Source organism: Coregonus clupeaformis, chromosome 36 (assembly GCF_020615455.1).
Source record: "Coregonus clupeaformis isolate EN_2021a chromosome 36, ASM2061545v1, whole genome shotgun sequence".
Classification (NCBI taxonomy): domain Eukaryota; kingdom Metazoa; phylum Chordata; class Actinopteri; order Salmoniformes; family Salmonidae; genus Coregonus; species Coregonus clupeaformis.
The window spans coordinates 39,861,367-39,933,455 of NC_059227.1; the positions used below are offsets into that span (position 1 = coordinate 39,861,367).

General features: G+C 45.6%; 2 protein-coding genes across 2 annotated transcripts; one reads left to right on the forward strand and one right to left on the reverse strand.

The window, feature by feature from the left end:
* Positions 1–15,583: 15,583 nt before the first annotated feature.
* LOC121552537 (kinesin-like protein KIF3C) lies at positions 15,584–16,098 on the reverse strand. The gene is made up of 2 exons (XM_045211211.1): positions 15,757–16,098; positions 15,584–15,712 (listed from the first exon to the last, which is right to left on the reverse strand). The coding sequence occupies exons 1-2, from the start codon at positions 16,096–16,098 to the stop codon at positions 15,584–15,586; spliced, it is 471 nt and encodes a 156-aa protein (XP_045067146.1).
* Positions 16,099–23,123: 7,025 nt separating this feature from the next.
* Positions 23,124–51,514, forward strand: LOC121552083 (ras-related protein Rab-10). Its single transcript, XM_041864786.2, has 6 exons — positions 23,124–23,778; positions 38,314–38,374; positions 42,563–42,701; positions 46,179–46,268; positions 51,052–51,153; positions 51,240–51,514. The coding sequence occupies exons 1-6, from the start codon at positions 23,652–23,654 to the stop codon at positions 51,324–51,326; spliced, it is 606 nt and encodes a 201-aa protein (XP_041720720.1). The 5' UTR covers positions 23,124–23,651; the 3' UTR covers positions 51,327–51,514.
* Positions 51,515–72,089: the final 20,575 nt, after the last annotated feature.

The following is a 72,089-nucleotide window of genomic DNA, read 5'->3' on the forward strand; positions in this document are numbered from 1 at the left end:
CATGGAACACACTGCAGCTAAGCATAGAGCTACAACACATAGAACAGACACACTGCAGCTTAGCATAGAGTTACAACACATATAACAGACACACAGCAGCTTAGCATAGAGCTACAACACATAGAACAGACACACTGTAGCTTAGCATAGAGCTACGACACAGTAGAACAGAAACACTGCAGCTTAGCATAGAGCTACAACACATAGAACACACTGTAGCTTAGCATAGAGCTACAACACATAGAACACACTGTAGCTTAGCATAGAGCTACAACACATAGAACAGACACACTGCAGCTTAGCATAGAGCTACAACACATAGAAGACACACTGCAGCTTAGCATAGAGCTACAACACATAGAACACACTGCAGCTTAGCATAGAGCTACAACACATAGAACACACTGTAGCTTAGCATAGAGCTACAACACATAGAACACACTGTAGCTTAGCATAGAGCTACAACACATAGAACAGACACACTGTAGCTTAGCATAGAGCTACAACACATTGAACACACTGCAGCTTAGCATAGAGCTACAACACATAGAACAGACACACTGCAGCTTAGCATAGAGCTACAACACATAGAACAGACACACTGCAGCTTAGCATAGAGCTACAACACATAGAACACACTGCAGCTTAGCATAGAGCTACAACACATAGAACAGACACACTGCAGCTTAGCATAGAGCTACAACACATAGAACAGACACACTGCAGTTTAGCATAGAGCTACAACACATAGAACAGACACACTGCAGCTTAGCATAGAGCTACAACACATAGAACAGACACACTGCAGTTTAGCATAGAGCTACAACACATAGAACAGACACACTGCAGTTTAGCATAGAGCTACAACACATAGAACAGACACACTGCAGCTTAGCATAGAGCTACAACACATAGAACAGACACACTGCAGCTTAGCATAGAGCTACAACACATATAACAGACATTCTGCAGCTTAGCATAGAGCTACAACACATAGAACAGACACACTGTAGCTTAGCATAGAGCTACGACACAGTAGAACAGACACACTGCAGCTTAGCATAGAGCTACAACACATAGAACACACTGTAGCTTAGCATAGAGCTACAACACATAGAACACACTGTAGCTTAGCATAGAGCTACAACACATAGAACAGACACACTGCAGCTTAGCATAGAGCTACAACACATAGAAGACACACTGCAGCTTAGCATAGAGCTACAACACATAGAACACACTGCAGCTTAGCATAGAGCTACAACACATAGAACACACTGTAGCTTAGCATAGAGCTACAACACATAGAACACACTGTAGCTTAGCATAGAGCTACAACACATAGAACAGACACACTGTAGCTTAGCATAGAGCTACAACACATTGAACACACTGCAGCTTAGCATAGAGCTACAACACATAGAACAGACACACTGCAGCTTAGCATAGAGCTACAACACATAGAACAGACACACTGCAGCTTAGCATAGAGCTACAACACATAGAACACACTGCAGCTTAGCATAGAGCTACAACACATAGAACAGACACACTGCAGCTTAGCATAGAGCTACAACACATAGAACAGACACACTGCAGTTTAGCATAGAGCTACAACACATAGAACAGACACACTGCAGCTTAGCATAGAGCTACAACACATAGAACACACTGCAGCTTAGCATAGAGCTACAACACATAGAACAGACACACTGCAGCTTAGCATAGAGCTACAACACATAGAACAAACTGCAGCTTAGCATAGAGCTACAACACATAGAACACACAGCAGCTTAGCATAGAGCTACAACACATAGAACAGACACACTGCAGCTTAGCATAGAGCTACAACACATAGAACACACTGCAGCTTAGCATAGAGCTACAACACATATAACACACTGCAGCTTAGCATAGAGCTACAACACATATAACACACTGCAGCTTAGCATAGAGCTACAACACATAGAACACACTGCAGCTTTGCATAGAGCTACAACACATAGAACAGACACACTGCAGCTTAGCATAGAGCTACAACACATATAACAGACACACTGCAGCTTAGCATAGAGCTACAACACATAGAACAGACACACTGTAGCTTAGCATAGAGCTACAACACATAGAACAGACACACTGTAGCTTAGCATAGAGCTACGACACAGTAGAACAGACACACTGCAGCTTAGCATAGAGCTACAACACATAGAACACACTGTAGCTTAGCATAGAGCTACAACACATAGAACAGACACACTGTAGCTTAGCATAGAGCTACAACCCATTGAACACACTGCAGCTTAGCATAGAGCTACAACACATAGAACAGACACACTGCAGCTTAGCATAGAGCTACAACACATAGAACAGACACACTGCAGCTTAGCATAGAGCTACAACACATAGAACACACTGCAGCTAAGCATAGAGCTACAACACGTATAACAGACACACTGCAGCTTAGCATAGAGCTACAACACAGTAGAACAGACACACTGCAGTTTAGCATAGAGCTACAACACCTAGAACAGACACACTGCAGCTTAGCATAGAGCTACAACACATAGAACAAACTGCAGCTTAGCATAGAGCTACAACACCTAGAACACACAGCAGCTTAGCATAGAGCTACAACACATAGAACAGACACACTGCAGCTTAGCATAGAGCTACAACACAGTAGAACAGACACACTGCAGTTTAGCATAGAGCTACAACACATAGAAGACACACTGCAGCTTAGCATAGAGCTACAACACATATAACAGACACGCTGCAGCTTAGCATAGAGCTACAACACATAGAACAGACACACTGTAGCTTAGCATAGAGCTACGACACAGTAGAACAGACACACTGCAGCTTAGCATAGAGCTACAACACATAGAACACACTGTAGCTTAGCATAGAGCTACAACACATAGAACACACTGTAGCTTAGCATAGAGCTACAACACATAGAACAGACACACTGCAGCTTAGCATAGAGCTACAACACATAGAAGACACACTGCAGCTTAGCATAGAGCTACAACACATAGAACACACTGCAGCTTAGCATAGAGCTACAACACATAGAACACACTGTAGCTTAGCATAGAGCTACAACACATAGAACACACTGTAGCTTAGCATAGAGCTACAACACATAGAACAGACACACTGTAGCTTAGCATAGAGCTACAACACATTGAACACACTGCAGCTTAGCATAGAGCTACAACACATAGAACAGACACACTGCAGCTTAGCATAGAGCTACAACACATAGAACAGACACACTGCAGCTTAGCATAGAGCTACAACACATAGAACACACTGCAGCTTAGCATAGAGCTACAACACATAGAACAGACACACTGCAGCTTAGCATAGAGCTACAACACATAGAACAGACACACTGCAGTTTAGCATAGAGCTACAACACATAGAACAGACACACTGCAGCTTAGCATAGAGCTACAACACATAGAACAGACACACTGCAGTTTAGCATAGAGCTACAACACATAGAACAGACACACTGCAGTTTAGCATAGAGCTACAACACATAGAACAGACACACTGCAGCTTAGCATAGAGCTACAACACATAGAACAGACACACTGCAGCTTAGCATAGAGCTACAACACATATAACAGACATTCTGCAGCTTAGCATAGAGCTACAACACATAGAACAGACACACTGTAGCTTAGCATAGAGCTACGACACAGTAGAACAGACACACTGCAGCTTAGCATAGAGCTACAACACATAGAACACACTGTAGCTTAGCATAGAGCTACAACACATAGAACACACTGTAGCTTAGCATAGAGCTACAACACATAGAACAGACACACTGCAGCTTAGCATAGAGCTACAACACATAGAACAGACACACTGCAGCTTAGCATAGAGCTACAACACATAGAACACACTGCAGCTTAGCATAGAGCTACAACACATAGAACACACTGTAGCTTAGCATAGAGCTACAACACATAGAACACACTGTAGCTTAGCATAGAGCTACAACACATAGAACAGACACACTGTAGCTTAGCATAGAGCTACAACACATTGAACACACTGCAGCTTAGCATAGAGCTACAACACATAGAACAGACACACTGCAGCTTAGCATAGAGCTACAACACATAGAACAGACACACTGCAGCTTAGCATAGAGCTACAACACATAGAACACACTGCAGCTTAGCATAGAGCTACAACACATAGAACAGACACACTGCAGCTTAGCATAGAGCTACAACACATAGAACAGACACACTGCAGTTTAGCATAGAGCTACAACACATAGAACAGACACACTGCAGCTTAGCATAGAGCTACAACACATAGAACAACACACTGCAGCTTAGCATAGAGCTACAACACATATAACAGCCACTGCAGCTTAGCATAGAGCTACAACACATATAACACACTGCAGCTTAGCATAGAGCTACAACACATAGAACACACTGCAGCTTTGCATAGAGCTACAACACATAGAACAGACACACTGCAGCTTAGCATAGAGCTACAACACATATAACAGACACACTGCAGCTTAGCATAGAGCTACAACACATAGAACAGACACACTGTAGCTTAGCATAGAGCTACAACACATAGAACAGACACACTGTAGCTTAGCATAGAGCTACGACACAGTAGAACAGACACACTGCAGCTTAGCATAGAGCTACAACACATAGAACACACTGTAGCTTAGCATAGAGCTACAACACATAGAACACACTGTAGCTTAGCATAGAGCTACAACACATAGAACAGACACACTGCAGCTTAGCATAGAGCTACAACACATAGAAGACACACTGCAGCTTAGCATAGAGCTACAACACATAGAACACACTGCAGCTTAGCATAGAGCTACAACACATAGAATAGACACACTGCAGCTTAGCATAGAGCTACAACACATAGAACACACTGTAGCTTAGCATAGAGCTACAACACATAGAACAGACATACTGCAGCTTATTATAGAGCTACAACACATAGAACAGACATACTGCAGCTTAGCATAGAGCTACAACACATAGAACAGACATACTGCAGCTTAGCATAGAGCTACAACACATAGAACACACTGTAGCTTAGCATAGAGCTACAACACATAGAACAGACACACTGTAGCTTAGCATAGAGCTACAACACATAGAACAGACACACTGTAGCTTAGCGTAGAGCTACAACACATAGAACAGACACACTGTAGCTTAGCATAGAGCTACAACACATAGAACAGACACCCTGTAGCTTAGCATAGAGCTACAACACATAGAACAGACACACTGTAGCTTAGCATAGAGCTACAACACATAGAACAAACACACTGTAGCTTAGCATAGAGCTACAACACATAGAACAGACACCCTGTAGCTTGGCATAGAGCTACAACACATAGAACAGACACACTGTAGCTTAGCATAGAGCTACAACACAGTAGAACAGACACACTGCAGCTTAGCATAGAGATTGTAACTTCCATCAATGTAATTGTCTGCATCACTTCCAATCCCCCATATGTTTTTTTTCTTCTCGCAAATATATATATATATATATACATACATACATACATACATACATACATACATACATACATACATACACATACATACATATATACATACATACATACATACATACACATACATATATACACATTTCCTTTTTTAAAATATATTTCCCTTTATTACTTTCCAACCCCACCACCCCTTCCCTAATTGGAGTAAACTAGTGAACAACAATGCTTAGGCCTCTACTTCCAGCTTATACATACTATATACATTTTATGGACACAGTCAACTTTACAATAATTCTATTTTGTTTGTTTTTGCTCCTGAACTTCCTCTACCCTCAACCTCTCCGATCATTTTCATGATGTCCATCCGGTTTGCTTCTCTATGCCTTATCTTTCTAACTGTGCTCTTTCACAAAAGCTCTCAACCTATAACCTATATACTTATTATGGACACAGTATGCTTTACATTAGTTATCTTGTTGTAATTAGTTGTTGTTAGTTGTTATTAGTCCCATTTTCAACTCCATTCAACACCACCCATCTATCTCTTAACACCATCCATATTGGATTTCTATTTGCCATATATATTTCAACCGTACTGTGATGTTTTACAAAAGTTTGAACCTTTCTATTCTCATTGTTTCTACAGATCGTAAATTGAAAATATATTTTTTTGCTAAAAGTATTATTATATTATTGATCGATTGACTATGACTTTTCAGATCACCCAGTAATGCTATCTGCAGGGTTAGCTCCAGGGTTAGCTCTGCAGGGTTAGCTCCAGGGTTAGCTCCAGGGTTAGCTCCAGGGTTAGCTCCAGGTAAATATTGCAATCCTTTAGACAACTTTATTAACATCTCCCTCTCTCTACGACTCTACAATACAAACACAACTTTATTAACATCTCCCTCTCTCTACGACTCTACAATACAAACACAACTTTATTAACATCTCCCTCTCTCTACGACTCTACAATACAAACACAACTTTATTAACATCTCCCTCTCTCTACGACTCTACAATACAAACACAACTTTATTAACGTCTCCCTCTCTCTATGACTCTACAATACAAACAAAACTTTATTAACATCTCCCTCTCTCTACAAATCTATAATACAAAGACAACTTCATTAACATCTCCCTCTTTCTACGACTCTACAATACAAAGACAACTTTATTAACGTCACTCTCTCTACGACTCTACAATACAAAATGTTAATTTTGTCTCAGGAATAAGATTATTTCAGCATCTAGAGAGAATGGGAGAATTTCAACCACACAAAATATGTATCCGACCAAGACAAACTGAAATCTTATCCGTTCACGTTGGATCGTTTTCACAGGTTTTCATTTCCTTGAAACTGGTCAAACTGATGTCATTCGGACATTTTGCAGGGAAAATCTTTCAGCTGTTTTAGAGTTCGGATATTGCATTTTCTCCCTGGTCCCTACATATTCTGCAAGCAGAAATGGAAGAGAAAACTCTACAGATGTCAACTAGATTAGGCTTATTATTGATGCATTCATTCTATCGATGTATTATATTATTCTGGCTTTATTTAGTCTTCTACTGCAACAAGTAGTGACAGAAGAGAAGCTGCATAGGTCTATCTAATTATAGACAAATAGCATGTTGGAAATGTAATGCTGAAAAATCTCTAAAATAGTGGTGTAAGTAGCCTGAGTAGAGTTGACTGGCTGGTACCATGACACGTGCGGACAGCAGTGGACACACAACTCAGGCTACAAGTCTATATACTGTAGAGAGGATGAACGTGCACAGGGAGCCTACTGAACGTGCACAGGGAGCCTACAGGGAGCCTACAGGGAGCCTACAGGGAGCCTACAGGGAGCCTACAGGGAGCCTTCAGGGAGCCTACAGGGAGCCTACAGGGAGCCCACGGGGAGCCTACAGGGAGCCTACAGGGAGCCTTCTGTTTGACTCTAACCAGGCTTCCATCCAACCTCTTTATGCGAAGTACATGTCGAAAGAAAATGGCACGACAGTCCTGATGGAAACAGAACATTTGTCGGTAAACTTTCCAAACGTCGACAAAACAAAATACGCTAGACAAGGTGGGATCTTTCTGTGTCTGTAAAATTAATTATGCAAGAAATGGGGTGGAAATGCCTTTATGAGTAAACTTGGAGTCACGCGATAACATGTTGTGTGGTCCTCCCACAACGACTGGGGAAACAGGTGAAAGTGCACGGTGATGAGCTTGATGCTCCTTTCAATAAATATCAAGGGTCTTATTCCGGTGACATGATCATCGATGCTTGGCTGCCGTTTAAATAACAATTAATTTGCTTTTGTCCATAATAATGTCATCATGTAGGCCCACACTGTATCTGCCAGCTGTTGGCTAGAGCGCACGTGCCAATACAAGAGTGGGCACACTGGCTATATAACGCAATGTGTTTTGTGACAGAACCATCAGTAGAGTTGAAATATACTACTGTATAATATACTGATGAAGAGAGGGGAGGTACTGTATAATATACTGATGAAGAGAGGGGAGGTACTGTATAATATACTGATGAAGAGAGGGGAGGTACTGTATAATATACTGATGAAGAGTGGGGAGGTACTGTATAATATACTGATGAAGAGTGGGGAGGTACTGTATAACATACGGCAGATCTTAAATGAATGGCTCTTTGTTTTGTACTGCCCTTTATGTGTGTGTGTGTGTGTATGTGTGTGTGTGTTTGTGTGTGTATGTGTGTGCATCAGCCTCCGACACACATACACCGTCAAATTCTGACACACACACACACACTGTCAAACTCCAACACATACACACAGACACGTTGTTGTGAGGGAAAAATCCCGTATAACCTCTTTAAGCTTGTATAGCAGAGACAAAGTAATGAAGAATTACTTTAATAGTTCTTAAAGCTAAACTTTGTTATGTACAGGCTAGACTGTATGAGCCTTAAACCTGTACATTTCCACTGTCTGTCTGAAGGTCTTGTAAGAAGGAGCTGGTATTTTTCTGCTCTGCCTCTGTTCAACTTTAGTCACATGGTCAAGACACAGAGCCTCAGAGTGCCCATCCTGTCTTTTACTATCTTCCAAGGGCGCAGCTGTGTGGAGATATGAAGCGCACAGAGGCTGGCTTGAACAGAGAGTAGTAACGGAACTAACGTTATCACTTGTTTGTGCGCTATGACCCGATACACATAGCCACAAGAAGACAACAAGGTAGCTTATGATGCCCTGATCTGCCGGGGAGGGGTGAAGCCAGCCATGACTAAGCATTTTTATGTCCACTATATAAGATGTCAGCATTTCCTGTTTGTTGGGCTCTCAACGAATCACCTACGGGGGGTTTGTTGACCAGCTCCATTATTGCAATAATTCAACGATATCAAATAAAGATTGATTGTTTGAAGAAATGACAAAGTCTCTCTCACTTGATTAGAATTTCCACGACAAATCAAATCAAATCAAATTGTATTTGCCACATGCGCCGAATACAACAGGTGTAGACATTACAGTGACATGCTTACTGACAAGCCCATAACCAACAATACAGTTTATGTCACGCCCTGACTCAGGGGACCCTTATATGTTGAGTCAGGGTGTGTATATTCTTTGTTGTGTTTTCTATGTTTTGATCTATTATGTGTAGATCTATGTTGGCCGGTGTGGTTCCCAATCAGAGGCAGCTGTAGCTCGTTGTCTCTGATTGGGGACCATACTTAGGCAGCATATTGGCACTAGTGGGTTGTGGGATCTTGTTCCGGGTAAGGTTCGTTGTATGTACAACCTTAGGACTGGGGGAAGAGATATTTGTCACAGGTGGGCAATTTGTGGTCATGGGAAGAGATATTTGCGGGGAGAGGACAATGGGCTAAGTTAGATGCCCAGGCAGGAGAGGAGCAACGGCAACACGGAGGAGGCCGGTCGAGGAGGAAGCCCGAGAAGCAGCCCCAAGAAAAAAAATTTGGGGGGCACACGAGGTGGTTGGCGGAGCCTAGTGTCAGAGCAGAGCCAACTCCCCGTACTCACGCGAGGAAGCGTATGACTGGGCAGGCTCCGTGTTATGCGGAGCTACGTACTGTGTCGCCAGTGCGCCGGCACAGTCCTGTACGTCCTGTGCTTGCACCACGCACGTGCCGTGCGAAGATGGGCATCCAGCCAGGACGGGGTGTGCCGGCTCAACGCTCCTGGTCTCCAGTACGCCTCCTCGGTCCCGCATAATCTGCGCAAGTTCTACGAACTGTATCGTCAGTGCGCGTGCACAGCCCAGTGCGTCCTGTGCCAGCACCCCGCACGTGTAGTGCGAAAGTGGGCAGCCAGCCAGGACGGGTTGTGCCAGCTCTCCGCTCTAGACCTCCAGTCCGCCTCCACAGTCCGGCCCGGCCTGTTCCTGCTCCTCGCACCAAGCCAGTGGTGCGCGTCGCCAGCCCGGCCCGGCCTGTTCCTGCTCCTCGCACCAAGCCAGTGGTGCGCGTCGCCAGCCCGGCCCGGCCTGTTCCTGCTCCTTGCACCAAGCCAGTGGTGCGCGTCGCCAGCCCGGCCCGGCCCGGCCTGTTCCTGCTCCTCGCACCAAGCCAGTGGTGCGCGTCGCCAGCCCGGCCGGCCTGTTCCGGCTCCTCGCACCAAGCCAGTGGTGCGCGTCGCCAGCCCGGCCCGGCCTGTTCCTGCTCCTCGCACCAAGCCAGTGGTGCGCGTCGCCAGCCCGGCCCGGCCTGTTCCTGCTCCTTGCACCAAGCCAGTGGTGCGCGTCGCCAGCCCGGCCCGGCCTGTTCCTGCTCCTCGCACCAAGCCAGGGGTGCGCATCGCCAGCCCGGCCCGGCCTGTTCCTGCTCCTCGCACCAAGCCAGTGGTGCGCGTCTCCAGTCCAGCACGGCCCGTGCCCGTTCCACCGGTGCCTGGTCCGGCACCGGTCAGCTGTTCCACTCCGGAGCCAGAGCAGTCCGCTCCACCGGTGCCTGATCCAGCTCTGGTCAACTGCTCCACTCCGGAGCCAGAGCAGGCCGCTCCACCGGTGCCTGATCCAGCTCCGGTCAGCTGCGCCACTCCGGAGCCAGAGCAGTCCGCTCCACCGGGGTCTAGTCCAGCTCTGGTCAGCGGCTCCACTCCGGAGCCAGAGTAGTCCGCTCCACCGGTGCCTGATTCAGCTCCAGTCAGCGGCTCCACTCCGGAGCCAGAGCAGTCCGCTCCACCGGTGCCCAGTCCAGCTCCGGTCAGCTTAAATGTTGAGTCAGGGTGTGTATATTCTTTGTTGTGCATTTTCTATGTTTGTATTCTAGTATATGTGGATCTATGTTGGCCGTTGTGGTTCCCAATCAGAGGCAGCTGTTGCTCGTTGTCTCTGATTGGGGATCATACTTAGGCAGCCTATTGGCACTAGTGGGTTGTGGGATCTTGTTCCTTGTAAGGTATGTTGTGTGTATGCTACCTTGGACTTCACGTTTCGTTTCATTTGTTGTTTTGTCGTGGTGTTTATCAGTAAATAAACATGTACGTATATCGCGCTGCGCCTTGCAATGCAAATAGTCTGGGTAGCCATGATTAGCTTTTCAGGAGTCTTCTGGCTTGGGGGTAGAAGCTGTTAAAAAGGCTTTTGGACCTAGACTTGGCGCTCCGGTACTGCTTGCCGTGCGGTAGCAGAGAGAACAGTCTATGACTAGGGTGGCTGGAGTCTTTGATAATTTTTTGCACGACCCTATCCACATTGACGGGATAGGGGCGTGCAAAAAATTATCAAAGACTCCAGCCACCCTAGTGCTTCCTCTGCTGTTTCCTGAAGTCCACGATCAGCTCCTTTGTTTTGTTGACATTGAGTGAGAGGTTATTTTCCTGGCACCACACTCCCAGGGCCCTCACCTCCTCCCTTTAGGCTGTCTCGTCATTGTTGGAAATCAAGCCTACTACTGTTGTGTCGTCTGCAAACTTGATGATTGAGTTGGAGGCGTGCTTGGCCACACAGTCATGGGTGAACAGGGAGTACAGGAGGGGGCTGAGCACGCACCCTTGTGGGGCCCCTGTGTTAAGGATCAGCGAAGTGGAGGTGTTGTTTCCTTCCGTCAGGAAGTCCAGGACCCAGTTGCACAGGGCGGGGTTGAGACCCAGGGCCCTGAGCATAATGATGAGCTTGGAGGGTACTATGGTGTTGGAGGGTACTATGGTATTCCTCTTGTCCAGATGGGATAGGGCAGTGTACAGTGCGATGGGGATTGCATCGTCTGTTAATCTATTGGGGCGGTAAGCAAATTGAAGTGGGTTATCAGGTAAGGTAGAGGTGATATGATCCTTAACTAGCCTCTCAAAGCACTTCCTGATGACAGAAGTGAGTGCTACGGGGCGATAGTCACTTAGTTCAGTTACCTTTGCTTTTTTGACATATTGAAGCAAGTGGGGACAGCAGACTGGGATAGGGAGAGATTGAATATGTCCGTAAACACTCCAACCAGCTGGGGTCGCGGCTAGGGTTGCCGTCTGGGCCAGCAGCCTTGTGAGGGTTAACACGCTTAAATGTATTACTCACATTGGCCACGGAGAAGTAGAGCCCACAGTCCTTGGTAGCGTGCTGCATCGGTGGCACTGTGTTATCCTCAAAGCGAGCGAAGAAGGTGTTTAGCTTGTCCTGAAGCAAGACGTTGGTGTCCACAATGTGGCTGGTTTTCCCTTTGTGGTCCGTGATTGTCTGTAGACCCTGCCACATACGTCTTGTGTCTGAGCCGTTGAATTGCGACTCCACTTTGTCTCTGTCCTGATGTTTTGCCTGTTTGATTGCCTTACGGAGAGAATAACTACACTGTTTGTATTCGGCCATATTCCCAGTCACCTTGCCATGGTTAAATGCAGTGGTTCGTACTTTCAGTTTTGCGTGAATGCTGCCATCTATCCACGGTTTTTGGTTTGGGTAGGTTTTAATAGTCACAGTTGGTACAACATCTCCTATACACTTCCTGATGAACTCAGTCACCGTGTCAGTGTTTACGTCAATGTTATTCTCATACCAGGAACATATCCTATTCCACGTGATCAAAACAATCTTGAAGCATGGATTCTGACTGGTCAGACCAGCGTTGAATAGATCTCAGCATGGGTACTTCCTGTTTGAGTTTCTGCCTTTAGGAAGGGAGGAGCAAAATTGAGTCGTGATCAGATTTGCCTGGAGGGCGGGGTAGGTGTCACGATCGTTAGAGTGAGTGGACCAAGGCGCAGCGTGATGAGCGAACATACTTATATTTATTAAATGAAAACACGATAAACAACAAACGATAACGAAACGTGAAGTCCTTGGCTACAACATAAACCATACGGAACAAACCAAACGGAACAAGATCCCACAACTATTGTGGGAAAACAGCCTGTATAAATATGGCTCCCAATCAGAGACAACCAGCAACAGCTGACACTCGTTGCCTCTGATTGGGAACCACTCTGGCCAACACAGAAATACAAAACTAGAATCCCGACATAGAACAACAACACATAGAATATACACACCCTGGCTCAACATATAGAGTCCCAGAGCCAGGGTGTGACAGTAGGGCCTTGTAGGCATTTCGAAAAGCTGAGTAGCAGTGGTCCAATGTTTTCTCAGAGCGAGTGCTACAGTCAATATGTTGGTAGAATTTCAGTAGTGTTTTCCTCAAATTTGCTTTGTTAAAATCAACAACTACAATAAATGTGGCCTCAGGATATGTGGTTTCCAGTTTGCATAAAGTCCAGTGTAGTTCTTTGAGGGGCCATGCTGCCTATGACCCCAAGAACATCATCCCCACGGTCAAACATGGAGGTTAAAACATTATGCTTTGGGGGTGTTTTTCTGCTAAGGGGACAGGACAACTTCACTGCATCAAAGGGACGATGGACGGAGCCATGTGCCGTCAAATCTTGGGTGAGAACCTCCTTCCCTCAGCCAGGGCATTGAAAATGGATCGTGGATGGGTATTCCAGCATGACAATGACCCAAAACACACGGCCAAGGCAACAAAGGAGTGGCTCAAGAAGAAGCACATTAAGGTCCTGGAGTGGCCTAGCCAGTCTCCAGACCTCAATACCATAGAAAATCTGTGGAGGGAGCTGAAGGTTTGATTTGCCAAACGTCAGCCTCGAAACCTTAATGACTTGGAGAAGATCTGCAAAGAGGAGTGGAACAAAATCCCTCCTGAGATGTGTGCAAACATGGTGGCCAACTACAAGAAACATCTGACCTCTGTGATTGCCAACAAGGGTTTGCCACCAAGTACTAAGTCATGTTTTGCAGAGGGGTCAAATACTTATTTCCCTCATTAAAATGAAAATCAATTTATAACATTTTTGACATACGTTTTTCTGGATTTTTTGGTTGTTTTCTGTCTCTCACTGTTCAAATAAACCTACCATTAAAATTATAGACTGATTATGTCTTTGTCAGTGGGCAAACGTACAAAATCAGCAGGGGATCAAATACTTTTTTCCCCTCACTGTACATGGCTGTGACTATAACCGAAGAGAATTATCTTGGGAGGTAATACGATCGGCATTTGATTGTGAGGTATTCTAGATCGGGTGAACAAAAGGACTTAAGTTTCTGTATGTTATCACAATCACACTATGAGTAGTTAATCATGAAACATACACTACCGCTTTTCTTCTTCCCGGAGAGTTCTTTATTCCTGTCTGCGCTATGTACTGAGAACCCAGCTGGCTGAATGGACAGAGACAGTATATCCTGAGTGAACCATGTATCAATGCAATCCCTGATGTCTCTCTGGAAGGAGATTCTCGCCCTGAGCTTGTCTTCCTTATTATCCAGAGACTGAACATTAGCGAGTTATATACTCGGAAGCGGTGGATGGTGTGCGCGCCTCCTAAGTCGGACTAGAAGACCACCCCGAATACCTTTTCACCGCCGGTGGTGTTTTGGATCAGCCTCTGGAATCAGTTCAATTGCCCTGGGGGGTACGAACAAAGGATCCAATTTGGGAAAGTGGTATTCCTGGTCGTAATCATTGTGAGTTACTGCCGCTCTGATATCCAAAAGTTATTTCCGGCTGTATGTAATAACATTTAAAACAATTCTGGGCTAATAATGTAAGAAATAAACAAAAATACAAAACACACAAAAAAACAAAACACTGCAAAGTTGCTTAGGAGCTAGAGCTGTCGGCGCCATCTTGAATGTATTGGCGATATCCCACACCTCCTCGGCCTAGTCTGTTATAGCCTGTTATAGCCTGTTATAGCCTGTTATAGCCTGTTATAGTCTGTTATAGTCTGTTATAGCCTGTTATAGCCTGTTATAGTCTGTTATAGTCTGTTATAGCCTGTTATAGTCTGTTATAGCCTGTTATAGTCTGTTATAGCCTGTTATAGCCTGTTATAGTCTGTTATAGTCTGTTATAGTCTGTTATAGCCTGTTATAGCCTGTTATAGTCTGTTATAGCCTGTTATAGTCTGTTATAGTCTGTTATAGCCTGTTATAGTCTGTTATAGCCTGTTATAGCCTGTTATAGTCTGTTATAGTCTGTTATAGCCTGTTATAGTCTGTTATAGCCTGTTATAGCCTGTTATAGCCTGTTATAGCCTGTTATAGCCTGTTATAGTCTGTTATAGTCTGTTATAGCCTGTTATAGCCTGTTATAGTCTGTTATAGTCTGTTATAGCCTGTTATAGTCTGTTATAGCCTGTTATAGTCTGTTATAGCCTGTTATAGCCTGTTATAGTCTGTTATAGTCTGTTATAGTCTGTTATAGCCTGTTATAGCCTGTTATAGTCTGTTATAGCCTGTTATAGTCTGTTATAGTCTGTTATAGCCTGTTATAGTCTGTTATAGCCTGTTATAGCCTGTTATAGCCTGTTATAGTCTGTTATAGCCTGTTATAGTCTGTTATAGCCTGTTATAGTCTGTTATAGCCTGTTATAGTCTGTCATAGTCTGTTATAGTCTGTTATAGCCTGTTATAGTCTGTTATAGTCTGTTATAGCCTGTTATAGCCTGTTATAGCCTGTTATAGTCTGTCATAACCTGTTATAGTCTGTTATAGTCTGTTATAGCCTGTTATAGTCTGTTATAGCCTGTTATAGTCTGTTATAGTCTGTTATATAGATCCCTGATCTCCTCTCGGTAGATCTCCAGGTAAGAGGCTCTGACCAGGTACTGGTGTTCAGTGGTGAAGACGCGCTCGAAGGCGTTGGGGATGATGCCCCGGCTCTCTGGCTCTAGCCACGCTCCCTGCGGATAGGACAGGACAGGACACAGACCCTGGTATAGGTCTTTCCGGTGCCTGTCTGGCCGTAGGCAAAGATTGTTCCATTAAACCCGTCCAGGACCGAGTCGATCAGTGGGCGTACCGTCTCATCGTACAGGTCACGTTGTTTAGATGATGTGTCGTACACAGAGTCGAATGTAAACGTCTTCTGCGGCTCGCCGGACGGAGCTCGTGGGTTCCGTAAGACCACCTGACCCAGATGTACGTCCATCTCTACGATCCCGCCCCTTCCTCCTGGTGTCCCGGTAACCCCAGCCGCAGCCGCCTCTTTCCGGTTTAATGGTCGACAGCGGACCACTACCTTCACCGTCTCACTACTCTTTACCTTAGACATCTGAACTGGCTATCAGTTAACTATTATTATAGATTTATAGAAATTAACATTTGTTATTATCAGTTAATCTCTTTCTCCTTACCAGACACAGTTTTTTTCTGGTATTTACCAGGTATTGATCCTACTGGGATATTGTAGCCTGATGTATCACTTGCTGGCCTAGTACTGAATTTAACACAATGGTGCTAACCAAACAAATTCATAAGCCTCATTACCATGTTATTATCATGTCATTATTAATTAACTGACTAGTTCTTTGTGTAGTCCAACAGTCAAATATAGAGTAGGTAACAGAGTGAAACAGTAGTCCTATCTGACTGGAAGATAATAGTTTAACACTGTCCCGCCATGCTAATGACAAATTAGCCTGTTTACAATAACATTAAATGAGCCTATTTATCAATAATATTAATATTCATAACCTGCCGTTGGTCCCACAGTTTATCATTCTGTCTCTGTCTGTTTTCATCTAAAATCTCTCTGGCAGGATCCCCACCGGGCCATCTCATATAGATTATTATACAATAATTTTTTTGATATTATATTCTCATTGTTAAACTAATCCATCCGTGTGTTTCTCACCGTCAACAATATAATTTAATCCACAGAACAGCTCGCGTTAAATGGCGGTATTAAACACACCTCACGGGTGCATTCTGTCCGTTTGTTTGTCTGTCCGTTATCTGGGGTTCATTCGGTAATAAAGCCAGCTCCGCCTTCACACGTCCCGGTCAATAAAACACTTATCAACGGTTTTTCATTGGTGCCCGGAGCTACACCCAGAGCAGAGATGCTGCGGCTCATTCAAAGCTGTGTTAACGAGAGAGGACACACACACACACACACACACACACACACACACACACACAGACGCACGCACACACACACACACACACACACACACACACACACACACACATCATTACCTCATTCAGCCACACCCACTGCAGAACGCCGGGAAATGGAGTTCTACACTATTATTAAGTTATTACAAATCAAGTTTATTGGTCCCATACACAGATTTGCAGATGTTATCGCAGGTGCAGCGAAACGCTTGTGTTTATAGCTCCAACAGTACAGTAACAACACCTAGCAATACAAAACAATACACACATAATCCAAACATTTAAAGAAAGAAATAAAGAAATATCAGAATGAGCAAATGTATATATATATATATATATACAGTGCATTCGGAAAAGTATTCAGACCCCTTGACTTTTTCTACATTTTGTTACTTTACAGCCTTATTACTTTACAGCCTTATTCTAAAATTGATTAAATTGTTTCCCCCTCATCAATCTACACACATCACCCCATAATGACAAAGCAAAAACAGGTTTTTATAAATTTTAGCACAAAAATAAAAAAATAAAACTGAAATATCAAATGTACATAAGTATTCAGACCCTTTACTCAGTACTTTGTTGAAGCACCTTTGGCAACAATTACAGCCTCGAGTCGTCTTGGGTATGACGCTACAAGCTTGGCACATCTGTATTTGTGGCTCACCCCTCACAGTTTTGGGGGATTTCAACCTCCCTATGTCCACATTTGACTCATTTCTCTCTGCCTCCTTCTTTCCACTCCTCTCCTCTTTTGACCTCACCCTCTCACCGTCCCCCCCTACTCACAAGGCAGGCAATACGCTTGACCTCATCTTTACTAGATGCTGCTCTTCTACTAATCTCACTGCAACTCCCCTCCATGTCTCCGACCACTACTTTGTTTCCTTTTCTCTCTCGCTCTCCTCCAACACTACTCACTCTGCCCCTACACAGATGGTAATGCGCCGCCGCAACCTTCGCTCTCTCTCTCCCACTACTCTCTCCTCTTCCATCCTATCATCTCTTCCCTCTGCTCAATCCTTCTCCCTCCAATCTCCTGATTCTGCCTCCTCAACCCTCCTCTCCTCCCTTTCTGCATCCTTTGACTCTCTGTGTCCCCTATCCTCCCGGCCGGCTCGGTCCTCCCCTCCAGCTCCGTGGCTTGATGACTCATTGCGAGCTCACAGAACAGAGCTCCGGGCAGCGGAGCGGAAATGGAAGAAAACTAAACTCCCTGCCGACCTGGCATCTTTTCACTCCCTCCTCTCTACATTTTCTTCATCTGTTTCTGCTGCTAAGGCCACTTTCTACCACTCTAAATTCCAAGCATCTGCCTCTAACCCTAGGAAGCTCTTTGCCACATTTTCCTCCCTCCTGAATCCTCCCCCCCTCCTCTCTCTCTGTGGATGACTTCGTCAACCACTTTGAAAAGAAGGTTGACGACATCCGATCCTCGTTTGTTAAGTCTAATGACACTGCTGGTCCTACTCACACTGCCCTACCCTATGCTTTGACTTCTTTCTCCCCTCTCTCTCCAGATAAAATCCTGCGACTTGTGACTGCAGGCCGCCCAACAACCTGCTACGCTGACGATACACAACTAATCTTCTCCTTTCCCCCTTCTGATAACCAGGTGGCGAATCGCATCTCTGCATGTCTGGCAGACATATCAGTATGGATGACGGATCACCACCTCAAGCTGAACCCTGGCAAGACGGAGCTGCTCTTCCTCCCGGGGAAGGACTGCCCGTTCCATGATCTCGCCATCACGGTTGACAACTCCGTTGTGTCCTCCTCCCAGAGTGCGAAGAGCCTTGGCGTGACCCTGGACAACACCCTGTCGTTCTCCGCTAACATCAAGGCGGTGACCCGCTCCTGCAGGTTCATGCTCTACAACATTCGGAGAGTACGACCCTGCCTTACACAGGAAGCGGCACAGGTCCTAATCCAGGCACTTGTCATCTCCCGTCTGGATTACTGCAACTCGCTGTTGGCTGGCCTCCCTGCCTGTGCCATTAAACCCTTACAACTCATCCAGAATGCCGCAGCCCGTCTGGTGTTCAACCTTCCCAAGTTCTCTCACGTCACCCCCCTCCTCCGCACACTCCACTGGCTTCCAGTTGAAGCTCGCATCCGTTACAAGACCATGGTGCTTGCCTATGGAGCAGTGAGGGGAACGGCACCTCTGTACCTTCGGGCTCTGATCAGTCCCTACACCCAAACGAGGGCATTGCGTTCATCCACCTCTGGCCTGCTGGCCTGCTGGCTCCCCTTCCTCTGCGGAAGCATAGTTCCCGCTCAGCCCAGTCAAAACTGTTCGCTGCTCTGGCACCCCAATGGTGGAACAAGCTCCCTCACGACGCCAGGACAGCGGAGTCACTCACCACCTTCCGGAGACATTTGAAACCCCACCTCTTTAAGGAATACCTGGGATAGGATAAAGTATTCATCCCCCTTGGTGTTTTTCCTATTTTGTTGCATTACAACCTGTAATTTAAATGGATTTTTATGTGTATTTAATGTAATGGACATACACAAAATAGTCCAAATTGGTGAAGTGAAATGAAAAAAATAACGGAAAAGTGGTGCGTGCATATGTATTCACCCCCTTTGCTATGAAGCCCCTAAATAAGATCTGGTGCAACCAATTACCTTCAGAAGTCACATAATTAGTTAAATAAAGTCCACCTGTGTGCAATCTAAGTGTCACATGATCTGTCTCATGATCTCAGTATATATACACCTGTTCTGAAAGGCCCCAGAGTCTGCAACACCACTAAGCAAGGGGCACCACCAAGCAAGCGGCACCATGAAGACCAAGGAGCTCTCCAAACAGGTCAGGGACAAAGTAGTGGAGAAGTACAGATCATGGTTGGGTTATAAAAACATATCCGAAACTTTGAACATCCCACGGAGCACCATTATATCCATTATTAAAAAATTTAAAGAATATGGCACCACAACAAACCTGCCAAGAGAGGGCCGCCCACCAAAACTCACGGACCAGGCAAGGAGGGCATTAATCAGAGAGGCAACAAAGAGACCAAAGATAACCCTGAAGGAGCTGCAAAGCTCCACAGCGGAGATTGGAGTATCTGTCCATAGGACCACTTTAAGCCGTACACGCCACAGAGCTGGGCTTTACGGAAGAGTGGCCAGAAAAAAGCCATTGCTGAAAGAGAAAAATAAGCTAACACATTTGGTGTTCACCAAAAGGCATGTGGGAGACGCCCCAAACATATGGAAGAAGGTACTCTGGTCAGATGAGACTAAAATTGAGCTTTTTGGCCATCAAGGAAAACGCTATGTCTGGCGCAAACCCAACACCTCTCATCACCCCAAGAACACCATCCCCACTGTGAAGCATGGTGGTGGCAGCATCATGCTGTGGAGTGTTTTTCATCGTCAGGGACTGGGAAACTGGTCAGAATTGAAGGAATGATGGATGGCGCTAAATACAGGGAAATTCTTGAGGGAAACCTGTTTCAGTCTTCCAGAGATTTGAGACTGGGATGGAGGTTCACCTTCCAGCAGGACAATGACCCTAAGCATACTGCTAAAGCAACACTTGAGTGGTTTAAGGGGACATATTTTAAATGTCTTAGAATGGCCTAGTCAAAGCCCAGACCTCAATCCAATTGAGAATCTGTGGTATGACTTAAAGATTGCTGTCCACCAGCGGAACCCATCCAATTTGAAGGAGCTGGAGCAGTTTTGCCTTGAAGAATGGGCAGAAATCCCAGTGGCTAGATGTGCCAAGCTTATAGAGACATACCCCAAGAGACTTGCAGCTGTAATTGCTGCAAAAGGTGGCTCTACAAAGTATTGACTTTGGTGGGGTGAATAGTTTTGCACGCTCAAGTTTTCTGTTTTTTTGTCTTATTTATTGTTTGTTTCACAATAAAACATATTTTGCATCTTCAAATAGGTAGGCGTGTTGTGTAAATCAAATGATACAAACCCCCCCAAAAAATCAATTTTAATTCCAGGTTGTAAGGCAACAAAATAGGAAAAATGCCAAAGGGGGTGAATACTTTCGCAAGCCACTGTAACTAATGTAAAATATACCTTGTCCGTAAAATGTATATAGTATGTATAAGCTGGAAGTAGAAGCCTAAGTATTGTTGTCCATTAGTTTACTCCAATTAGGGAAGGGGTGGTGGGGTTAGGGGAAAATAATAAAGGAAATATACTTTTTTTTAAAGAAAAAAATATATATATGGGGGATTGGAAATGATGCAAACAATTACATTAATGGAAGCTACAATCTATCTGCAATATTAAAACTGATCTACCCCCTAAAAAATTGATTAAATAAAAACAATAAAGAAGAGCGAACTTTCCATCACTAGTCAGTAAGTGAGTGAAGCCAGAGAGGAAGAGGTGAAGCGCGAGGGATAACTGGGCCAAAAATGTGTCTTCTTCAGTAGGTGGCGTGTTTTTGGGCTCACCAAGCGAGGATTATTTGTATGGAGGTCAATAAAAGTGTCGAATTTGGCTAACAAAAATTTGTATGCCTTATTTGCTACGTATGGCGTATTTGATCGATTATAAGTTCCATAATGCTTAGGTTGTTACGAGGGTACTGATACATAGGACACGTGACATCCCGGCAACTTTGAGAAAAAACACTTTATATTGGAGTTGCGCCTGTTGTTCACACGCGTATCTGCCCTCATTATTGGCTAGAATGGCCGCACCTGATCTTGCCTCCTCCCATTTATTTTCTTTGTTAGAGTGGCCACTTGAGTATCTGGTCAATATAATGGATCTGCTGAAATTAAGTCTACTTCCTGTTGTCAGAGTGATGAGTTGGGCATGATGGAACAAACCCAAAGAAACAGTTCTGTTTTTTAAAATGGCATTCTTGTGTTGAAACAAGACACCCCAGACACTGTCTGTTTAGAAAAGAGGGAAATGAAAAATATTCTTGTTATGTTTGATATGTTATTATTGGTCTGAATAATAATACAACTCAGTGCCCCATGGAAAGTACTGAAACTGTACTAAAGTAGCAGCATTTAGAGTGATGGGTAACACCCACTACATGTACAGGAGAATGTATGACATCACTCAGCTTGACTCACAGCTGGGATCGTCAAACCTCTGGCCAGCCACCAACCAGCTAGCAAACACACCCGGACAAGCACGGACTGAAACCGGCGGCCATTTTGGATTTTAAAAAAGTTATATTTCCACCAGTGGATCCAAAGATTTTTTTAAATAAATAACCAGCCTGTTGTTTCCAATGGGAACAAATGAATCATAGTGGGCAGAACAAGCAAGGAGGTGGGCGGAGCCAAGCACGAGCTAGGGAGCGCCTATTGGCGCGCTCTACCATATATTTGCATATTTCCGTTAGGGAACGCCTACTCTGTGACGTGCTCGTGTGCAATAACTCAATTCGCCCTTGCGCTCCTTCTAAACAACGCCATTTTTAAGAAACTTTGGCAAAGGGTAAAGTCTAGAAAACTTTGTCCATTCTGTGCGTAACATATTTTAGTTTTGGAAACAGAAAACACTATTGAGATCAAGAATGTCGCCCAAAATCCATCTCGCTCCATCTTCTCCCACTGCCGGCCACTAGCCTTATATTTGGCTTCCTCTCACCACCATATTTGGTAGTGAGGGGAAACACCAACCGGATGCTTCACATTTACACGTTACATTTGACATTTTAGTCATTTAGCAGACGCTCTTATCCAGAGCGACTTACAGGTAGTGAGTGCATACATTATTATTTTTAATTTTTTTTCATACTGGCCCCCCGTGGGAATCGAACCCACAACCCTGGCGTTGCAAACACCATGCTCTACCAACTGAGCTACTGCCGGCCATTCCCTCCCCTACCCTGGGACAATTGTGCACCGCCCCATGGGTCTCCCGGTCGCGTCCGGCTACGACAGAGCCTGGATTCGAACCAGGGTCTCTAGTGGCACAGCTAGCACTGCGATGCCTTAGACCACTGCGCCACATCCGGTGAAATATCTGTCTTATTGTTCTATCTGTAGTGGAACGGAGAGTCCGAGCCTTGGAGGGTTCCGGAATGGCCATGCAGTAACATTTGCCCTTTCTACATGTTAACCTAAGTTATGCCTTTTTACTCCTTGATGTTGACAATCTGACCAATCGGGTTCAGCTGTATATTTGAAAAGCAGTGATGTGAGCCAATCACCGAGCGAGATTTTGACAGAAGGGGCGGCAAACAGGCGTCTGTAAACTAGGGTGTCGCGGTGGTGCCTGCATTCGAAGGTTTTGGGGTGTAATCATCGACAAAACAAATAACTGGTTAAAAGATCGTTAATTGACACACTTTTAACCTCCGAAATTTTCTAGTTCTTCTTGATCGCAAGTCCTGAGGCGGTTGTAATGACGGGGTATGCCAATAATGTTAATGAGCTCGCTGGTAGTTTGAAGAAATAGTAAGTCGGGGAGGGGAGCCATTTTGTCCCGACAGTGTGAGAGAAAGAAAGATTGGAAAAAGGGAATCACACGGGAGAATATTATTTTGTGTTTTTTAATTCAAATGCTGTAAGAGAAACCGTTCTGCTTCGGAAAAAACATTAGCTACTTACTGTTGCGACACGCTACCCCTGGCGGTATATAGCTAACTAGCCAGCTAGATATCAACATAACTCAGATCGTTCCTCTGCTTGTAACTCGGGCTGGCGCTAGACCTGCTGTAGATAGTTTCTGCTCTGTCCGGCGAACACAACTTGTCTCTCGATGGCGAAGAAGACCTACGACCTGCTCTTCAAGCTCCTGCTGATCGGTGACTCGGGCGTGGGGAAGACCTGCGTGCTGTTCCGATTCTCAGACGACGCCTTCAACACCACCTTCATCTCCACCATAGGTGAGCGGCCAACTGCAGGGGTCTGGGGCAGGGGGTGTCAACACAGCGGCCGGGACAGGGCTCTGGTCTGGGTCTCTGGGGGTGTCAACACTACTGGGACACAGCTGTATGGATTCTGCGGTGTCAAATTATCTCGCTAACAAACCACCACCAGTAGCTAGCTAGCTAGCTAGCTGTGTAAACTGTCAAGATGATAACTGACGTTTGCTAAATAGCTAGTTTGTTAGCTAGTAGCTAACAAAAAGGCCCACTCCGCAAGTTTGCTGAACTCTCCAAACTAACCAGTTAGTGTACTAAATGGTTCGTTTAACGTTACAAATACATGTTAGTCACAAACTAACCAGTTTGTTCGGGTACATTATGCCTGACGTATTTCTAAAGTTTCACTTATTTGTTAGCTAACTAGCTAGTTAGCTAGCATAAATGTAGAATGTGTAGACTTAGCTAGGTAGCTATCTTGTGGCCCTCGAGTGCCAACTAACTAGTCTAGCTTCAGAGAAACTAACTAGTATAACCGGTTATGTATTTCGAAATGCTGGCATTACAGACCAACAGACTGTGCTAGCCTTCCAGTTAGCTAGCTAACACGTAGAAGGGGCCCATCTAGTTAGCTGGCTAATGATATAAATTCGTACACGATATAAACCTTTTTAGTCATAGTTGTCATGCAAGGGGCTTTGTTAGCAAGTTTCACTGATAACTGTATGTGTTGGTCTGCGGGGAAGATGATCAAAACATCAGCTAAGTTACTCTTCTGAAATCATAAACAATTCATCATGATGGCGTCAGTGTATGTCTTTTGGTGCTTTTGTTGCCGCGTTCAAACAACTGGGAACTCGGGGGTGAAGAAACGCGCTCCGGCTGGGAAAATTTGTTTTGAAAGGTCATCCAACTCGGAATTCCAAATCGAACTCGGGCGTCTTTCTAGAGCCCCGACCCGAAGATCACTGATGTCATGATTTGACCTCATATTTTTCAGTTCCCAGTTGTCTTCAAAGCACCATGAAACTCATGGTAACCTACCCTTCGCTAGCTCATATATGTGTGAAGCTGGATTCAATGCTCTCCTCTGCATTAAAACCGAATATCGATCCAGGTTGGATGTGACAGCAGCGATGAGAGCACTGACTCCAGCTTCACACAGATATGAGCTGGCAAAGGGAAGCCTACCATGAGTTTTATGGTGCTTTCAAGACAACTGGTAACTCGGGGGAAAAACAAGGTTCAATCATGATGTCGGTGATCTTCAGGTCGGAAAGTCGGAGCTCTAGAAAGATGCCAGAGTTTCCGACTTCGAATTCCGAGTTGGATGACCATTTTAAAAAAAAATCTGTCAGAGCTTGTTTTTTCCTGAATTTCCAGTTGCCTTGAACGCTGAAGTTGGAGACTGGGTCTAGACAGCTGTCTACACTTTAAACTTACATGCGACTTCTGCTATTAGAATATGAAGAGCGCATTGAAAAGACTGGTCTAGACGCACAAAAGTTGCATTGTGGTCAGATTGTGTTCAGATCTGGCTGACCACGTCAGGTGGTCAGGGACGTATTGTGTGAGGATTTCTCCCCAATCTGGAGGCAGTCAGGCTACTGAAAGCACATACAGTGGGCGACGTCATCACTCTGCCCAAAAGTCTCCAGAAAACGTGTTTTTTGGGAGCGAGGCACATTTTTATTAAACATTGGAGGAACTACGTTCCTAGCGTGTGAGGAATGTGTTTGCTGGCTTCATAAATGCTAGCTTATTTACACTGTACAAAATATAAACACAACAATTAAATAGATTTTACTACAAACTACAGTCACCACCAGACCCAAGACAGGCTACAGACTACAGTCACCACCAGACTATACCAGACCCAAGACAGACTACAGTCACCACCAGACTATACCAGACCCAAGACAGGCTACAGACTACAGTCACCACCAGACTATACCAGACCCAAGACAGGCTACAGACTACAGTCACCACCAGACTATACCAGACCCAAGACAGGCTACAGACTACAGTCACCACCAGACTATACCAGACCCAAGACAGGCTACAGACTACAGTCACCACCAGACTATACCAGACCCAAGACAGACTACAGTCACCACCAGACTATACCAGACCCAAGACAGACTACAGACTACAGTCACCACCAGACTATACCAGACCCAAGACAGACTACAGACTACAGTCACCACCAGACTATACCAGACCCAAGACAGACTACAGTCACCACCAGACTATACCAGACCCAAGACAGGCTACAGACTACAGTCACCACCAGACTATACCAGACCCAAGACAGGCTACAGACTACAGTCACCACCAGACTATACCAGACCCAAGACAGGCTACAGACTACAGTCACCACCAGACTATACCAGACCCAAGACAGGCTACAGACTACAGTCACCACCAGACTATACCAGACCCAAGACAGGCTACAGACTACAGTCACCACCAGACTATACCAGACCCAAGACAGACTACAGTCACCACCAGACTATACCAGACCCAAGACAGGCTACAGACTACAGTCACCACCAGACTATACCAGACCCAAGACAGGCTACAGACTACAGTCACCACCAGACTATACCAGACCCAAGACAGGCTACAGACTACAGTCACCACCAGACTATACCAGACCCAAGACATGCTACAGACTACAGTCACCACCAGACTATACCAGACCCAAGACAGGCTACAGACTACAGTCACCACCAGACTATACCAGACCCAAGACAGACTACAGTCACCACCAGACTATACCAGACCCAAGACAGGCTACAGGCTACAGTCACCACCAGATCAAGACTGACAGAAGTCAGTGTGATATTTTTTAGACCAGAGGACAGAGTGCCTCCTACTGACCTCCAACACCACTTCCAGCAGCATCTGGTCTCCCATCCAGGGACCAACCAGGACCGACTCTGCTTAGCTTCAGAGGCAATCCGGATGTGTGTGTCAGTGTTTACTTGTTAATGTGGTGCTATGACCGTCAATTAGTCTAACATAATGTATGTTATCTCCACTAATTAGATGGGTGTGCTTGATGCATGTCACGTCAGCGCTTCTCAGTCAGGGGGCGTGGTCGACAATGCGCACCTCATCTCTGCTGTCACAGCCAACCTGGATCGAGATTTGGTTTTAATGTAGACGAGAGCACCGAATCCAGCTTCACACAGATATGAGCTTGCGAAGGGGAGCCTACCATGGGTTTTATGTTGCTTTGAAGACTACTAGGAACTCGTAAAAAAGGTTGAATCGCTAAAAGAGGCCAGAGTTCCCGAGTTGAAATTCCGAGTTGGATGGCCGTTCAAAGCGATTTTTCCTACACTGAGCTTGTTTTTTTTCAGAGTGTCTAGTTGTCTTGAACACACTGAAGTCGGAGATTTCCGAGTTCCCAGTTGTTTTGAACAGTTCCTGTCTCAATGTGAAAAGTCTTCATTAAAGAGTACCTGCAAAACACCAGTCTCAACAGTGAAGAGGCAACTCCGGGGGAGTTCTGGCCTTTCCTCCTGACAGAGCTGGTGTAACTGAGTCAGGTTTGTAGGCCTCCTTGCTCGCACACGCTTTTTCAGTTCTGCCCACAAATGTTCTATAGGATTGAGGTCAGGGCTTTGTGATCGCCACTCCAATACCTTGACTTTGTTGTCCTTAAGCCATTTTGCCACAACTTTGGAAGTATGCTTGGGGTCATTGTCCATTTGGAAGACCCATTTGCGACCAAGCTTTAACTTCCTGACTGATGTCTTGAGATGTTGCCCTCAATATATCCACATCATTTTCCTTCCTCATGATGCCATCTATTTTGTGAAGTGCACCAGTCCCTCCTGCAGCAAAGCACCCCCACAGCATGATGCTGCCACCCCCATGCTTCACGGTTGGGATGGTGTTCTTCGGCTTGCAAGTGCCCCCCTTTTTCCTCCAAACATAACGATGGTCATTATGGCCAAACAGTTCTATTTTTGTTTCATCAGACCAGAGGACATTTCTCCAAAAAGTACGATCTTTGTCCCCATGTGCAGTTGCAAACCGTAGTCTGGCTTTTTTTATGGCGGTTTTGGAGCAGTGGCTTCTTCCTTGCTGAGCGGCCTTTCAGGTTATGTCGATATAGGACTCGCTTTACTGTGGATATAGATACTTTTGTACCTGTTTCCTCCAGAATCTTCACAGGGTCCTTTGCTTTTGTTCTGGGATTGATTTGCACTTTTCGCACTAAAGTACATTTATCTCTAGGAGACAGAACGCGTCTCCTTCCTGAGCGGTATGACGGCTGCGTGGTCCCATGGTGTTTATACTTGCGTACTATTGTTTGTACAGATGAACGTGGTACCTTCAGGCGTTTGGAAATTGCTCCCAAGGATGAACCAGACTTGTGGAGGTCTACAATTTCTTTTCTGAGGTCTTGGCTAATTTCTTTAGATTTTCCCATGATGTCAAGCAAAGAGGCACTGAGTTTGAAGGTAGGCCTTGAAATACATCCACAGGTAACCTCCAATTGACTCAAACGATGTCAATTAGCCTATCAGAAGCTTCTAAAACCATGACATCATATATTCTGGAATTTTCCAAGCTGTTTAAAGGCACAGTCAACTTAGTGTATGTAAACTTCTGACCCACTGGAATTGTGATACAGTGAATTATAAGTGAAATAATCTGTCTGTAAACAGTTGTTGGAAAAATTACTTGTGTCATGCACAAAGTAGATGTCCTAACCGACTTGCCAAAACTATAGTTTGTTAACAAGACATTTGTGGAGAGGTTGAAAAACAAGTTTTAATGACTCCAACCTAAGTGTATGTAAACTTCCGACTTCAACTGTATGTATGTGTGTGTGTGTGTGGGGGGGGAGGTTTATTTCAGGATTTTTGTTTAGAAGTAATAACAGTGATTCCAGGGTATTGTGACATGGTAAAACCTGCTGTATGGAGCCTGCACTTCTCCATGACCAAAACATTCTATTTTTAGCTGATATGGGAATGAATACACAAGCAGCATATTAAACTGTGATAAAGTTTTAGGTTACACCGGCAAGTAGAATAATATCTGCCTGGGCATTTTATATAGTAAATCTAATTATTTTACATGAAGATGTGGGAAGCTAAAACGTCTAGCTAGCTTGCTATGTTTTTAGCCAGGCTAAAGCCAGCTAGCCAGGCTGCCAGCTAGCTACTACTAGCAAGGGAAGGCGTCTCTTCCTTGCTATGTTTTTAGCCAGGCTAAAGCCAGCTAGCCAGGCTGCCAGCTAGCTACTACTAGCAAGGGAAGGCGTCTCTTCCTTGCTATGTTTTTAGCCAGGCTAAAGCCAGCTAGCCAGGCTGCCAGCTAGCTACTACTAGCAAGGGAAGGCGTCTCTTCCTTGCTATGTTTTTAGCCAGGCTAAAGCCAGCTAGCCAGGTTGCCAGCTAGCTACTACTAGCAAGGGAAGGCGTCTCTTCCTTGCTATGTTTTTAGCCAGGCTAAAGCCAGCTAGCCAGGCTGCCAGCTAGCTACTACTAGCAAGGGAAGGCGTCTCTTCCTTGCTTTTACATAATGAACTGACATAAAGAACAAACGTTGCTGTCACCCCCTTGTTAATGGGAGTGGGACATCATGTTACCAAAAGGTGTCTGCGGTTCCACAAATCCCACTCCAGCCACGTGCAGGTACGTAGAGCGACAGAGTGAAGCTTGCAGTAACCTTTACTTGCCACAGAGTGTACGTCAGTATAGTCCAATCGGTGTGTGTGCAGTGTAATAGGAGTGTTCCTCTCTCTCTCTGACGCAACATTCATACCGTCAGAGACCTGCAGCTGCTTCTCAAAATACACCACCACCGGAAATCCCCTATCCTCTCTCGCCCTCTCTCTTCCCACTACCCCCTCTCTCTTCCCACTACCCCCTCTCTCTTCCCACTACCCCCTCTCTCTTCCCACTACCCCTCTCTCTTCCCACTATCCCCCTCTCTCTTCCCACTACCCCTCTCTCTTCCCACTACCCCTCTCTCTTCCCACTACCCCCTCTCTCTTCCCACTACCCCCTCTCTCTTCCCACTACCCCCTCTCTTCCCACTACCCCCTCTCTCTTCCCACTACCCCCTCTCTCTTCCCACTACCCCCTCTCTCTTCCCACTACCCCTCTCTCTTCCCACTACCCCCTCTCTCTTCCCACTACCCCTCTCTCTCTCCCCCTCTCTCTTCCCACTACCCCCTCTCTCTTCCCACTACCCCCTCTCTCTTCCCCTATCCCCCTCTTCCCACTACCCCCTCTCTCTTCCCACTACCCCCTCTCTCTTCCCACTACCCCCTCTCTCTTCCCACTATCCTCTTCTTTACCAGAAGCAGTTTGAACCTAGAATCTGTTTTCAGTCAGTAACTCTCATGTGTCGTAGTACTTATCCAGCAGTCAGTTCTTCAGCGGAGTTCGTCATCAGAACTATTGGATTGATAGTGAGAGTTGGGGAGTATCTCTCTTAGTGGATTGATAGTGAGAGTTGGGGAGTATCTCTCTTAGTGGATTGATAGTGAGAGTTGGGGAGTATCTCTCTTAGTGGATTGATAGTGAGAGTTGGGGAGTATCTCTCTTAGTGGATTGATAGTGAGAGTTGGGGAGTATCTCTCTTAGTGGATTGATAGTGAGAGTTGGGGAGTATCTCTCTTAGTGGATTGATAGTGAAAGTTGGGAGTATCTCTCTTAGTGGATTGATAGTGAGAGTTGGGGAGTATCTCTCTTAGTGGATTGATAGTGAGAGTTGGGGAGTATCTCTCTTAGTGGATTGATAGTGAGAGTTGGGGAGTATCTCTCTTAGTGGATTGATAGTGAGAGTTGGGGAGTATCTCTCTTAGTGGATTGATAGTGAAAGTTGGGGAGTATCTCTCTTAGTGGATTGATAGTGAGAGTTGGGGAGTATCTCTCTTAGTGGATTGATAGTGAGAGTTGGGGAGTATCTCTCTTAGTGGATTGATAGTGAGAGTTGGGGAGTATCTCTCTTAGTGGATTGATAGTGAAAGTTGGGGAGTATCTCTCTTAGTGGATTGATAGTGAAAGTTGGGGAGTATTTCTTAGTGTGCGTTAGGGTATCCGTTAGCCGGTAACAGCCAGCTTTTGGCTGGTAGAAAATGAATGAAAAGCCGATTTTTAAATAAAATTGCTACCGGCTAATTGTCCGGGAGAAGGAAAAGAAAATCCCACTGCAAAATAACGCTTTTTTGCCTCTTCGTTGATGGAAATACATTTGACCGGTCATGCTTATCAGTCTACAGGTTAATTAGCATAATTTTTTGTAATGAAATTGGTGCGTGTATTTTCGTTAGTCGTTATGTAGCCTATATCACACAGCATACAGATTGTCTCTGCTGCAGCTCCTCACAGCATACACACAGACTATCTCTGCTGCTGCAGCTCCTCACAGCATACACACAGACTATCTCTGCTGCTGCAGCTCCTCACAGCATACACACACTCTCTCTGCTGCTGCAGCTCCTCACAGCATACACACAGACTATCTCTGCTGCTGCAGCTCCTCACAGCATACACACAGACTATCTCTGCTGCTGCAGCTCCTCACAGCATACACACAGACTATCTCTGCTGCTGCAGCTCCTCACAGCATACACACAGACTATCTCTGCTGCTGCAGCTCCTCACAGCATACACACAGACTATCTCTGCTGCTGCAGCTCCTCACAGCATACACATAGACTCTCTCTGCTGCTGCAGCTCCTCACAGCATACACACAGACTATCTCTGCTGCTGCAGCTCCTCACAGCATACACACAGACTATCTCTGCTGCTGCAGCTCCTCACAGCATACACATAGACTCTCTCTGCTGCTGCAGCTCCTCACAGCATACACACAGACTCTCTCTGCTGCTGCAGCTCCTCACAGCATACACACAGACTATCTCTGCTGCTGCAGCTCCTCACAGCATACACATAGACTCTCTCTGCTGCTGCAGCTCCTCACAGCATACACACAGACTCTCTCTGCTGCTGCAGCTCCTCACAGCATACACATAGACTCTCTCTGCTGCTGCAGCTCCTCACAGCATACACACAGACTATCTCTGCTGCTGCAGCTCCTCACAGCATACACACAGACTATCTCTGCTGCTGCAGCTCCTCACAGCATACACATAGACTATCTCTGATGCTGCAGCTCCTCCTGCTTCTGGAGTGAAACATGCTTTTAGAACCCAATCATTGAGCAACCGATTCTAAATGCCATCTGTGTTAAAAACAGTCTTGATGGCCACAGTTTAAATGAGCCAGTAAGTATTTTAATCGTTTCTACTTTCCTACTATGGGGATAGGACAGGGCTTGACATTAACGCTTGTCCTCTTGTCCTGGACAAGTCAAAAATACAAATACATCGGACAAGAATAATATTGTTAAAAGTTGTCCACAACCCCACTGACCACATGCTGACCACAACCCCACTGACCACATGCTGACCACAACCCCACTGACCACATGCTGACCACAACCCCACTGACCACATACTGACCACAACCCCACTGACCACATGCTGACCACAACCCCACTGACCACGTACTGACCACATACTGACCACCACCCTACTGACCATATCCTCTCTATAGATGTCCCTGTGTGTGTGTGTATTTACTGTTGAGATAGTGTGTGTGTGTGTAGTCGGTGTTACATATACTAAATAATGTGTGTGAAATTAGTTTTGTTTTAAAATGGACCATTGTCATGCACCTGTCTCGTTCCAATTCATCCTAAAGGTGTTTGATGAGGTTGAGTTCAGGGCTCTGTGCAGGCCAGTCAAGTTCTTCCACACCGATCTGATTTTTTGTGCGTTCTTTGCACACCGCCTAGTATAGAGGTCCTGGATGGCAGGGAGCTCGGCCCCAATGATGTACTGGGCTGTCCGCACCACCCTCTGTAACGGCATGTGCCAAATTTCAACCTCTTAAGGGGGAAGAGGCACTGTTGCGCCTTCACGACTTTGCGTGTGTGTTTGGACCATTTTAAGTCTTTAGTGATTTGTACACCGAGGAACTTGAAGCTTTCGATCTGCTCCACTGCCGCACCGTCGACGTGGATGGGGCGTGCTGTCATTTCCTAAAATATTTCCAGCTGTTTGAAGCTGATGTACAAAACCCAAAGTAAACTAAACGAAGCGTAGAAACATTTGACTGAATGGATCTTATTAGACTTTCAATTAGGATTAAAGATCTACACTGAGTGTAAAAAAAACATTAAGAAAACCTTCCTAATATTGAGATGCGCCCTCCCCCCTTTTGGACTCAGAACAGCCTCAGTTTGTCGGGGCGTGGACTCTACAAGGTGTCAGGCGTTCCACAGGGATGCTGGCCCAAGTTGATTCCAATGCTTCCCACAGTTGTCTCAAGTTGGCTGGATGTCCTTTGGGTGATGAACCATTCTTGATACACACGGGAAACTGTTGAGCTTGAAAACCCCAGCAGCGTTGCAGTTCTTGACACATGCTGGTGCGCCTGGCTAGCGCTGTTACGGTGACCGTGTTACCGCCGGCGGTCATGAGTCATGACCACAGTCAAATTTCACGTGACTGTTTAGTCACGGTAACTAGGCTTCTCCAAGCTCTGATGCTGCTGATGGTCATTAGTAGCCTACCAAACTTGCTAACTGCCTGGTACTCAGCACTCTATTGTCCCTCTAATCACTCTGACATCAATGCAAATGAAATCGAAAATCTGATCAAACACGTAATGAGAGCCCATGAGCTGATGTTGTGCAACATTTTCTATAGGCTACGCAATTGTGTGAGATTAGTTTTGATGGCCTCTATTAAAAAGAGGAGGATCCCATGATATTTATTTCTCAACTTTCCTAATATTAAGCACATTGCTTTGATTTACAACAGGAGCATACCTGGCTGGCATGAAAATTAACCATGGGAAACGAGTCCTCCATTCACTATTTAAATGCATAGATGGCATGTAGTTTTTTTCCCGGAGACCAGTGCATGATAATGGTCCATTCTAAATCAAAACTAATTTCACTCACACATGATTTAGTATATGTAAAGACAACATTACATAAAAAATAGTCTGATGGGTGAATGTTGCATTATCACTTGTGAATGATGCCCATTGTGTGCAGTAAGGCAACAAACAGCGCATGCCTTTTTTTACCAACTTTTTCAAATCATAGTCGCACACCTCATGTAGCCTAGCCCATAGGCCTATATGTTTTGATAAGGTTTGTATCACAACTAAAGTGGCCAAATAACTTCTTAAAATGAAGCACTTTAATCTGCTTTACAACCGGTGTAGAGCCTAACTGGCATGCATGTCCCAGAGTATGTTTGGAATATTTATTTATTGCACAGAAGGACAAGTTGACCAATAGAACAAGTAAACTTTTGTTCTATAGGGGATAGTAGATTGACATACAGTGGGGTGGGGGGGGGGGGGGAGTATCCAGAAAAATGCATGTAAAAAATGTTATAAATTGATTTGCATTTTAATGAGGGAAATAAGTATTTGACCCCCTCTCAATCAGAAAGATTTCTGGTTTATACAGGTAATGAGCTGAGATTAGGAGCACACTCTTAAAGGTAGTGCTCCTAATCTCAGTTTGTTACCTGTATAAAAGACACCTGCCACAGAAGCAATCAATCAATCAGATTCCAAACTCCACCATGGCCACGACCAAGATTGTAGACCTACACAAGGCTGGAATGGGCTACAAGACCATCGCCAAGCAGCTTGGTGAGAAGGTGACAACAGTTGGTGGGATTATTCGCAAATGGAAGAAACACAAAATAACTGTCAATCTCCCTCGGCCTGGGGCTCCATGCAAGTTCTCACCTCGTGGAGTTGCAATGATCATGAGAACGGTGAGGAATCAGCCCAGAACTACACGGGAGGATCTTGTCAATGATCTCAAGGCAGATGGGACCATAGTCACCAAGAAAACAATTGGTAACACACTACGCCGTGAAGGACTGAAATCCAGCAGCGCTCGCAAGGTCCCCCTGCTCAAGAAAGCACATATACAGGCCCGTCTGAAGTTTGCCAATGAACATCTGAGTGATTCAGAGGAGAACTGGGTGAAAGTGTTGTGGTCAGATGAGACCAAAATTGAGATCTTTGGTGTCAACTCAACTCGCTGTGTTTGGAGGAGGAGGAATGCTGCCTATGACCCCAAGAACACCATCCCCACCGTCAAACATGGAGGTGGAAACATTATGCGTTGGGTGTTTTTCTGCTAAGGGGACAGGACAACTTCACCGCATCAAAGGGACGATGGACGGGGCCATGAACCGTCAAATCTTGGATGAGAACCTCCTTCCCTCAGCCAGGGCATTGAAAATGGGTCATGGATGGGTATTCCAGCATGACAATGACCCAAAACACACGGCCAAGGCAACAAAGGAGTGGCTCAAGAAGAAGCACATTAAGGTCCTGGAGTGGCCTAGCCAGTCTCCAGACCTTAATCCCATAGAAAATCTGTGGAGGGTGCTGAAGGTTTGAGTTGCCAAACGTCAGCCTCGAAAGCTTAATGACTTGGAGAAGATCTGCAAAGAGGAGTGGAACAAAATCCCTCCTGAGATGTGTGCAAACCTGGTGGCCAACTACAAGAAACGTCTGACCTCTGATTGCCAACAAGGGTTTTGCCACCAAGTACTAAGTCATGTTTTGCAGAGGGGTCAAATACTTATTTCCCCTCATTAAAATGCAAATCAATTTATAACATTTTTGACATGCGTTTTTCTGGATTTTGTTGTTGTTATTCTGTCTCTCACTGTTCAAATAAACCTACCATTAAAATTATAGACTGATCATGTCTTTGTCAGTGGGCAAACGTACAAAATCAGCAGGGGATCAAATACTTTTTGCCCTCACTGTATGAGAGAGCCATGTGAGTGAGCGGTGGTTCGGCATCCAGGAGAAGGGAATTATAATGATTATATTCAGCCCTAGGGCACAAAGGCCACTGTGGCCGCAAAAGGCATGGATATTTTAGGGGGCATTACGGCCGCAGAAGGGGGATGCCGCTGGGAAATTCAAGGCCAGGTGCGAATATTATCAAGTGCTTGTCAAATTGGAATGAGTGACTGATGTGTGTGCAGCCTGCACAAGAAACAAATCAGAGCTTATGCCTTTCATGCAACTTTTTCAAATCATCATTAGTCAAATCATGCAGCCTTAAAATGTATTAAAAATCAAAACATATAGCCCAATGTTTGTATCATGACTAAAGTTGCATAAATGTGACCGACCAGCTCAATTCGGTCTTATGTAGCAACATTTGAAATTGTAATTTTTACATTGGATAAAAGTAGCGACTCAGAGCTAGAAAATGGTATTTCATACACTACAGTTGAGGAACAATGGGAATGTAGTTCTGCTTTGAAAGGTGATAAACTTGTAACCTCACTTTTGCGAAAATGGTTTGGTACCTACTGGAGAGCTCTTCTTTGTCTACACCCATTCAGCATCGTTCACACCCTCTTTAGCTTTAGCCCCACCCAGCTCTTTAAGGATTCACATGTGACGCCATGTGCTAAACAACCAAAGATATCAAGACTAAAGGCTGGTTTATACTACGGGTGTGTTCGTAAATGTAATCTGGAGTGCCAGAGTGCGCTCTGGGCGTTCGTGAACTCAGATTGTTGTCAGATTGGCCGTTCGTAAATTCAGAGCGTTTCGCTCTCGGAGCGCACACTGGACGCTCAGCCGAACAGTAGGGTTGATCCGAGCGTTCTGACTTAACAACACAGTCAAGCACCCAAGCTAACTGGCTAACGTTGGCGAGCTTGCTAGCTACTTCCGGACACATGAGAGAACAGCTCACTCTGACCATTTTACTCGCCCTAGCAGAGGCTGTTTATATGTTATCCAGAGCATTGGTGACTGCAACTGTGCTGCTGGCAACAATTTAATGAAGCTTTTTTTGCCAACGTTTACTGACACCGGCCATATGAAACGGGTGTTGAGCTTTCGTAAATTCGTCAGTTATACTGTGCTCTGGCACACTCAGACGAGAGTGCTCTGAAATCAGAGTAGATAGCCAGAGCGAATTTACCAGCTATGTCTATCAACAGTTGTCGCAGTGACATCATAAACATTCTATTGAAATAGTTACTTGCATAGTGGAGTCTTTTGTATAGACATGTATCTAGCTAGCTAGCTAAACAATTAACCATAATTCCAACTCATAACGTTACTACCCTGCATGAATCTGCAGGTAGCTAACCAACCAGGTTCAATGTTAGCTAGCTAATATTAGGCTATAATTAGCAATGCAAATGGCTCTGAGATACTAATAATATTACTACACAGATCATACACGCTAGCTAACAGTACACTTTAACTTGAAATGAAAACGACTTTCTGACAATTAGAAACATGTAATATCTGAAAATGTAGCTGGCTAGACTATCTTACCTGTAGACATGGATGGACGCTTCTCCCTCTGTCACGGATGCCATGGTTGCCCTTAGTTTGAAGATGTAATCCGGAGACTTCTGTGTTCTCTTTTCGACTCCGTCTGCATATTAGCAATCAAACGCCTGAATTTCTTCCATCTCCTTAGCTATCATACTCTAATTCCACTGATTTCAAAACTCGGTCCTCCAGAAAGTGGAGAGCAACACTTCTGTAGTTCTAATACGTGATATCTTTCAAAAAAAGCCGCCTTAGAAAGGATTACCTACACATACTGACCATACAAGTTTGTTATTATTCCAGAAGGCATTTCTGCCAAAAAAACGCTTTTTGATAAAAATTAAAAAACTATGTTCAAATGCCTCTCCTGTGAAGTAGTGATGCGCGACATACGCCTAGTTTCCTGAAACGAGTCACAAATAACTTTAAAGTAAGCGAATAGGAGGATCTGTGTTCTAAGCAAATCTTGTCTGCTAAGTGAACTAGTGTAGCCCACAGCCATATGGCATAGCCAGATCAGGACCTAACATAAGGACAACTCTGAATAAGCTATTCTGTTCTTCTGAAATAGACTACATTGTCTCCATATCATGTTTCTTTAGACCTGTCTAAAATAAATAATGGATTCATTGTGATGGATATTACATGCCTTTATTAGACTTTTTAAATGTAGATGTTCCAAAGGTCTGCATCAGTGGCTTGGAGGCTATGCGTGAAAGCCAGGAGATGCTAAACGTGTTTATGTTAATTAACAGTCAATTACCGTGAGACTGGCAGTTATTTGCTTGACAATCACCGGCTGACAATTTCATGACCGCCACAGCCCTACGCCTTTCACCTACTACCATACCCCGTTCAAAGGCACTTAAATATTTTGTCTTGCCCATTCACCCTCTGAATGGCACACACACACAATCCATGTCTCAATTGTCTCAATGTTCATTAACCTGTCTCCTTCCCCTTCATCTACACTGATTGAAGTGAATTTAACAAGTGACATCAATAAGGGATCATAGCTTTCACCTGATCAGTCTGTCATGGAAAGAGCTGGTGTCCTTAATGTTTTATATACTCGGTGTACAGTATAATTCACATTTCTATGTGTTTCTCTGTAGAGGTCACTACTCTAAAGGAGGTCTGTATTGATGTGTTTTCCAGGGATAGACTTCAAGATCAAAACTGTTGAACTCCAGGGAAAGAAGATCAAACTACAGATATGGTGAGTGGAGGAAGTGTGTGTGTAATGTGTGCGTGTCTCTGTCTGTGTGTCCAGGGTCCAACGTCTGGTCAGTTGACCAATAATCAGACATGGTGTAGTTTTTAAAGACATTGGGTCATGCAGGGCCTATTCATGGATACGTCGTTTCGTCAGTGCTCATTCGTTGTAGCATTCTACTCAATGCATCGTCAAGATATGGTTTAAAGTGCTGTGGTTTGAAAACATGATGCCATTTCAAGAGGCAAATAATTAGTAGGAAAGTCTTTTGTCATCTTTGTGATGTCCCCATATTGACTTTGGATGCAGTACAACTTAAGATGGCTAAGATTGAGGGGATACCATCTAAGTTTAGCATTGCTAGCTATTTTTGATGTCTCTAAAGTAAATTTGATGACAAAGTGGCAAAGTTGTTTCCTACTAATTATTTGGCTACTTTAGCAATGTCATGGTATTTCCAAGCCGCTATAGTGATGTCATGGTATTTCCAAGCCGCTATAGTGATGTCATGGTATTTCCAAGCCGCTATAGTGTAACGTTGATGAAACAGTCAGTAGCCCCTGTTCTGCTGTTGGGCATCAATATGGCTGCAGAACGTTGATAACGATGCCAACGACCGAGTGTCCGTGCTGAAGCTGCAACATCATTTCAGCCATTTAGTTTCTCACTTGTTTCTGACTGCAAAGTTCTGTTACCGAAATCACTAATTTGTTTAGGAAAAACATTCCCTATTCCCTCAACCCTAGCTCTCTTTACGTGAAACATGTAAGCATCGCATCAATAAACTGGTTATAACAAACTCAGAACACAGTAACACGTGAAATGGATGTGGAGGACGTGAAAAATAAACTGGAAACGGGCGAATGTTTACTGGTTGCTCAGGAGGGAAAGGGGAAGTCAGATCTGTGGAAGACATTTGACTTAGTTGTGGAGACTACTAGAGATCTAGAAAAAGGAGGGTATAGGACCGAGAGCTGCGTGCATATTATGTGTGACAGCTGTTGGATTACAATATAATTTTTCTGCCAGTTTGGAACCGTGTAAACAACACTGAATACATTATAAGTAATACCAGTCTCCCGGTCGCGGCTGGCTGCGACAGAGCCTGCCTTAGAACACTGCGCCACTCAGGAGTCTATAAGGAATACCAGTCTGTTCTGTAAAGAAGAAAAAAAAAAAAAGTGAAACCTTTTACACATAGCAAAAAACAGCAGAATCTGTGAAATTGCTTTATCTAACATTTTGCTGTTGCATGAGGCTTGGTGATCACAGAATCAGTAGGCTATTAAACACTCAAACAGGCATTAGAAGAAAGATCTGTCATATTTCTGTAGATATACAATGCATTCTGAAAGTATTCAGACCCCTTGACATTTTCCACATTTTGTTACGTTACAGCCTTATTCTAAAATTGATTAAATTGTCCCCCCTAATCAATCTATACACAATACACCATAATGACAAATCAAAAACAGGTTGTTAGAAATTTTTGCAAATGTCTTACAAATAAAAAATGGAAATATGACATTTACATAAGTATTAAGACCCTTTACTCAGTACTTTGTTGAGGCACCTTCGGCAGTGATTACTGCCTCGAGTCTTCTTGGGTATGACGCTACAAGCTTGGCACATGTGTATTTGGGGAGTTTCTCCCATTCGTCTCTGCAGAACCTCTCAAGCTCTGTCAGGTTGGATGGGGAGTGTTGCTGCACAGCTATTTTCAGGTCTCTCCAGAGATGCTTGATCGGGTTCAAGTCCAGGCTCTCAAGGACATTGAGACTTGTCATGTTCCTTTTACTGAGGAGTGGCTTCCGTCTGGCCACACTATCATAAAGGCCTGATTGGTGGAGTGCTGCAGAGATGGTTGTCCTTCTGGAAGGTTCTCCCAACTCAGCAGAGGAACTCAGGAGCTCTGTCAAGAGTGACCATCAGGTTCTTGGTCACCTCACTGGCCAAGGCCCTTCTCCTCCGATTGCTCAGTTTGGCCGGGCGGCCAGCTCTAGGAAGAGTCTTGGTGGTTCCAAACTTCTTCCATTTAAGAATGATGGAGACCACTGTGTTCTTGGGGACCTTCAATGCTGCAGACATTTTTTGGTATCCTTCCCCAGATCTGTGCCTCGACACAATCCTGTCTCGGCGCTCTACGGACAATTCCTTCGACCTCATGGCTTGGTTTTTGCACTGTCAACTGTGGGACCATATATAGACAGGTGTGTGCCTTTTCAAAATCATGTCCAATCAATTGAATTTACCACAGGTGGACTCTAATCAAGTTGTAGAAACGTCTCAGGGATGATCAATGGAAACAGGATGCTCCTGAGCTCAATTTCGAGTCTCATAGCAAAGGGTCTGAATACTTATGTAAAAAAGGTATTTCTGGTATTTAAAAAAAAAAAAAAAAACTATTTTCGCTTTGTCATTATGGGGTATTGTGTGTAGATTGCTGAGGGTTTTTTGAAAATTCAAACCATTTTAGAATAAGGCTGTATCAAAATGTGGAAAAAGGGAAGGGATCTGAATACTTCCCAAATGCACTGTATATAATATATACAGTTGAAGTCGGAAGTTTACATACACTTAGGTTGGAGTTATTAAAACTCGTTTTTCAACCACTTCACAAATTTCTTAAACTATAGTTTTGGCAAGTTGGTTAGGACATCTACTTCGTGCATGACACAATCTTTCCAACAATTGTTTACAGACAGATTATTTAACTTATAATTCGCTCTATCACAATTCCAGTGGGTCAGAAGTTTACATATACTAAGTTGACTGTGCCTTTAAACAGCTTGGAAAATTCCAGAAAATGATGTCATGGCTTTAGAAGCTTCTAATAGGCTAATTGACATCATTTGAGTCAATTGGAGGTGTACCTGTGGATGTATTTCAAGGCCTACCTTCAAACTCAGTGTCTCTTTGCTTGACATCATGGGAAAATCAAAAGAAATCAGCCAAGACCTCAGAAAATAAATTGTAGACCTCCAAAAATGGTTAATCCTTGGGAGCAATTTCCAAACGGCTGAAGGTACCACGTTCATCTGTACAAACAATAGTACGCAAGTATAAACACCATGGGACCATGCAGCCGTCATACCGCTCAGGAAGGAGAAGCATTCTGTCACCAAGAGATGAACGTACTTTGGTGCGAAAAGTACAAATCAATCCCAGAACAGCAAAGGACCTTGTGAAGATGCAGGAGGAAACCGGTACAAAAGTATCTACAGTAAAACTAGTCCTATATCGACATAACCTGAAAGGCCGCTCAGCAAGGAAGAAGCCACTGCTCCAAAACCGCCATAAAAAAGCCAGACTACGGTTTGCAACTGCACATGGGGACAAAGATCGTACTTTTTTGAGAAATGTCCTCTTGTCTGATTAAACAAAAATAGAACTGTTTGGCCATAATGACCATCGTTATGTTTGGAGGAAAAAGGGGGGCACTTGCAAGCCGAAGAACACCATCCCAACCGTGAAGCACGGGGGTGGCAGCATCATGCTGTGGGGGTGCTTTGCTGCAGGAGGGACTGGTGCACTTCACAAAATAGATGGCATTATGAGGAAGGAAAATTATGTGGATATATTGAAGCAACATCTCAAGACATTAGTCAGGAAGTTAAAGCTTGTTCGCAAATGGGTCTTCCAAATGGACAATGACCCCAAGCATACTTCCAAAGTTGTGGCAAAATGGCTTAAGGACAACAAAGTCAAGGTATTGGAGTGGCCATCACAAAGCCCTGACCTCAATCCAATAGAAAACATGTGGGCAGAACTGAAAAAGCGTGTGCGAGCAATGAGACCTACAAACCTGACTCAGTTACACCAGCTCTGTCAGGAGGAATGGGCCAAAATTCACCCAACTTATTGTGGGAAGCTTGTGGAAGGCTACCCGAAATGTTTGACCCAAGTTCAACAATTTAAAAGCAACGCTACCAAATACTAATTGAGTGTATGTAAACTTCTGACCCACTGGGAATGTGATGAAAGAAATAAAAGCTGAAATAAATCATTCTCTCTACTATTATTCTGGCATTTCACATTCTTAAAATAAAGTGGTGATCCTAACTGACCTAAGACAGGGAATTTTTACTAGGATTTAAATGTCAGGAATTGTGAAAAACTGAGTTTAAATGTATTCGGCTAAGGTGTATGTAAACTTCTGACTTCAACTGTGTGTATATATACACATAACAGGGACACAGCTGGTCAGGAGCGGTTCCACACCATCACCACGTCCTACTATCGAGGCGCCATGGGCATCATGCTGGTCTATGACATCACCAACGCCAAGAGCTTCGAGAACATCAGCAAGTGGCTCCGCAACATCGACGAGGTACACACACACACACATTATACACACACCATACACACTATACACGCACCATACACACACACACACACTACACACACACACACACCATACACACACACACACACACACACACACATACACACACGCACATAATAGTTTTCTTATAGATTTTCAGATGTGCACTCTTAAAATCACACTTTTATTTTTATAGAAAAAAGACAAAACGTCTAAGTCCACAACAATGCTTAAACCACATCAATCTGATTGGGTGGGCCTGTCAGGGCCTGGCTCCCCAGTGGGTGGGCCTGTCAGGGCCTGGCTCCCCAGTGGGTGGGCCTCTGTCCACCCAGGCCTATCCATGTCTCACAAATAGCCTACTAACCAACACATCGGACTAAACTTTTCCAAATGAAATTGTATTGGTCACATACACGTGTTTAGCAGATGTTATTGCGGGTGTAGCGAAATGCTTGTGCTTCTAGCTCCAACAGTGCAGTAATACCTAACAAGTAATATCTAACAATTTCACAACATATACCCAATACACACAAATCTAGGTAAAGCAATGGAATTAAGAATATATAAGTAAATATATAGACGAGCAAGGTCAGAGCGACATGGACTAAGATACAGTAGAATAGTATAGAATACAGTGTGTGTATATATATATATATATATATATAGTAAAGTGGTTGTTCCACTGGCTATCATAAGGTGAATGGACCAATTTGTAAGTCGCTCTGGATAAGATGTGTCTGGATAGCGTCTGCTAAATGACAAATGTAAATGTAAGGACGCGGCTAGGGATGCCATCTGGGCCGGCCCAAATCCTCTTTATAGACTGATCATTTCTTTGTCAGTGGGCAAACGTACAAAATCAGCAGGGGATCAAATACTTTTTTCCCCTCACTGTACCAAGAGTTCTCATCTATATTTTTCGTAGCCGTCTATTTACCACCACAAACCGACGCTGGCACTAAAGCCGCACTCAATGAACTGTGTAAGGCCATAAGCAAAGAAGAAAATGCTCATCCAAAAGCGGCATTCCGTTTTACCTCATTTCTACCAGCATGTCACGTGCAACCAGAGGAAAAAAACCTCTAGACCACCTTTACTCCACACACAGAGACGCATACAAAGCTCTCCCTCGCCCTCCATTTGGCAAGTCTGACCGTAATTCTATCCTCCTGATTCCTGCTTACAATCAAAAACTAAAGCAGGAAGTACCAGTGACTCACTCAATACGGAAGTGGTCAGATGACACGGATGCTATGCTAAAGGACTGTTTTGCTAGCACGGACTGGAATATGTTCCGGGATTCATCCAATGGCATTGAGGAGTATACCACCTCAGTCATCATCTTCATCAATAAGTGCATCAACGACGTCGTCCCCACAGTGACCGTACGTACATATCCCAACCAGAAGCCATGGATTACAGGAAACATCTGCACCGAGCTAAAGGCTAGAGCTAATGCTTTCAAGGAGCGGGACACCAATCCGGATGCTTATAAGAATCCCGCTAGGCCCTCAGACGAACCATTAAAACAGGCAAAGCATCAGTACAGGACTAAGATGGAATCCTACTACACTGGCTCTGACGCTCGTCGGATGTGGCAGGGTTTGCAAACTATTACGGACTACAAAGGGAAACCCAGCCGCGAGCTGCCCAGTGACGCATGCCTACCAGACGGGCTAAATGCTTTTTTATGCTCGCTTCAAGGAAAGCAACACTGAAGCATGCATGAGAGCACCAGCTGTTCCGGATGACTGTGTGATCATGCTCTCCGTAGCCGACGTGAGCAAGACCTTTTAAACAGGTCAATATTCACAAGGCCGCGGGGCCAGATGGATTACCAGGACGTGTATTCAGAGCATGCGCAGACCAACTGGCAAGTGTCTTCACTGACATTTTCAACCTCTCCCTGACCAAGTCTTTAATAGCGAAGATAACCTGCCTAAATGATTACCTCCCCGTAGCAGTCACGTCGGTAACCATGAAGTGCTTTGAAAGGCTGGTCATGGCTCACATCAACCCCATCATCCCAGAAACCCTAGACCCACTCCAATTTGGATACCGCCCCAACAGATCCACAGATGATGCAATCTCTATTGCGCTCCACACTGCCCTTTCACACCTGGACAAAAGGAAAACCTATGTGAGAATGCTATTCATGGACTACTGCTCAGCGTTCAACATCATAGTGTCCTCGAAGCTTGTCACTAAGCTCAGGACCCTGGGACTAAACACCTCCCTCTGCAACTGGATCCTGGACTTCCTGACGGGCCGCCCCCAGGTGGTAAGGGTAGGCAACAACACATCTGCCACGCTGATCCTCAACACGGGGGCCCCTCAGGGGTACGTGCTCAGTCCCCTCCTGTACTCCCTGTTCACCCATGACTGCGTGGCCAGGCACGACTCCAACACCATCATTAAGTTTGCCGACGACACAACAGTGGTAGGTCTGATCACCGACACCGATGAGACAGCCTGTAGGGAGGCAAGCGGTACTGGAGCACCAAGTCTAGGACCATAAGGCTCCTTAACAGCTTCTACCCCCAAGCCATAAGACTGCTGAACAATTAATCAAATGGCCACCCAGACTATTGACCCCCCCTGTTTTTACACTGCTGCCACTCGCTGTTTATTATCTCTGCATAGTCTCTTTACCCCTACCTACATGGACAAACTACCTCTACTAACCTGTACCCCCACACATTGAGTCGGTACCGGTATCCCCTGTATATAGCCTCGTTGTTATTTTGTGTTACTTTTTATTTTATTTTATTTAGTAAATATTTTCTTAACTCTATTTCTTGAACTGCATTGTTAGTTAAGGGCTTGTAAGCATTTCATGGTAAAGTCAATACCTGTTGTATTCAGCACATGTGTCAAATAACATTTGATATGATGTGTTAGAGTTAGTCTGAAATATGTGTTTCAGCATGCCAACGAGGACATGGAGAGTCTGTAATGTTGGGGTTAGTTAGTCTGTACTATGATGGGTTGGGGTTAGTTAGTCTGTACTATGATGGGTTGGGGTTAGTTAGTCTGTACTATGATGGGTTGGGGTTAGTTAGTCTGTACTATGATGGGTTGGGGTTAGTCTGTACTATGATGGGTTGGGGTTAGTTAGTCTGTACTATGATGGGTTGGGGTTAGTCTGTACTATGATGGGTTGGGGTTAGTTAGTCTGTACTATGATGGGTTGGGGTTAGTCTGTACTATGATGGGTTGGGGTTAGTTAGTCTGTACTATGATGGGTTGGGGTTAGTCTGTACTATGATGGGTTGGGGTTAGTTAGTCTGTACTATGATGGGTTGGGGTTAGTCTGTACTATGATGGGTTGGGGTTAGTTAGTCTGTACTATGATGGGTTGGGGTTAGTCTGTACTATGATGGGTTGGGGTTAGTTAGTCTGTACTATGATGGGTTGGGGTTAGTTAGTCTGTACTATGATGGGTTGGGGTTAGTTAGTCTGTACTATGATGTGTTTCAGCATGCCAACGAGGACGTGGAGAGAATGCTGCTAGGCAACAAGTGTGACATGGAGGACAAGAGGGTGGTACCAAAAGCCAAGGGAGAGCAGGTGAGACACCACCCACACCACACACCACCCACACCACACACCACCCACACCACCACACACCATACCACACCCCACACACCACCACACCACCCACACCACCACACACCACACACACCACCCACACCACCACACACCACACCCACCACACCCACCACCACACACAGCAGGGTTTATGTTATGGAAATGTGTTGCCGCACATTTAGATTAATGGTAATTATTCTTAACAGAACATGCAAGTCGAGGATGCAATGACGTGTGTCCTTACCGTGCACTGTGAAGATATTAGAGTAACTGTCCACATTGTCTTTTCTTCAGCCAACAAGACTAATAACGAACAGCTAAATCACTAGCCTATGCATAGGCAATGAGTTTCAAGTTTGGGGAAGCACATTTTCACCATAAAAATGCACCTTTATAATAAAGCATTCCATGCATCATCACATTTGCAGATTTATGTAAGCCTACTATTTCTAATGTGATGAGTAGATTAGATGGTCATAATCTAGTTTATATGTTGTCCGTAGAATAGACCAATGAGAAGGGGAGACACTAATATGATGTTGTCCATATAATAGACCAATGAGAAGGGGAGACACTAATATGATGTTGTCCATATAATAGACCTATGAGAAGGGGAGACACTAATATGATGTTGTCCATATAATAGACCTATGAGAAGGGGAGACACTAATATGATGTTGTCCATATAATAGACCAATGAGAAGGGGAGACACTAATATGATGTTGTCCATATAATAGACCAATGAGAAGGGGAGACACTAATATGATGTTGTCCATATAATAGACCAATGAGAAGGGGAGACACTAATATGATGTTGTCCATATAATAGACCTATGCGAAGGGGAGACACTAATATGATGTTGTCCATATAATAGACCTATGAGAAGGGGGAGACACTAATATGATGTTGTCCATATAATAGACCTATGCGAAGGGGAGACACTAATATGATGTTGTCCATATAATAGACCTATGAGAAGGGGAGACACTAATATGATGTTGTCCATATAATAGACCTATGAGAAGAGGAGACACTAATATGATGTTGTCCATATAATAGACCTATGAGAAGGGGAGACACTTACAGTACCTGTCAAAAATGTGGACTCCTATTCATTCCAGGGTTTTTCTTTATTTTTACTATTTTCTACATTGTAGAATAATAGTGAAGACATCAAAACTATGAAATAACACATGGAATCATGTGGAAACCAAAAAAGTGTTAAACAAATCAAAACATATATTTTAGGTTCTTCAAAGTTTCCACCCTTGGCCTTGACAGCTTTGCACACTCTTGGCATTCTCTCAACCAGCTTCACCTGGAATGCTTTCCCACATATGCTGAGCACTTGTTGGCTGCTTTTCCTCCACTCTGCCGTCCGACTCATCTCAAACCATCTCAATTGGGTTGAGGTCGGGGAATTGTGGAGGCCAGGTCATCTGATGCAGCACTCCATCACTCTCCTTCTTGGTTAAATAGCCCTTACACAGCCTGGAGGTGTTTTGGGTCATTGTCCTGTTGAAAAACAAATGATAGTCCCACTAAGCCCAAACCAGATGGGATGGCATTTTGCTGCAGAATGCTGTGGTAGTCATGCTGGTTAAGTGTGCCTTGAATTCTAAATCACTGACAGTGTCACCAGCAAAGAACCCCCACACCATCACACCACCTCCTCCATGCTTCACGGGTGGAACCACACATGCGGAGATCATCCGTTCACTTACTCTGCGTCTCACAAAGACACGGCGGTTGCAACCAAAAATCTCAAATTTGGACTCATCAGACCAAAGAACAGATTTCCACCAGTCTAATGTCCATTGCTTGTGTTTCTTGACCCAAGCAGGTCTCTTCTTCTTATTGGTGTCCTTTAGTAGTGGTTTCTTTGCAGCAATTCGACCATGAAGGCCTGATTCACACAGTCTCCTCTGAACAGTTGATGTTGACGTGTCTGTTACTTGAACTCTGAAGCATTTATTTGGGCCTACAAGCCCTCAGTCCAGCCTCTCTCAGCCTATTGCGGACAGTCTGAGCACTGATGGAGAGATTGTGCGTTCCTGGTGTAACTCGGGCAGTTGTTGTTGCCATCCTGTACCTGTCCCGCATGTGTGATGTTCAGATGTACCGATCTTGTGCAGGTTTTTACACGTGGTCTGCCACTGCGAGGACGATCAGCTGTCCGTCCTGTCTCCCTGTAGCGCTGTCTTAGGCGTCTCACAGTACGGACATTGCAATTTATTGCCCTGGCCACATCTGCAGTCCTCATGCCTCCTTGCAGCATGCCTAAGGCACGTTCACGCAGATGAGCAGGGACCCTGGGCATCTTTCTTTTGGTGTTTTTCAGAGTCAGTAGAAAGGCCTCTTTAGTGTCCTAAGTTTTCATAACTGTGACCTTAATTGCCTACCGTCTGTAAGCTGTTAGTGTCTTAACGACCGTTCCACAGGTGCATGTTCATTAATTGTTTATGGTTCATTGAACAAGCATGGGAAACAGTGTTTAAACCCTTTACAATGAAGATATGTGAAGTTATTTGGATTTTTACAAATTGTCTTTTGAAAGACAGGGTCCTGAAAAAGGAACGTTTCTTTTTTTGCTGAGTTTATATACACACACTCACACTGTGGGGCTCCTCCCTCTTCCTCCTCCCTCACCTCTTGTGCAACACCAGAACACAGTTAAAGGTTGTAAGGAAACCTGATCTCACAGGAGACCTGCCACCTTATTTTGGGACCAACCCTCTAATCTTTTCTCTCTCTCTCTCTCTCTCTCTCTCTCTCTCTCTCTCTCTCTCTCTCTCTCTCTCTCTCTCTCTCTCTCTCTCTCTCTCTCTCTCCCCTTTCTCTCTCTCTCTCTCTCTCTCTCTCTCGCCCCTTTCTCTCTCTCTCTCGCCTCTCTCTCTCTCGCCCCTTTCTCTCTCTCTCTCTCTCTCTCTCTACGCCCCTTTCTCTCTCTCTCTTCGCCTCTCTCTCTCTCGCCCCTTTCTCTCTCTCTCTCGCCTCTCTCTCTCGCCCCTCTCTCTCTCGCCCCTTTCTCTCTCACGCCTCTCTCTCCCTGTCCCTGTCCGTCTCTCTTTCTCCCTCCCCTCTCTCTCGCCCCTCTGTCGCTCTCGCCCCTCTCTCTCGTCCCTCCCCCTCGTCTCCCTCCCTCTCGCCTCTCTCCTTCTTTCTCGCCCCTCTCTCTCTCGCCCCTCTCTCGCCCCTCTCTCTCGCCCCTCTCTCTCGCCCCTCTCTCTCGCTCCCTTCTCTCGCTCCCCTCTCTCTCTTGCTCCCTTCTCTCGCTCCCCTCTCTCTCGCTCCCCTCTCTCTCCCCTCTCTCTCTCTCCCCTCTCTCTCTCGCTCCCCCCTCTCTCGCCCCTCTCTCTCTCGCTCCCCCTCTCTCGCTCCCCTCTCTCTCGCTCCCCTCTCTCTCGCTCCCCTCTCCTCTCTCTCGCTCCCCTCTCTCGCTCCCCCTCTCTCGCTCCCCCTCTCTCGCTCCCCCTCTCTCGCTCCCCCTCTCTCGCTCCCCCCTCTCTCGCTCCCCTCTCTCTCGCTCCCCTCTCTCTCGCTCCCATCTCTCCCTCTCTCTCGCTCCCCCCTCTCTCTCGCTCCTCTTGCTCCCCCTCTCTCGCTCCCCCTCTCTCGCTCCCCCCTCTCTCGCTCCCCTCTCTCGCTCCCCCCTCTCTCTCGCTCCCCTCTCTCCCCTCTCTCTCGCTCCCCCTCTCTGCTCCCCCTCTCTCGCTCCCTCTCTCTCGCTCCTCTCTCTCGCTCCTCTCTCTCTCGCCTCTCTCTCGCTCCCTCTCTCTCTCGCCTCTCTCTCGCTCCCTCTCTCTCTCGCTCGCTCCCTCTCTCTCTCTCGCTCCCCCCTCTCTCGCTCCCCTCGCTCCTCTCTCTCTCCCTCTCTCTCTCGCTCCCCTCTCCCCTCTCTCTCTCTCGCTCCCCCTCTCTCGCTCCCCCTCTCTCGCTCCCTCTCTCTCGCTCCCTCTCGCTCCCCTCTCTCTCGCTCCCCTCTCTCTCGCTCCCCTCTCTCTCGCTCCCTCTCCCTCTCTCTCTCGCTCCCCCTCTCTCGCTCCCCCCTCTCTCGCTCCCCCTCTCTCGCCCCCTCTCTCGCTCCCCCTCTCGCTCCCCCTCTCTCGCCCCCTCTCTCTGCTCCCCTCTCTCTCGCTCCCATCTCTCCCTCTCTCTCGCTCCCTCTCTCCCTCTCTCGCTCCTCTCGCTCCCCCTCTCTCGCTCCCCCTCTCTCGCTCCCTCTCTCGCTCCCCCTCTCTCGCTCCCTCTCTCGCTCCCCCTCTCTCTCGCTTCCCTCTCTCTCGCTCCCCCTCTCTCGCTCCCTCTCTCTCGCTCCCTCTCTCTGCTCCCTCTCTCTCGCTCCCCTCTCTCTCGCTCCCCTCTCTCTCGCTCCCCTCTCTCGCTCCCCTCTCTCTCTCGCCTCTCTCTCGCTCCCTCTCTCTCTCGCCTCTCTCTCGCTCCCCTCTCTCTCTCGCTCGCTCCCCTCTCTCTCTCTCTCTCGCTCCCCTCGCTCCCTCTCTCTCTCCCTCTCTCTCGCTCCTCTCTCTCTCGCTCCCTCGCTCCTCTCTCTGCCTCCCTCTCCCTCTCTCTCTCTCGCTCCCCCTCTCTCGCTCCCCCTCTCTCGCTCCTCTCTCTCGCTCCTCTCGCTCCCTCTCTCTCGCTCCTCTCTCTCGCTCCCCTCTCTCTCGCTCCCCTCTCTCTCTCTCGCTCCCCCCTCTCTCTCTCGCTCCCCCCTCTCTCTCTCGATCCCCTCTCTCTCTCGCCCCTCTCTCTCTCAGATTGCCAGAGAACATGGTATTAGGTTTTTTGAGACGAGTGCTAAGGCCAACATCAGCATTGAGAAGGCTTTCCTCACACTAGCAGAAGACATCCTCAGGAAGGTGTGTATAATAATGATGGTGTCGATGTAACGTTTGTGTGTATAACGCGCGTGTGTGTATAACGTGTGTGTGTGTGTGTTTTGCAGACACCCGTCAAAGAGCCCAACAGTGAAAACGTGGACATAAGCGGTGGGAGTGGAGTCACAGGATGGAAGAGCAAATGCTGCAGTTAGAACAACTCAGCCTGTCGGTCCCTCACACACACTAATGCACGCAAGCACACACACTCAGACACACTCTCGCTCTCTAACCGCTAACTGTCTCTCTAACACTCGTCCCCTCTATCAGTTCTCACTGATCACCCCCCTCTCTCTCTGTCTGTTCCCCCCTCTCATGTTCTCTCTCTAACACTCGTCCCCTCTATCAGTTCTCACTGATCACCCCCCTCTCTCTCTCTCTGTTCCCCCTCTCATGTTCTGTCTCTCTAACACTCGTCCCCTCTATCAGTTCTCACTGATCACCCCCCTCTCTCTCTGTCTGTTCCCCCCTCTCATGTTCTCTCTCTAACACTCGTCCCCTCTATCAGTTCTCACTGATCACCCCCCCTCTCTCTCTCTCTCTGTTCCCCCCTCTCATGTTCTCTCTCTAACACTCGTCCCCTCTATCAGTTCTCACTGATCACCCCCCTCTCTCTCTCTCTCTCTGTTCCCCCCTCTCATGTTCTCTCTCTAACACTCGTCCCCTCTATCAGTTCTCACTGATCACCCCCCTCTCTCTCTGTCTGTTCTCATGTTCTGTTTCGCCTCATCTTTCTGAACATCGGTTCTGGTAAAAAAGAGAAATCATGTTTCTTGTTTATTTTAAAGGTTGCAAAACGAGAGTGAAAAAGTCAGTCACCTTTTTAATCTTTTCTTGGCCTGAGTCCGTCGGCTCCCCTCACCGTCGGTCAGGAAAATATACAACAAGACTAATGTAGGATTAACATTTTGTACACTAGTGGGTTTCTGTATTTGGTCATTTTGAGTTTATTTTGTCCTGTGCCTTATATGGAAGACGGGGGCGGAGCCACATCCACCCAATAAAATGTGTTTAATATCCTCCCGTAGTGAGGCCCAGCAGAAAGGTTAGAATTTCTGATCCAATCAGAGAACAGCTTGTTAGGATGTCTGCTCCAACCAGAGAACAGCTTGTTAGGATGTCTGCTCCAACCAGAGAACAGTTTGTTAGGCTGTCTGCTCCAATCAGAGAACAGCTTGTTAGGATGTCTGCTCCAACCAGAGAACAGCTTGTTAGGCTGTCTGCTTAACGATGGGGGATTGTTTTACATTTGATTTATTTTCCTTTATTGCGGTGTTTAATTTTTCCTGCATACAGATGTTTGGGTTGGGAGCGTTTGTAATACGTTGTTTCTGTAATGTTGGAACATTCTCTCGGCTGTATGGAAGGAGATTGAACGTTCTCAAGAAAATTCAAACAGTTTTGCAGATCCATTAAAAATGAGCTTGTTTAAGTTACTGGACTCACTGGTGTATTTCTGTTCATTACCGCGCTCCTTGGTGTGTTTGACAGAGCGTGTTAGCTTGGTGCAACCAGCCTGATCATTGGGTTCAACAATGTGTTTTACTGTGAATGCAGTGATCATGCTGGTTCCACTAAAGGAGAATCACAATTGGCTCGCCTCTGTCCTCGCCTCTGAAAAAAGGTCAAAGGTAATCGAGGAGAGGAAACTAATGTGCTTGTATGAAATGACTCTCTTTCTCCACTCCTGCGTCATCATGACGTTTACAAAATAATGGTTATTTCAAGACAACTGGGAACTCAAATCATGAAATCAGTGATCTTCAGGTTGGAAAGTCGGAGCTCTAGAAAGATGCCAGAGTTTCCGACTTCGGAGTTGGGTGACCATTCAAAACAAAAATAGGCTTCTAGTTGACGCATTGTAGTAGGTCTCCACCAGGCCCACTCCACCAGGCCCTCAACTCCCACCTTCTCCACCAGGCCCTCACCTTCTCCACCAGGCCCTCACCTTCTCCACCAGGCCCTCACCTTCTCCACCAGGCCCTCACCTTCTCCACCAGGCCCTCACCTTCTCCACCAGGCCCTCACCTTCTCCACCAGGCCCTCACCTTCTCCACCAGGCCCTCACCTCCTCTCCTTCTCCACCAGGCCCTCACCTTCTCCACCAGGCCCACACCACCCACCTTCTCCACCAGGCCCACACCTCCCCACCTTCTCCACCAGGCCCACACCTCCCCACCTTCTCCACCAGGCCCACACCTCCTACCTTCTCCACCAGGCCCACACCTCCTGACCTTCTCCACCAGGCCCACACCTCCCCACATTCTCCACCAGGCCCACACCTCCCCACCTTCTCCACCAGGCCCTCACCTTCTCCACCAGGCCCACACCTCCCACCTTCTCCACCAGGCCCACACCTCCCTACCTTCTCCACCAGGCCCACACCTCCCCACCTTCTCCACCAGGCCCACACCTCCCACCTTCCCCACCAGGCCCACACCTCCCACCTTCTCCACCAGGCCCTCACCTTCTCCACCAGGCCCACACCTCCTACCTTCTCCACCAGGCCCACACCTCCTGACCTTCTCCACCAGGCCCACACCTCCCCACCTTCTCCACCAGGCCCACACCTCCCTACTTTCTCCACCAGTCCCTAACCTTCTCCACCAGGCCCACACCTCCTACCTTCTCCACCAGGCCCACACCTCCCTACCTTCTCCACCAGGCCCACACCTCCCCACCTTCTCCACCAGGCCCACACCTCCCCACCTTCTCCACCAGGCCCACACCTCCCCACCTTCTCCACCAGGCCCACACCTCCCCACCTTCTCCACCAGGCCCACACCTCCCCACCTTCTCCACCAGGCCCTCACCTTCTCCACCAGGCCCACACCTCCCCACCTTCTCCACCAGGCCCACACCTCCCCACCTTCTCCACCAGGCCCACACCTCCCCACCTTCTCCACCAGGCCCACACCTCCCCACCTTCTCCACCAGGCCCACACCTCCCCACCTTCTCCACCAGGCCCACACCTCCTGACCTTCTCCACCAGGCCCACACCTCTCCACCAGGCCCACACCTCCTCTCCTTCTCCACCAGGCCCACACCTCCCACCTTATCCACCAGGCCCACACCTCCTGACCTTCTCCACCAGGCCCACACCTCCTCTCCTTCTCCACCAGGCCCACACCTCCTCTCCTTCTCCACCAGGCCCACACCTCCTCTCCTTCTCCACCAGGCCCACACCTCCTCTCCTTCTCCACCAGGCCCACACCTCCTCTCCTTCTCCGCCAGGCCCACACCTCCTCCACAGCCTACAGGGAGGAGGTGAGGGCCCTGGCGGAGTAACCTCTCCCTCAACGTCAACAAAACGAAGGAGCTGATCGTGGACTTCAGGAAACAGCAGAGGGAGCACGCCCCTATCCACATCGACGGGACCGCTTTGGAGAAGGTGAAAAAGCTAGAAGTTCCTCGGCGTACACATCACTGACAATCTGAAGTGGTCCACCCACACAGACAGTGTAGTGAAGAAGGCTCAACAGCGCCTCTTCAACCTCAGGAGGCTGAAGAAATTTGGCTTGGCCCTTAAGACCCTCACAAACTTTTACAGATGCACAATTGAGAGCATCCTGTCGGGCTGTATCACCGCCTGGTACGGCAACTGCACCGTCCGCAACCGCACGGCTCTCCAGAGGGTGGTTCGGTCTGCCGAACGCATTACCGGGGGCACACTGCCTGCCCTCCAGGACACATACAGCACCCGATGTCACAGGAAGGCCAAAAAGATCATCAAGGACATCAACCACCCAAGCCACTGCATGTTCACCCCGCTATCATCCAGAAGGCGAGGTCAGTACAGGTGCATCAAAGCTGGGACAGAGAGACTGAAAAACAGCTTCTATCTCAAGGCCATCAGACTGTTAAACAGCCATCACTAGCTGGCTACCACCCGGTTACTCAACTCTGCACCTTAGAGGCTGCTGCCCTATATACATAGACATGGAATCACTGGTCACTTTAATAATGTTTACATACTGCTTTACTCATCTCATATGTATATACTGTATTCTATTCTACTGTATTTTAGTCAATGCCACTTCCAAATTGCTCGTCCTAATATTGATATATTTCTTAAATCCGTTATTTTTTTAATGTACATAGACATGGAATCACTGGTCACTTTAATAATGTTTATATACTGCTTTACTAATTTCATATGTATATACTGTATTTTAGTCAATGCCACTTCAAAATTGCTCGTCCTAATATTTATATATTTATTTTACTTTTAGATGTGTGTATTGTTGTGAATTGTTAGATACTACTGCACTGTTGGAGCTAGGAACACAAGCATTTCGCTACACCCACAATAACATCTGCCAAATATGTGTATGTGACCAATTAAACATTTGATTTGATTTAACATTGTGTTTTTTGACTCACCATCTGAAATTGGAGCTGAGGACTTGCATAGTGCCACTGTAAAGTTTGGTGGAGGAGGATTAATGGTCTGGGGCTGTTTTTCATGGTTCGGGCCCCTTTGTTCCAGTGAAGGGAGATCTTAACGCTACAGCATACAATTACATTCTAGATGATTCTGTGCTTCCAACTTAGTGGCAACAGTATGGGGAAGGACCTTTCCTGTTGCAGAATGAAAATGCAATTGATTGGACATTATTTGGAAAGGCACACACCTGTCTATATAAGGTCCCACAGTTGACAGTGCATGTCAGAGCAAAAACCAAACTATGAGGTCGAAGGAATTGTCCGTAGAGCTCCGAGACATGATTGTGTCGAGGTACAGATCTGGGGAAGGGCACCAAAAAATGTCTGCAGCATTGAAGGTCCCCAAGAACACAGTGGCCTCCATCATTCTTAAATGGAAGAAGTTTGGAACCACTAAGACTCTTCCTAGAGCTGGCCGGCCGGGGGAGAAGGGCCTTGGCTCAGACTCTTCCTAGAGCTGGCCGGCCGGGGGAGAAGGGCCTTGGCTCAGACTCTTCCTAGAGCTGGCCGCCCGGCTCTCTCAGACTCTTCCTAGAGCTGGCCGCCGGGGGAGAAGGGCCTTGGCTCAGACTCTTCCTAGAGCTGGCCGCCCGGCTCTCTCAGACTCTTCCTAGAGCTGGCCGCCGGGGGAGAAGGGCCTTGGCTCAGACTCTTCCTAGAGCTGGCCGCCCGGCTCTCTGACTCTTCCTAGAGCTGGCTGGCCGGGGGAGAAGGGCCTTGGCTCAGACTCTTCCTAGAGCTGGCCGCCCGGCTCTCTAACTCTTCCTAGAGCTGGCTGGCCGGGGAAGAAGGGCCTTGGCTCAGACTCTTCCTAGAGCTGGCCGCCCGGCTCTCTCAGACTCTTCCAGTGCTCTACTTAAAGCTCCTATATGTAACTTTTTGGCGACCCAACCAAGTTCACACAGAAATGTGTGTTATAGATCTGTCGTTATCATTGACAGCCAGTCTAAGAAGCGGTAGATCTGTTCTGTGTGATCTATTTCTATGCTTCCCGTTAAGTTTCATTTAGCATCTTTTACTTTCGGTTTTGTACACCATCTTCAAACAGCTGAAAATACAATATTTTGGTTTATGGAGAATATATTTCACAGCGGTTTAGATGGTACAATGATTCTCTGCACTATACTTGTTTTAGCAACCAGGGAATGGAATGGCAGCCAAAGATTGTTATAACTAACCCAAGACCAGATCATGTTGTTTCCAATGGGAGCAAATAAACCATAATGGGCAGAACAAGCAAGGTGGGTAGAGCCAAGCACGAGCTAGTGAGATCTTATTGGTGCGTTCTAGCATTTATTTGCATTTTTCTGTTCGGGAACGCCTACTCGGATCATAACATGGTTCAGCTCATCCCAGTCTACAAACCGCGTCTGCAGCGAGGGAAGCCTAAAAAGGGTGAGATTAACAGCTGGACTCCTGAAGCCCTCCAGGGTCTGAGTCCACTGACTGGGCTCCTGAAGCCCTCCAGGGTCTGAGTCCGCTGACTGGGCTCCTGAAGCCCTCCAGGGTCTGAGTCCGCTGACTGGGCTCCTGAAGCCCTCCAGGGTCTGAGTCCACTGACCTGAAGCTCCTGAAGCCCTCCAGGGTCTGAGTCCACTGACTGGGCTCCTGAAGCCCTCCAGGGTCTGAGTCCGCTGACTGGGCTCCTGAAGCCCTCCAGGGTCTGAGTCCACTGACTGGGCTCCTGAAGCCTTCCAGGGTCTGAGTCCGCTGACTGGGCTCCTGAAGCCCTCCAGGGTCTGAGTCCACTGACTGGGCTCCTGAAGCCCTCCAGGGTCTGAGTCCACTGACTGGGCTCCTGAAGCCCTCCAGGGTCTGAGTCCACTGACTGGGCTCCTGAAGCCCTCCAGGGTCTGAGTCCGCTGACTGGGCTCCTGAAGCCCTCCAGGGTCTGAGTCCACTGACTGGGCTCCTGAAGCCCTCCAGGGTCTGAGTCCGCTGACTGGGCTCCTGAAGCCCTCCAGGGTCTGAGTCCACTGACTGGGCTCCTGAAGCCCTCCAGGGTCTGAGTCCACTGACGGCTCCTGAAGCCCTCCAGGGTCTGAGTCCACTGACTGGGCTCCTGAAGCCCTCCAGGGTCTGAGTCCACTGACCTGAAGCTCCTGAAGCCCTCCAGGGTCTGAGTCCACTGACTGGGCAGAGCCGATGACCTGGAAGAGGCAGCGGATACAGTCTCTGAGTACATCCGTTTCTGTGAGGATTTCATTATTCCCAAAAAGAAAGTCAACATCTTCCCCAATAATAAACTGTGGGTAACTCGGGAATTAAAAGGGTAACTCTGGAATTTCTTCTAAACCAGAAAAAACAAGTGTTTAAATCAGTAAAGAGGAAAAACAAGGCAGCATATAAAGACAATTTTGAAAATCTTTACAAGGACAGTGGCAAGGGCTAAAAAAACCAAAGACTCATTGTTTGACCGATGAAAATGACCTTGCTTTTACAAATGATTTCAACCGTTTCTATTGTAGGTTTTATGTGTGATTTTACATTGCAGCAGGAAGTGACCTTGGACAGTATAGACAGCATACCATCTGTTGAGATATAGATCTCTGTGAATGACGTCAAGCAACACTTTTAACGTGTCAACCCATGAAAATCATATGGTCCAGACGGCATCAGCAGCAAGGTACTTTAGGCATGAAGACCAGCTGGCATTACCGTTTCAGAAACAGTTCCAGTTGTCACTGAACAGTGGGATTATTCCAGATTTATGGAAGAAGTCGCTGATTGTCCCAATACCTAAAAACAAAGGCCAAAATAAAATAACAATTTACGCCCTGCAGGGTGGCATGCTGCCCTGAAGCCCTGACATCTGTATTCCTCCCTGCAGGGTGCTATGCTGCCCTGAAGCCCTGACATCTGTATTCCTCCCTGCAGGATGCTATGCTGCCCTGAAGCCCTGACATCTGTATTCCTCCCTGCAGGGTGCTATGCTGCCCTGAAACCCTGACATCTGTATTCCTCCCTGCAGGGTGGCATGCTGCCCTGAAGCCCTGACATCTGTATTCCTCCCTGCAGGGTGCTATGCTGCCCTGAAGCCCTGACATCTGTATTCCTCCCTGTAGGGTGCTATGCTGCCCTGAAGCCCTGACATCTGTATTCCTCCCTGCAGGGTGCTATGCTGCCCTGAAGCCCTGACATCTGTATTCCTCCCTGCAGGGTGCTATGCTGCCCTGAAGCCCTGACATCTGTATTCCTCCCTGCAGGGTGCTATGCTGCCCTGAAGCCCTGACATCTGTATTCCTCCCTGCAGGGTGCTATGCTGCCCTGAAGCCCTGACATCTGTATTCCTCCCTGCAGGGTGCTATGCTGCCCTGAAGCCCTGACATCTGTATTCCTCCCTGCAGGGTGCTATGCTGCCCTGAAGCCCTGACATCTGTATTCCTCCCTGCAGGGTGCTATGCTGCCCTGAAGCCCTGACATCTGTATTCCTCCCTGCAGGGTGCTATGCTGCCCTGAAGCCCTGACATCTGTATTCCTCCCTGCAGGGTGCTATGCTGCCCTGAAGCCCTGACATCTGTATTCCTCCCTGCAGGGTGCTATGCTGCCCTGAAGCCCTGACATCTGTATTCCTCCCTGCAGGGTGCTATGCTGCCCTGAAGCCCTGCAATTCTCTCTGGTCTCTCATTACAACTAGATCCAAAGCAATTCGCCTACCATGCCTCCAGGGGTGTTGACGATGCGTTACTGGTCATGCTGAACAATATCTATGAACGTTTAGAGGCAAATAGCCTAGTGAAAATGGTATTCATTGACTTCAGTAGTGCGTTTTAACACCATCCAACCCCACCTAGTGGTGGATAAGCTGGTGGATTTGGGTGTCAATAGTTTCCTTGTGAACCGTACTCAACAAGTGAAGATTAACTCCGCCATCTCTACATCTAGAACGGTGAATACAGGAGCTCCTCAAGGACATCAACCACCCGAGCCACGGTCTGTTCACCCCACTATCAACTCCGCCATCTCTACATCTAGAACGGTGAATACAGGAGCTCCTCAAGGTTGCCTACTTTCACAGATACTGGTCACACTGGACACAAATGATTATCAAGCCTCTGACGCAGCAAATTATTTAAATATGCAGATGACACCCCTGGGCTTCCTCCACCCTGACCAAGCCTCTCTTCAAGGTTTTGACCGAGAAACGGTAAAATCCGGCCAGTGGTGCGCAGATAACGCGATGGAAATTGATTTCAGAAGGTACAAAACACCACTACCCCCTACGAAGATCAATGGGGAATCCGTCAATAGTGACCACATACAAATACCTGGGAATCAAAATAGACAAACTGAAATTCAGTGACTGTGCTTTTGCAAACATAAAGAGAACAGAGAAAAAAGACGTTTTGAAAGAGCTGCAAAATCTGGACCCCTACAAATCAGCTGGGCTAGACAATCTGGACCCTTTCTTTCTAAAACTAGCCGCCGAAATTGTCGCAACCCCTATTACTAGTCTGTTCAACCTCTCTTTCATAACGTCTGAGATCCCCAGAGATTGGAAAGCTGCCGCGGTCATCCCCCTCTTCAAAGGGGGTGACACTCTAGATCCAAACTGCTACAGACCTATATCCATCCTGCCCTGCCTTTCGAAAGTATTTGAAAGCCAAGTTAACAAACAGATCACCGACCATTTCGAATACCACCGTACCTTCTCCGCTATGCAATCCGGTTTCCGAGCTGGTCATGGGTGCACTTCAGCCACGCTCAAGGTCCTAAACGATATTATAACCGCGATTGATAATAGACAGTACTGTGCAGCCGTCTTCATCGACCTGGCCAAGGCTTTCGACTCTGTCAACCACCGCATTCTTATTGGCAGACTAAATAGCCTTGGTTTCTCAAATGACTGCCTCGCCTGGTTCACCAACTACTTCTCAGATAGAGTTCAGTGTGTCAAATCGGAGGGCCTGTTGTCTGGACCTATGGCAGTCTCTATGGGGGTGCCACAGGGTTCAATTCTTGGGCCGACACTTTTCTCCGTGTATATCAATGATGTCGCTCTTGCTGCTGGTGACTCTCAGATCCACCTCTACGCAGACGACACCATTTTGTATACATCTGGCCCTTCATTGGACACTGTGTTAACAAACCTCCAAACGAGCTTCAATGCCATACAACACTCCTTCAGTAGCCTCCAACTGCTCTTAAACACTAGTAAAACTAAATGCATGCTTTTCAATCGTACGCTACTGGCACCCGCCCACCCGACTAGAATCACCACTCTCGACGGGTCTGACCTAGAGTATGTGGACAACTACAAATATCTAGGTGTCTGGTTAGACTGTAAACTCTCCTTCCAGACTCGCATAAAGAATCTCCAATCCAAAGTTAAATCTAGAATCGGCTTCCTATTTCGCAACAAAGCCTCCTTCACTCATGCTGCCAAACATGCCCTCGTAAAACTGACTATCCTACCGATCCTTGACTTCGGCGATGTCATTTACAAAATAGCCTCCAACACTCTACTCAGCAAATTGGATGTAGTCTATCACAGTGCCATCCGTTTTGTCTCCAAAGCCCCATATAATACCCACCACTGTGACCTGTACGCTCTTGTTGGCTGGTCCTCACTACATGTTCGGTCGTCAAACCCACTGGCTCCAGGCCATCTATAAATCACTGCTAGGCAAATCCCCGCCTTATCTTAGCTCATTGGTCACCATAGCAGCACCCACCCGTAGTCTGCGCTCCAGCAGGTATATCTCACTGGTCATTCCCAAAGCCAACACCTCCTTTGGCCGCCATTCCTTCCAGTTCTCTGCTTCCAATGACTGGAACGAATTGCAAAAATCTCTGAAGCTGGAGACTCTTATCTCCCTCAATAACTTTAAGCATCAGTTGTCAGAGCACCTTACCGATCACTGCACCTGTACACAGCCCATCTGAAATTAGCCCACCCAACTACCTCATCCCTATATTGTTATTTATTTTGCTCTTTTGCACCCCAGTATCTCTATTTGCACATAATCTCTTGCACATCTAGCATTCCAGTGTTAATACTATTGTAATTATTCTGCACTATAGCCTATTTATTGCCTTACCTCCATAACTTGCTACATTTGCACACACTGTATATATATTTTCTGTTGTATTTTATGACCTTATGTTTTTTTTACCCCATATGTAACTCTGTGTTGTTTTTATCGCACTGCTTTGCTTTATCTTGGCCAGGTCGCAGTTGTAAATGAGAACTTGTTCTCAACTGGCTTACCTGGTTAAATAAAGGTGAAATTAAAAAATTAAAAAAAGAGAATATTTTTATTTTGCAAACTCGACCGCCATATCTTACAAATGTTCTAGAAATCTGTCCTGCAGAGTGTGCTGCGTGTTTGGAAACATGCGAGTGCAAGACCAAGTCAAACTTCAGTGCTTGATCAAGACAGCAGGAAGTATAATTGGTATAGATCAAGAATCAGCCATCAACCTGTACACAAAACCCATCCTCCTAAAACGTGAAAGCATTTTATAGGACAGTACTCATCCCCTTCACTCAAAATTCAGTCACAGCAGCAGCCGGACAAGGGGAAAGAGACTTCTTCAAAAGGAAATCTTAACAGATAGATATGGGGAGTGTTTTATTCCAACAGGCATCAGGCTATTTAATAGATAGTATGTTGGTCCCTCCAGTATACAGGATATTGCACCTTCGTAGCTATAGCACATTGATTGAATTATATTGTGTAGTTTCTGTGTGTTCATGTTTTATGTAACATCTTTTTAAGCACATGACCAAATGAATTTCCCCCTGGTGGGATAATAAAGTTGATTTGAATCTGAAAGAGCAGCCAATTACCAAGTCCCCATAACGGTCTATGGCCTATACCCCCCTAACTCATCTCTGGACCTGGAAGCTAGTTCCACTCATCTCTGGACCTGGAAGCTAGTTCCACTCATCTCTGGACCTGGAAGCTAGTTCCACTCATCTCTGGACCTGGAAGCTAGTTCCACTCAATATTTTTCTAATCAGGCGCTGATTTAGGCCTTCGACACCAGGTGGGTGCAATTAATGATCAGGTAGAACAGAAAACCAGCAGGCTCTGGACCTCGCAGGGTAAGAGCAGAATACCCCTAGCCTATACCATTCCTACTGAGGCAGTCTTCTGCCAACATCGATATTAGGATATAAAAGGTGCCTATGATTTGAGCATTGTGGGTGCCGCATGCTCGCCGTCGTGGGGTACGTGGGGCCAGGGGTGTGGTACTCATAAAAATTATTCAAGGTTGGAAGGTCTGTAAATGTGTAAAGTGATAAAAGCACATGTAGCTAGTTGTGACATTTTCTAGATAAAGGATAAATGGTTTTTAATGTGTGCATGCTTTTCTCCTTCCAGAAAACAACAGCAAAGGGGGTGTGGTGGAATTCAAAACGATTCCGCGCTATCTGCTGCGAGGATACTCTTGTGCATCCTCTGTGGAAGTAGGTCATGGAGGAAGGGATCAGCCTTCGTTTGCCTGCTAAAGAATTGACATTCTCCTCGACAAGTTTCCGGAACAAGGAGGAGAGAGGACAGGAGAGTCGAGGAGAGGGGGGTTGTGTGCTACCCAGTTCTTTATCCTTTTCCATGAACACTTACACACTCCATCACACTGTCTTACATCAGCTGGCGGCACTCCTATGCAACGCTTATCCCTCAGTACAGGCGGAATCGTGTCTGTATATGTGAATTGTATCTGTGGGTATGAATTGTGTCTGTGGGTGTGAATCGTGGGTGTGAATCGTGTCTGTGGGTGTGAATCGTGGGTGTCAATCGTGTCTGTATACTGTATGTGAATGGTGTCTGTTTGAGAGAGTGGCCAGCAGAGGGAGTAGTTTGTGTATGAACTATTATTGAGTCCATGTCCATCACTTCTCTCCTTTCCCTGCAACCTCTTCTTCCAAATTATTATATATATATTTTTTTGTCATTTAGCAGACGCTCTTATCCAGAGCGACTTACAGTTAGTTAGTTATTATTTTATTTTATTCATACTGGCCCCCCGTGGGAATCGAACCCACAACCCTGGCGTTGCAAACTGAGCTACATCCCTGCCGGCCATTCCCTCCCCTACCCTGGATGACGCTGGGCCAATTGTGCGCCGCCCCATGGGTCTCCCGGTCGCGGCCGGCTACGACAGAGCCTGGATTCGAACTAGGATCTCTAGTGGCACAGCTAGCACTAGCACTGCGATGCCTTAGACCACTGCGCCACTCGGGAGATGAATGTTACTTTGAGATTAGCTGAAGTGCAATCAATGCTTCTCTGTAGTAGAGTTAAAAGAAACTGTGTAGTATAAGTCAGTAGAAACAGGTCTGCAGTAGAAGTCAGGAGAAACAGGTCTTTAGTAGAAGTCAGTAGAAACAGGTCTGTAGTAGAAACTCGTCTGTAGTAGAAGTCAGGAGAAACAGGTCTGTAGTAGAAACAGGTCTGTAGTAGAAGTCAGTAGAAAAAGCTCTGTAGGAGAAACAGGTCTGTAGTAGAAGTCAGTAGAAACAGGTCTGTAGGAGAAACAGGTCTGTAGTAGAAGTCAGTAGAAACAGGTCTGTAGTAGAAACAGGTCTATAGTAGAAGTCAGTAGAAACAGGTATGTAGTAGAAACAGGTCTGTAGTAGAAGTCAGTAGAAACAGGTCTGTAGTAGAAACAGGTCTGTAGTAGAAGTCAGGAGAAACAGGTCTGTAGTAGAAGTAAGGAGAAACAGGTCTATAGTAGAAGTCAGTAGAAACAGGTCTGTAGTAGAAACAGGTCTGTAGTAGTCAGTAGAAACAGGTCTGTAGTAGAAGTCAGTAGAAACAGGTCTGTAGTAGAAGTCAGGAGAAACAGGTCTGTAGTAGAAGTAAGGAGAAACAGGTCTATAGTAGAAGTCAGTAGAAACAGGTCTGTAGTAGAAACAGGTATGTAGTAGAAGTCAGGAGAAACAGGTCTGTAGTAGAAGTCAGTAGAAACAGGTCTGTAGTAGAAACAGGTCTGTTGTAGAAGTCAGTAGAAACAGGTCTGTAGTAGAAACAGATCTGTAGTAGAAGTCAGGAGAAACAGGTATGTAGAAGGAACAGGTCTGTAGTAGAAGTCAGTAGAAACAGGTCTGTAGTAGAAACAGGTCTGTAGTAGAAGTCAGTAGAAACAGGTCTGTAGTAGAAACAGGTCTGTAGTAGAAGTCAGGAGAAACAGGTCTGTAGTAGAAGTCAGAAGAAACAGGTCTATAGTAGAAGTCAGTAGAAACAGGTCTGTAGTAGAAACAGGTCTGTAGTAGAAGTCAGGAGAAACAGGTCTGTAAGAGAAACAGGTCTGTAGTAGAAACAGGTCTGTAGTAGAAGTCAGTAGAAACAGCTCTGTAGGAGAAACAGGTCTGTAGTAGAAGTCAGTAGAAACAGGTCTGTAGGAGAAACAGGATTGTAGTAGAAGTCAGTAGAAACAGGTCTGTAGTAGAAACAGGTCTATAGTAGAAGTCAGTAGAAACAGGTATGTAGTAGAAACAGGTCTGTAGTAGAAGTCAGTAGAAACAGGTCTGTAGTAGAAAGAGGTCTGTAGTAGAAACAGGTCTGTAGTAGAAGTCAGTAGAAACAGCTCTGTAGGAGAAACAGGTCTGTAGTAGAAGTCAGTAGAAACAGGTCTGTAGGAGAAACAGGATTGTAGTAGAAGTCAGTAGAAACAGGTCTGTAGTAGAAACAGGTCTATAGTAGAAGTCAGTAGAAACAGGTATGTAGTAGAAACAGGTCTGTAGTAGAAGTCAGTAGAAACAGGTCTGTAGTAGAAACAGGTCTGTAGTAGAAGTCAGGAGAAACAGGTATGTAGTAGAAGTAAGGAGAAACAGGTCTGTAGTAGAAGTCAGTAGAAACAGGTATGTAGTAGAAACGGGTATGTAGTAGAAGTCAGTAGAAACAGGTCTGTAGTAGAAACAGATCTGTAGTAGAAGTCAGGAGAAACAGTTCTGTAGGAGAAACAGGTATGTAGTAGAAGTCAGTAGAAACAGGTCTGTAGTAGAAACAGGACTGTAGTAGAAGTCAGTAGAAACAGGTCTGTAGTAGAAGTCAGGAGAAACAGGTCTGTAGTAGAAGTCAGGAGAAACAGGTCTATAGTAGAAGTCAGTAGAAACAGGTCTGTAGGAGAAGTCAGAAGAAACAGGTCTGTAGGAGAAACAGGTCTGTAGTAGAAGTCAGTAGAAACAGGTCTGTAGGAGAAACAGGATTGTAGTAGAAGTCAGTAGAAACAGGTCTGTAGTAGAAACAGGTCTATAGTAGAAGTCAGTAGAAACAGGTCTGTAGGAGAAACAGGATTGTAGTAGAAGTCAGTAGAAACAGGTCTGTAGTAGAAACAGGTCTATAGTAGAAGTCAGTAGAAACAGGTATGTAGTAGAAACAGGTCTGTAGTAGAAGTCAGTAGAAACAGGTCTGTAGTAGAAACAGGTCTGTAGTAGAAGTCAGGAGAAACAGGTATGTAGTAGAAGTAAGGAGAAACAGGTCTGTAGTAGAAGTCAGTAGAAACAGGTATGTAGTAGAAACAGGTATGTAGTAGAAGTCAGTAGAAACAGGTCTGTAGTAGAAACAGATCTGTAGTAGAAGTCAGGAGAAACAGTTCTGTAGGAGAAACAGGTATGTAGTAGAAGTCAGTAGAAACAGGTCTGTAGTAGAAACAGGTCTGTAGTAGAAGTCAGTAGAAACAGGTCTGTAGTAGAAACAGGTCTGTAGTAGAAGTCAGTAGAAACAGCTCTGTAGGAGAAACAGGTCTGTAGTAGAAGTCAGTAGAAACAGGTCTGTAGGAGAAACAGGATTGTAGTAGAAGTCAGTAGAAACAGGTATGTAGTAGAAACAGGTCTATAGTAGAAGTCAGTAGAAACAGGTCTGTAGTAGAAACAGATCTGTAGTAGAAGTCAGGAGAAACAGGTATGTATAAGGAACAGGTCTGTAGTAGAAGTCAGTAGAAACAGGTCTGTAGTAGAAACAGGTCTGTAGTAAAAGTCAGTAGAAACAGGTCTGTAGTAGAAACAGGTCTGTAGTAGAAGTCAGGAGAAACAGGTCTATAGTAGAAGTCAGTAGAAACAGGTCTGTAGTAGAAACAGGTCTGTAGTAGAAGTCAGGAGAAACAGGTCTGTAGGAGAAACAGGTCTGTAGTAGAAACAGGTCTGTAGTAGAAGTCAGTAGAAACAGCTCTGTAGGAGAAACAGGTCTGTAGTAGAAGTCAGTAGAAACAGGTCTGTAGGAGAAACAGGATTGTAGTAGAAGTCAGTAGAAACAGGTCTGTAGTAGAAACAGGTCTATAGTAGAAGTCAGTAGAAACAGGTATGTAGTAGAAACAGGTCTGTAGTAGAAGTCAGTAGAAACAGGTCTGTAGTAGAAACAGGACTGTAGTAGAAACAGGTCTGTAGTAGAAGTCAGTAGAAACAGCTCTGTAGGAGAAACAGGTCTGTAGTAGAAGTCAGTAGAAACAGGTCTGTAGGAGAAACAGGATTGTAGTAGAAGTCAGTAGAAACAGGTATGTAGTAGAAACAGGTCTATAGTAGAAGTCAGTAGAAACAGGTATGTAGTAGAAACAGGTCTGTAGTAGAAGTCAGTAGAAACAGGTCTGTAGTAGAAACAGGTCTGTAGTAGAAGTCAGGAGAAACAGGTATGTAGTAGAAGTAAGGGAGAAACAGGTCTGTAGTAGAAGTCAGTAGAAACAGGTATGTAGTAGAAACAGGTATGTAGTAGAAGTCAGTAGAAACAGGTCTGTAGTAGAAACAGATCTGTAGTAGAAGTCAGGAGAAACAGTTCTGTAGGAGAAACAGGTATGTAGTAGAAGTCAGTAGAAACAGGTCTGTAGTAGAAACAGGTCTGTAGTAGAAGTCAGTAGAAACAGGTCTGTAGTAGAAACAGGTCTGTAGTAGAAGTCAGGAGAAACAGGTCTGTAGTAGAAGTCAGGAGAAACAGGTCTATAGTAGAAGTCAGTAGAAACAGGTCTGTAGGAAAAGTCAGAAGAAACAGGTCTGTAGTAGAAACAGGTCTATAGTAGAAGTCAGTAGAAACAGGTCTGTAGTAGAAACAGGTCTCTAGTAGAAACAGGTCTGTAGTAGAGGTCAGGAGAAACAGGTCTGCAGTAGAAGTCAGGAGAAACAGGTCTGCAGTAGAAGTCAGGAGAAACAGGTCTATAGTAGAAGTCAGTAGAAACAGGTCTGTAGGAGAAACAGGTCTGTAGTAGAAGTCAGGAGAAACAGGTATGTATGAGAAACAGGTCTGTAGTAGAAGTCAGTAGAAACAGGTCTGTAGTAGAAGTCAGTAGAAACAGGTTTGTAGTAGAAACAGGTCTCTAGTAGAAACAGGTCTGTAGTAGAGGTCAGTAGAAACAGGTCTGCTGTAGAAGTCAGGAGAAAAAGGTCTGTAGTAGAAGTCAGGAGAAACAGGTCTATAGTAGAAGTCAGTAGAAACAGGTCTGTAGTAGAAACAGGTCTGTAGTAGAAGTCAGTAGAAACAGGTCTGTAGGAGAAACAGGTCTGTAGTAGAAGTCAGGAGAAACAGGTCTGTACGAGAAACAGATCTGTAGTAGAAGTCAGTAGAAACAGGTCTGTAGTAGAAACAGGTCTGTAGGATAAACAGGTCTGTAGTAGAAGTCAGTAGAAACAGGTCTGTAGTAGAAGTCAGTAGAAACAGGTCTGTAGTAGAAACAGGTCTCTAGTAGAAACAGGTCTGTAGTAGAGGTCAGTAGAAACAGGTCTGCTGTAGAAGTCAGGAGAAACAGGTATGTAGTAGAAGTCAGGAGAAACAGGTCTGTAGAAGAAACCGGTATGTAGTAGAAGTCAGTAGAAACAGTTCTGTAGTAGAAACAGGTCTGTAGTAGAAGTCAGGAGAAACTGGTCTGTAGTAGAAATCAGGAGAAACAGGTCTGTAGTAAGAATCAGGAGAAACAGGTCTGTAGTAGAAGTCAGGAGAAACAGGTCTACAGTAGAAGTCAATAGAAACAGGTCTGTAATAGAAACAGGTCTGTAGTAGAAGTCAGTAGAAACAGATATGTAGTAGAAACAGGTCTGTAGTAAAAGTCTGTAGGAACAGGTCAGTAGTAGAAACAGGTCTGTAGTAGAAGTCAGGAGAAACAGGTCTGTAGTAGAAACAGGTATTTAATAGAAACATGTCTGCAGTAGAAACAGGTCTGTAGTAGAAACAGGTATGTAGTAGAAGTCAGTAGAAACAGTTCTGTAGTAGAATCAGGTCTGTATTAGAAACAGGTCTGTAATAGAAGTCAATAGAAACAGGTCTGTAGTAGAAGTCAGGAGAAACAGGACTGTAGTAGAAGTCAGGAGAAACAGGTCTGTAGTAGAAACAGGTCTGTAGTAGAAGTCAGGAGAAACAGGTCTATAGTAGAAGTCAGTAGAAACAGGTCTGTAGTAGAAACAGGTCTGTAGTAGAGGTCAGTAGAAACAGGTCTGTAGTAGAAACAGATCTATAGTGGAAGTCAGGAGAAACAGGTCTGTAGGAGAAACAGGTATGTAGTAGAATTCAGTAGAAACAGGTCTGTAGTAGAAACAGGTCTGTAGTAGAAGTCAGTAGAAACAGGTCTGTAGTCGAAACAGGTCTGTAGTAGAAGTCAGGAGAAACAGGTCTGTAGTAGAAGTCAGGAGAAACAGGTCTATAGTAGAAGTCAGTAGAAACAGGTCTGTAGTAGAAACAGGTCTGTAGTAGAAGTCAGTAGAAACAGGTCTGTAGTAGAAACAGGTCTGTAGTAGAAGTCAGTAGAAAAAGGTCTGTAGTAGAAACAGGTCTGTAGTAGAAGTCAGGAGAAACAGGTCTGTAGTAGAAATCAGGAGAAACAGGTCTGTAGTAGAAGTCAGGAGAAACAGGTCTACAGTAGAAGTCAGTAGAAACAGGTCTGTAGTAGAAACAGGTCTGTAGTAAAAGTCAGTAGGAACAGGTCAGTAGTAGAAACAGGTCTGTAGTAGAAGTCAGGAGAGACAGGTCTGTAGTAGAAACAGGTATTTAATAGAAACAGGTCTGCAGTAGAAACAGGTCTGTATTAGAAACAGGTCTGTAGTAGAAGTCAGTAGAAACAGGTCTGTAGTAGAAACAGATCTGTAGTAGAAGTCAGTAAGAACAGGTCTGTAGTAGAAACAGATCTGTAGTAGAAGTCAGGAGATACAGGTCTGTAGTAGAAACAGGTATGTAGTAGAAGTCAGTAGAAACAGTTCTGTAGTAGAATCAGGTCTGTATTAGAAACATGTCTGTAATAGAAGTCAATAGAAACAGGTCTGTAGTAGAAGTCAGGAGAAACAGGACTGTAGTAGAAGTCAGGAGAAACAGGTCTGTAGTAGAAACAGGTCTGTAGTAGAAACAGGTATGTAGTAGAAGTCAGGAGAAACAGGTCTATAGTAGAAGTCAGTAGAAACAGGTCTGTAGTAGAAACAGGTCTGTAGTAGAAGTCAGTAGAAACAGGTGTGTAGAAGAAACAAATCTATAGTGGAAGTCAGGAGAAACAGGGCTGTAGGAGAAACAGGTCTGTAGTAGAATTCAGTAGAAACAGGTCTGTAGGAGAAACAGGTCTGTAGTAGAAGTCAGGAGAAACAGGTCTGTACGAGAAACAGGTCTGTAGTAGAAGTCAGTAGAAACAGGTTTGTAGTAGAAGTCAGTAGAAACAGATCTGCTGTAGAAGTCAGGAGAAACAGGTCTGTAGTAGAAGTCAGGAGAAACAGGTCTATAATAGAAGTCAGTAGAAACAGGTCTGTAGTAGAAGTCAGTAGAAACAGGTCTGTAGGAGAAACAGGTCTGTAGTAGAAGTCAGGAGAAACAGGTCTGTAGTAGAAACAGGTCTGTAGTAGAAGTCCAGTAGAAACAGGTCTCTAGTAGAAACAGGTCTGTAGTAGAGGTCAGTAGAAACAGGTCTGCTGTAGAAGTCAGGAGAAACAGGTCTGTAGTAGAAGTCAGGAGAAACAGGTCTATAATAGAAGTCAGTAGAAACAGGTCTGTAGTAGAAACAGGTCTGTAGTAGAAGTCAGTAGAAACAGGTCTGTAGGAGAAACAGGTCTGTAGTAGAAGTCAGGAGAAACAGGTCTGTACGAGAAACAGGTCTGTAGTAGAAGTCAGTAGAAATAGGTCTGTAGTAGAAGTCAGTAGAAACAGGTCTGTAGTAGAAACAGGTCTCTAGAAGAAACAGGTCTGTAGTAGAGGTCAGTAGAAACAGGTCTGCTGTAGAAGTCAGGAGAAACTGGTCTGCAGTTGAAGTCAGGAGATACAGGTCTGTAGTAGAAGAAAGGAGAAACAGGTCTATAGTAGAATTCAGTAGAAATAGGTCTGTAGTAGAAACAGACTGTAGTAGAAGTCAGGAGAAACAGGTCTGTAGTAGAAATCAGGAGAAACAGGTCTGTAGTAGAAGTCAGGAGAAACAGGTCTACAGTAGAAGTCAGTAGAAACAGGTCTGTAGTAGTAACAGGTCTGTATTAGAAGTCAGTAGAAACAGGTATGTAGTAGAAACATGTCTGTAGTAAAAGTCAGTAGGAACAGGTCAGTAGTAGAAACAGGTCTGTAGTAGAAGTCAGGAGAAACAGGTCTGTAGTAGAAACAGGTATGTAATAGAAACAGGTCTGCAGTAGAAACAGGTCTGTAGTAGAAACAGGTCTGTAGTAGAAGTCAGTAGAAACAGGTCTGCAGTAGAAGTCAGTAGAAAGAGGTATGTAGTAAAAGTCAGTAGAAACAGGTCTGTAGTAGAAACATATCTGTAGTAGAAGTCAGTAAGAACAGGTCTGTAGTAGAAACAGATCTGTGGTAGAAGTCAGGAGATACAGGTCTGTAGTAGAAACAGGTCTGTAATAGAAGTCAATAGAAACAGGTCTGTAGTAGAAGTCAGGAGAAACAGGACTGTAGTAGAAGTCAGGAGAAACAGGTCTGTAGTAGAAACAGGTCTGTAGTAGAAACAGGTCTGTAGTAGAAGTCAGGAGAAACAGGTCTATAGTAGAAGTCAGTAGAAACAGGTCTGTAGTAGAAACAGGTCTGTAGTAGAAGTCAGTAGAAACAGGTCTCTAGTAGAAACAGATCTATAGTGGAAGTCAGGAGAAACAGGTCTGTAGGAGAAACAGGTCTGTAGTAGAATTCAGTAGAAACAGGTCTGTAGTACAAACAGGTATGTAGTAGAAGTCAGTAGAAACAGGTCTGTAGTAGAAACAGGTCTGTAGTAGAAGTCAGGAGAAACAGGTCTGTAGTAGAAGTCAGGAGAAACAGGTCTATAGTAGAAGTCAGTAGAAACAGGTCTGTAGTAGAAACAGGTCTGTAGTAGAAGTCAGTAGAAACAGGTCTGTAGTAGAAACAGGTCTGTGGTGGATAAACAGGTCTGTAGTAGAAGTCAGTAGAAACAGGTCTGTAGAGAAACAGATCTATAGTGGAAGTCAGGAGAAACAGGTCTGTAGGATAAACAGGTCTGTTAGTAGAAACAGGTCTGTAGGAGAAACTGGTCTGTAGTAGAAGTCAGGAAGAAACAGGTCTGTAGTAGAAGTCAGTAGAAACAGGTCTGTAGAAGAAACAGGTCTGTAGTAGAAGTCAGTAGA

Coding starts and splice junctions, on each gene's coding strand:
- LOC121552537 (XM_045211211.1), bottom strand. CDS start 16,098: ATGTCTAAGGTAAAGAGTAGTGAGACGGTGAAGGTAGTGGTCCGCTGT. Junction 15,713..15,756: donor CCGGAAAGACCTATACCAGG/GTCTGTGTCCTG, acceptor GCGTGGCTAGAG/CCAGAGAGCCGGGGCATCAT.
- LOC121552083 (XM_041864786.2), top strand. CDS start 23,652: ATGGCGAAGAAGACCTACGACCTGCTCTTCAAGCTCCTGCTGATCGGT. Junction 23,779..38,313: donor CACCTTCATCTCCACCATAG/GTGAGCGGCCAA, acceptor TGTGTTTTCCAG/GGATAGACTTCAAGATCAAA. Junction 46,269..51,051: donor CAAAAGCCAAGGGAGAGCAG/GTGAGACACCAC, acceptor TCTCTCTCTCAG/ATTGCCAGAGAACATGGTAT.